This window comes from Notolepis coatsorum (assembly GCF_963971535.1).
Source record: "Notolepis coatsorum genome assembly, chromosome: 5".
Classification (NCBI taxonomy): domain Eukaryota; kingdom Metazoa; phylum Chordata; class Actinopteri; order Aulopiformes; family Paralepididae; genus Notolepis; species Notolepis coatsorum.
Genome location: NC_140169.1, coordinates 141,665,747 through 141,737,835, shown reverse-complemented (window position 1 = coordinate 141,737,835; position 72,089 = coordinate 141,665,747). Strand labels below are relative to the sequence as shown.

General features: G+C 44.1%; 2 protein-coding genes across 2 annotated transcripts in view; both read left to right on the top strand.

The window, feature by feature from the left end:
* The first annotated feature begins 18,144 nt into the window (after positions 1 to 18,144).
* On the top strand, positions 18,145 to 56,829 carry spint1b (serine peptidase inhibitor, Kunitz type 1 b). Its single transcript, XM_084314711.1, has 10 exons — positions 18,145 to 18,787; positions 20,643 to 20,803; positions 23,394 to 23,535; positions 38,417 to 38,587; positions 40,288 to 40,320; positions 45,511 to 45,639; positions 46,277 to 46,327; positions 48,347 to 48,517; positions 51,485 to 51,547; positions 54,950 to 56,829. The coding sequence occupies exons 1-10, from the start codon at positions 18,358 to 18,360 to the stop codon at positions 55,132 to 55,134; spliced, it is 1,536 nt and encodes a 511-aa protein (XP_084170837.1). The 5' UTR covers positions 18,145 to 18,357; the 3' UTR covers positions 55,135 to 56,829.
* Positions 56,830 to 60,394: 3,565 nt separating this feature from the next.
* The window catches only part of LOC311228968 (pleckstrin homology domain-containing family G member 3-like), a 121,841-nt gene continuing 110,146 nt past the window's right edge, over positions 60,395 to 72,089 (top strand). The window contains exon 1 of the mRNA XM_084314938.1: positions 60,395 to 60,582. The gene's annotated coding sequence lies outside the window, so the exon portion shown is untranslated. The remainder of the gene's footprint in view (positions 60,583 to 72,089) is intronic.

The window sequence follows — 72,089 nt, the reverse complement described above, 5'->3', positions numbered from 1 at the left end:
TGATCAAGTTCCTGTGTCGCGAGGTCATTCCGAGATTTGGAATTCCCACGATATTACAAAGCGATAATGGCCGCGAGTTCATCGACAAGGTGGTTAAAGGGCTGATGCAGAAATTAGGTATAAGACAGCGCCTTTCCTGTGTCTATAGTCCCGGGTCGCAGGGGAAGGTGGAAAGGGCCAATCTGGTCATTAAAAACAAACTGTTGAAAATCTGTATGCAAACTAAGCTTAACTGGATTGATGCTTTGCCACTTGCTCTGATGGCTATTAGAAGCAGCGTAAACCGCCAAACACAGCTAACACCGCATGAAATGCTTACAGGCCGCAGCATGCCAGCACCGCCATTTAGACACCTGGCTAGGGGCCCGGCATTAGATATTTTTGAGCAAGATCTGAAAAAATATCTTCAGCAAGTGACTAAAATACATGAAGCTGTGTTTCGACAGGAGCAGAGAAAGGAGAGAAAGGGGGAAAAGGAGGCGGAGAAGGAAGCCACCAAACCGAGACTGATCCCTGGGGACTTGGTCTTCGTAAAGGTCCACAAGAGAAAATGGTCATCACCCCGGAGAGAGGGCCCGTACGAGGTGATCCGATCGACTGGAACGGCAGTCCAAGTCAAAGGATCAGCGACCTGGTTCCACTTCAATCACTGCATAAAGGCCAGCGGCGATCTCTTGGGGGATACAATCGATCGCAGTTATGCAGAACCCGACATGGAGGGTCCGAGACGGCAACTGGAAGGTGCAGTGCCTGCTGATGCTCCCGCAGATGTTGGCAGCAGTGTGCGGACGGTCGGCCGGGCACAACGACGTCATTAAGAACCGTCACGGTCGACCCGTCCTTGAGGATGACGGGTTTGAGTGGGTAGGAGTCCCACGGGGTCCCGCTCAGGCTCAAGTACCAGCAGGCTTTCATGACCAGGCTCAGAATCAGGCGCCCCCTCTTCCCTCCATCGAGGAAGGGGGGGAGAAGATAAGACTACAACCGAACGGGGTGTTTCCCGTAGGACCGCAAGGGCATGTTTTTGATTTTGACCATTCCCCCGTTACAGGCGGGGATACTTACCATTATACTAACGAGGATCGGGTTGTGGGGGTAGATAGGAGAGTTGAGCCTGTCCCGAACCAATCACAGGGGACAGGGGTGAGGGGAAAAAGGGAGGTCAAGGACACTGAGTCGGAAGAGGTGGGGGGACAGGATATGTTCCAGAGGACAGCCGGAACGTTGAGGGACTCAGTGGGCTCACTCTGGGCCAGGTTGAGGGGTTTGCTTCCTTCCGGGGAACAGGATGGGGGCGACTATGACTATGACGAGGAAGACCCGGAGGCTGACCCGATGTATAGGGCGGCTTTAGGGAATGAGTGGTTTAAGTGGGTCCAGTACACGAGCGCGCAGAATCAGATAGAGGATTGTTATGTCTGCTCCAAGGCACGTCCGGATAGGCTGCTGGTGAAGGGCACGAAGTTCAGTTGGGCTCAGTGTGACAGGGACGCAGAGGCATGGGAGGGGCCCCATAATAGTCGCCCTTGGTGCGAGGCAGAGTGTTTGGGGTTTCTCGGCTCTAGTCGTTTTAAGGCGGCAGGAAACGTCACGGATTTCAAGGATGTCACTATGCGGGAACGTTGTAGGAAATTGGATGTACGTGTGCAGGGGGTAGCGACGGGGTTGCCAATACCCAGAGGTGTCAAACTATGGCTGACCAAGGATTTCGAGTGCTTGCAAAAGGAGGGGACCCGGGATGTAGGGGAGGTGGCAGAGGGGCGGTGCACTACTATTTGGAGCATCACGACTAACTGTACGAAAGAAGGAAAGTGTGGACACGGGGTCGTGTTAAAGGGAGTGGATACCAACCCACGGCCTGTAGCTTGCCCTTTTCATGTCCAGGATATGGCACTGGCGGACCAATACTGGCTCTGCGGCGGTAGGAGGTTGAGGAATACACTTCCTTTAGATTGGTCAGGTAGATGTGCCCGGGTTCAGGCGATCATGCCAATGGTGGTCCTACCATTATCAGTGACGGAAGGACCTTCTGAGTCTCCTATCTCTCGAACGAAGCGTAGCTACAAGGCAGACCCAAGGGTGTATCTGGACAGCATAGGACAGCCAAGGGGCATTCCAGCCGAGTTCATGGCTAAGAATGAGATTGCGGCAGGGTTTGAGTCTATTCTGCCATGGATATCGGTCAATAAGAACACCGGGTGGATCAACTATTTGTTTTACAATCAGCAGCGGTATCTCAATTACACCGAGGAGGCGTTGGATGCAATGGGGGACCAGATGCACGCGACCAGTACGGTGGCGTGGCAGAATAGACAGGCTCTGAACTGGTTAATGGCAGAGAAGGGTGGAGTCTGTTCCATGTTTGGACAGTACTGCTGCACATTCATTCCGACGAATGTGGGGCCAGGGGGAAAGTTCTCCGAGGCCATGGCTAAGCTGAAGGATTTGAGGGAGGAGTTGAGGGGGAATTCTGGCCGGAATGAAGAATGGTGGGGGAGTGGGGTGTTGGAAGGATTGGGACAGTGGGGAAGCATAGTGATGCAGACGGGGATATCCATCGGGGTGGCAGGGTTGATATTGGTTCTCCTTTTCTGTTGTGGTATGCCTCTCTTGGGTAGGCTGGTAACTTCACACGTAACGAGCCAAATGCTGATGGTGGGACAGAAAGAGATTGAGCCACAAATCGGGCCATATCCTCAGCTTTATGCTGCCTTAGAGGGAGACGAGGGGATAGAGGATTAGGGGTATGGTGAGGTAGGGACATTTTCTTTTTGTTGGTTCTTTCCTTTAAGAGTGACGGGGGATGGTCTGAGTGCAGTTTTGTTGGTTTATTCCTTTAACTAGGAATTTTAGTCTGATTTTCTAATGATCCTTCGGCATAGAGATTGCAACCATTGAAAATCATTGCATTGTTTTTTATTTTTTTATTATTTTTTGTTTATTTTACTTGTGGTCCTGGTCAAACTGGAATGGGAAGGGGCATCGGCAGAGTGTCGGTTCTGAGCCTGAGGAAGCATTGAGAAGAAGTGGTCTGGGGATCGGTTCTGGGGACTGGAGGGACAAAGGGGGGGGCTAACGCAGTGGGCAAGATGGGCACCTCCCGTCGAAGATGGGGGGGACACGTGGTGAGGTCGGTACCAGCGCCTCCCGTCCAGGCATGGGGACATGCTTCTACGAGGACTGGAGTTGTGGCGTGGTGGTTGCTGTATTGGCAAAATGTGACTTTTGGCAATGCGGTGAGGAGACTATGGCGTGGGCATGGAAGGGGGGCTGAGCGATGGACACTGGGACTCAATGTTATGGAAGAGACAATGTCATTTTTTTTTGGGAGGGATGTTCTATGTTTAGTTCTGACGGTCAACTTCTCCTTTCCCTGATGAGAGTCGCGGTTTCCGGCCGGAACTGTGGCTCATTTGGTAAGCGGTGGAGGTTGGGGGGATTTGTCTGTCAGGTTAGGATTATAAATTGGGGTATTTTTTTTTTTTTTTTTATATGTTTTATTATTACTCTTGTTTTGAGCGGTTTTGTGTTTATTGTGAGAACGGTAGTCAGCCTTTGTTGGTCCGTTAGGGGTCCAGTGAATGAAGTAAGGTTTCTTGTTTAGTTAGACATTTAAAATGTATTATATGGCTAGGTTTCTTGTTTAGATCAGCCATTTAAACTTTTATTATATAAATATGGTTTCTCGTTTAGTTAGACGTTCACATTTTCTTGGTTATATGATTTGGGTGGGACTAGGGATAGCCCCAAATGGGGGAATGTTGGGGAAAATGTGTATGAGGTGGACTAGTTTAATATAGGTCAACTAGCAGTGCTGAAAGACGGTCTGGCTGACGTTCTTAAAACAATTTAGAACAGATGGACAGTTCAGTACGGCATGTTGTGTGCTGGTAATCTCGTACATTGTGTGCTTTCATATCTTGTTATTTTCTCTCTTTCACACAGGCACAGCACACACACACAGACACACGGACACACATGTACACAGACACACACAGTCGCACAGATATACACACCGACACACACACACACACACATTCCCTGTGACACAATACACACATACAATACACATACGTCTGTACGCAGACGCACGCACACACAGACACACACACACATACACATACACACACACACACACACACACACACACACACATCTCACTCTCTACATCATATCGTGTGTGGACATCATATCTTGCTTATCTCTCTTCATGTTCTCTCTCCGATGTTAAATCTACGTATCATCTTAATGTACGTCATGTCAGATCTGACATGATATGATACGTCATCATATCTGTCATGGGGGGGCAGGACTGAGAGGGGATTTAGGGACAGGCAAAGGGATCCAGGACAGAGTGTTTTTTGTTCAAGCTGTGGTGATCCTCTTTGACCCATAGCTCTTGCTGTTAAAGAACTTCTTTTCTTAAATAAATTACCTATTTGTTACAATTGGAAATATCGTCTCCTGCTGTGTTAAACAACCTTTCCACAACACTATAAATGCAAGAAGGTATATATACAAATGGCTTACATACTGTATAAATAGGCTACAGTACACAACTAATATACAGCACCGTATTATCCATATACAGAAATAATGCAGGTGGCTGTCTGAGGAAATTATTTAGACTGTATATTAAAAAATAAAAAATAAAAAGGGAATGCAATTGCTTTGTTGAAATAAAGGCCATGTGGGTCTGGGTCCCTGACCTTTCCTAAATATGTGTATAGTCTAACATTGTTTTTATATTAAATCTACAAAACACACACGAGTTCTGAGAAGTGCTACCTTCAATGGCCATAAAGGTCATGTTAAATGGTAAATGGCTGCATTTATATAGCAGCTTTTATCCAAAGCGCTTTACAATGTGTTCCTCACATTTTACCCGTTCACTCACACATTCACACACCGATGGCGGAGGCGACCACCATGCAAGGTGCCGACCTGCTCATCGGGAGCAATTAGGGGTTAAGTGTCTTGCTCAAGGACACTTTCGACATGCTGCCCGGGAGGGAACCTCGGGATTCCCAGACGACTGCTCTACCTCCTGAGCCACTGTCGCCTGGCTGTTGACCTGGCTGTTGAATGTTGACCTCATAGGTTATGGCTAGAGGGAATCATTCCAGAGTTTATTCTCTTTTCCCACTCTTGCAGGTGTCGGTTGACTAACAATCATTATCTGGTTGCTTTTTCCTTAGACTGAAATTAAGAATAATCTAATACCTGCAGCCTCTCTAAAGCCAAGGGAGGAATATGGCTTTTTAGCTGCAGGCTGCTCTCAATGGGCTTTTATACACTGCTCTGCAAAGGCAGCAGTAACTGCACACATTATGAAACTGAGAGAAATTACTTCAAAGTTTATCTCCTGTCCCCAAAAGGTGTTGTTGGTTCTGAAGTAGATAGTATATTATTAGCCTATACTATCTACTTTTTGGACCAACAATACCTTTGATGAGACAGGAGATAAACTGTCACCCCAAACATATGTTTTAGTATAAGTAGATAAGGTATGAAATAGTACATTGAATATAATATAATAGAATATACTATAACAGAATATATACTATAGTAGCCTATAATAAAAAAAAAAATCTCTTAACAATTGGTTCATAAATCAATTCATTTTCAACAGTTGATAGCTCATTTGAATATGTTTTCCTTTTAAAGGTAAGCCGGTTGTATTTTTCTGGATTAATTAATAAACGTGATTAATCAATCAAATTCATTATGTTTTTCTTGTTACCTAATCCGACATAACAACTCCATTCATTTTGTGAATTTGTATTTATTGTGGAAATTATATGCCCAGTAATGTGTGAATGATCAGAATGTCCACTCTATGACCATTCGAGTAGTACATGGCATTATGATCTTAGTTATCTTAGTTATCTCATGGTACCAAAGCACCTCAAAGGCGCTAAAAACAAAATTACAAACATCTCAAAACAAACTGGTCAGACTACTGCTTGACCTTGTGGTAAATTCCCAAACATAGACTCATGATTAACTAATGTGTAGAAATACTTGGCTCTCAAAACAATAATTCATAGATTGTGTGTGTGTTTACATAGACTGATTGCCATTGTCACCCCAGGAGGGCATTTGCATATAGTGGCAGCTGGGGTAATACTTGCTTCCCTTTAGGGGGTGGGTAAGACAAAGGGCAGGAAATTCTAGAGAAACATGTCTCCTTTTAGGAGACATCAAAGAGCCAACTGGTCTGCCAAAGACAATGATTAGGTCACGTAAACATGTTATCTCGCTGGAGTTTCCTGTCACACACACACACACACATTCAGACACACACACATAGTCACACACACAGACACACACACACTCACACACACATAGTCACATACACAGACACACACACACTCACACACTCACACACACATAGTCACACACACACACACACACTCACACACACACATTTTCAAATACACATACACACACACACACACAGACAGACACATACACACACACATAGTCACTCACATACACACACACACACACACACACATAGACACACACACAGACACACACACACCCACACACTCACACACACATAGTCACACACACACACACACTCACACACACACACTTTCAAATACACACACACACACATTTTCACATACACATCCACACACACACACACAGAGAAGATCACTATTGAAATCTCCAAACAAGCTAACTATTTCCTGGTATATTGTACTTGTAATCTTGAATTAAGTCATTGAAGTAAGGTAAAATATAATTAGGTTTGGTCATACTTAAATTAGGTAATTAGTTAATGTGCCTGTTCTGTTTTCATTTATGTTCAAAATGATTAATTGATTGTTATGGTATTGATTTGTATTCTATTAAGCTAAATGATTAGATTTGTTAGATATTGTCTGAAAGTCAACAGACTTAGTGATAAAGAAATATATCTGTGTTTATGTGGGCAATTGTAATTCAAATATAGATAAATGGAAATGAAAATGATGCAATGTTTAAGGACAGTATATATTGTTGACTGTAAGGACAACCTCTTTTTGCAGTTAGGTGAAGGGGGTTGGGCTATTAAGCCAAACCCCTATTTTTCAAATACAAGCTTAGCAGGCTTGTGATTGGAGCAACTAATGTGATGATGTCATCAACTCCGAGACACTGGGCCTGGCTATAAGATCTGTGTGTGATGGAGGAGAGGGACTCTGAAACAACCAACCCAACAGGACAGACCTCACCCACCATCCACACCCATCTACAGCAGGTCAGCAGGAGGACAAAGGACTTTTTGGAGGGAAAACAGACTGCTTTGTTCACTAGCCAAGGGAACAAAGACCAGCAACAACTTATCAACTATCATTCTTTATACTGTAATATTAGTCTGGTTGTATTCACTTACGGCATAGTGTTCGTGATTACAACTATAGCATCTTCTTATTGTAATTTGTATACACTCTTAAACTTTGATTAAACAACTGTTAAACTACCTTTCCTCCTAATTCCTTCTGCCTGACCGCTCAGTTTGAACCGAAGTGATTCCCAGAGCTTTAAGGTATTGAATCACAACGCAGAGTACCAGCAACCCGGTTCTGAAGCAGAGCAGAACCGAGACAGCTTGGAAATCCACTTCATTTTGGTGCCGTACTTCAGTGAATCAGGGCGCTCATGTTATCACCACAACAAAAGGAATTTTTTTTTCTCTACACGCCGGTCGACGAGGAGAACAACTGATCGATCGATCGTCTTCAAGTAACTAGGAGAAGTTACTAAAGAGGTGAGTGTGATAATGTTTGGGTGCTCTATTCGAACCACGGAGGGGGTTGCTAAGAATTTAACCTCATGTAAGCATGATGTAAGGGCAAATTAGATTGAATGTTCTGGCTGGGGAGGGCGGCTCTGTAATCACCGTGCGTAGTATATTTTAAAGTAAAATTTTTGCACAATGAACGGAGCGCCGCTGCCAGTCGGAGCGAGTGAGGGAGCAGGAACATGTCTTAGATTCGTGCTCAGGGTTAAACCAAGGTAAACACCGTGCGTTGTATGTCTTAAAAGTAGAGGCTATAGCACGCCGTTGCGTAGTATTTTCTAAAGTAGAGAGTTAGCACAAGTAGGTCTGGTTTAAACCTTGGGCACGGGCGGGCGTGTTGAATTAGACTGCGTTAGGCGGTAACAAAAAATAGTACTTACGCGCCGCTGTGCGGCGTTCGAGAGACGGTAATGTGCGTGAATGCTTTTGTACTTTTTAATTGTGTTAGGAAGCGTGTATGAATGTATAGTTGGCGAATGTTTATGGTTAGGAGTGTTTGGTGGGATGTGTGAGAGTATAGTTGTGTTAATATGTAATTTAAGTCACCGGTTGGCCATGGGGAAATGTAATGGTGAACGCCGGTTTTCCGAGGCCCGTGGAACGCAGCAGCCGTTAGCTGTTGTATTTAGCCTCTGAGGCACCGGAGCAAACGGAGGGAAAAGTGGACGTAATTCAAATGTATAGGGTCGATCGATGGTGTCTTGAGATTACGGGGATGTGAAAGGCACTTAAAAGTTTTCATATTCGTGGCGGATAAAAGAGATGTGTAATGTTTAAGGTGGTTGGGATAATCTAGACGGGGACCCGGAAGTCGTTCTAAGCTCGCCGGTAATGACGACGGAGGGGTCAAACTAGTGTTTTGATATTATGTTTTTATATTTCTGTTTAGATCACTACACTGGCGTTTTGAGGGGAATAGGATTCGGTTGTGGGGAATGTGGTGCTATATTAACATTGCGAGGAGACGGCCCGCGCGGCGGAACGGGTCGTTGGGGAACGTTTTTATGGGATCATGGGAGAAGCTAAGCTAATGCTACCTAGCCACGCTAACGGCTAAAGCGGTCGCCGGTTGTGACGTCGTAAGGGTGCGCGGTCGGACGACCATCTTGGTAGGGGCTCCGAGCGGCCATCTTGAATAGGGGGCACCGAGCGTCCATCTTGGGAGGGGCGCCGGCGTCCATCTTGGGAGGGTACCGAGCGTCCATCTTGGGAGGGGCGCCGGCGTCCATCTTGGGAGGGCACCAAGCGTCCATTGTTAAGGGGAAGGTGGAGTTTATTTAGGAATACAGTAGGGGGCAGAAGAGGACAGGATAAATATGTTTGGATTCTGCTCACAGAACGTTTTCATTGTACACTCTCTCTCCCCCTCTCTTCTCTTTCTCCCCCTCTCTCTCTCTTTCTCTCTCTCTCTCTCTTCCTCGCTCTCTCTCTCTCTCTCTCTCTCTCTCTATTTCTCTCTCTCTCTCTCCCTCTCACCTTCCCTCCCTCTCTTTCTCTTTCTCTTTCACCCCCCTCTCTTTCTTTCCCTCTCACCTCTCCTCCCTCCCTCTCCCTTCGTCCCTCTCCCTCTCGCTTCCCCTCCTCTCCCTCTCTCTCTTTCTCTTTCACCCCCCCCCTCTCTTTCTTTCCTTCTCTCACCCTCCTCCCTCCCTCTCTCTCTCTTTCTCTTTCACCCCCCCCTCTCTTTCTTTCCTTCTCTCACCCTCCTCCCTCCCTCTCCCTTTCACCTCCCCCCTCTCTCCCTCTCCCTCTCACCTCTTCCCCTCCTCTCCCTCTCTCTCTTTCTCTTTCACCCCCCCTCTCTTTCTTTCCTTCTCTCACCCTCCTCCCTCCCTCTCCCTTTCACCTCTCTCCCTCTCCCTCTCACCTCCCCCCCTCTTTCCCTCTCCCTCCCTCTCTCTCTCTCTCTCTCTTACCCCCCCCCTCTCACTCACTCCCCTCATTCCCACACCGCCTCTCTTCCATGTATTTCCCCCCCCCCCCCCTCGGCCCCCCCGAAACGCTTCTCTTTCTCTCCTAGTTTGGGGCCTGTATATAGAGGTTTTTTATGGGTTTCAAACGCGGTGTAGTGCTAGGTATATTGTTTATTGCCGTTTACTGTAAGGTTTCAAAGGCGGTAGGTTGAGTTTGGGACTTATTATGCGTATGTTGTTGTTCCATATTCAGTCTTATTGTTATTTTTAGGGAATTTCTAGTGCTGGCAGTGGTATTGGCTGGCGTTGGCGCTACGCTTTGTTCGACAAGGCGCTCGTACTTCTTTCCTTACATTTGGACGGGCTCCGTGTCAGTTCATGTTGGGGGGCCGTAAGTCTTTCCTTACATTTGGACGGGGGCTCAGTATCAGTTCATGTTGGTGGGCCGTAAGTCGGAGCATAATTGCTCTACTCGGCTGCGCCTGCGATGGGGGTGTGGGTAGACAGTTCGTCGTGGCTCACGGTCTGCCTCCACGCTTTGTGCGCTGTGTGCGACTCGTCGGTGCTCGCTGCCACACTGCGCACAGTTTTCATTTTACCAGGGGTACGGGGACTGCTAAACGTCGTGGCGGGGGTGGGCTCGCTGTCTGCCACCGCGCATTAACGGGGGTGCGCTATGCGTGCGCTCGTCAAAGGCTCGCTGCCACACTACGCGCGTCGGGTTATATTGTGTGTGGGTATTTGGGTGACTGGTTACGGTGGTTGAGTGAGGTGCTGTATGTGTGTGGCAGTGGTTGTGAGTGGAATGATCTTTGATTATCCTTGAGTAGGGGGCCCGGGGTTTCGCATTCCAGGTTCGAAACTGGGGGTGATGCCGTGGGCCACAGGACGAGTTGGCCAGTGGAATGTCATTGGTCGGCAGGATTTTCAATGTGGGGATGGTGTCGCCGCCTGTGGTTATGAACGGGTTGTGTGACGCTGTTCTAAATGCACGGGGACTTCAGTGACATAAGGCACTGAAAATTGATTTCTGTTCCCGTGAGAAGCGCGTTATTTTAACACCTAAAGGGTTAGGTGTTACGGGGGATATATAGTAACTGTGTGAGAGATTATGAATGGAAAATATGTATGTTACTGATATGTATAATGTAATATGAGCGGAATACATACTAGGCTTTCACGGACAGAAATAAATATAGTTACACATACACATAGTCATTTGCAAATAACAATTAGGGTAGAAGTGAGATTATTCACCTAAATTACCATGTCCGATACAGATGTTTAGAAATGATAGGCTGTAAATAACAAATTTCTGGTTGACCAACAGAAGGAAACAGCTGATGGAAAATGAGTTCCCCGGAGTGGTATTAAGGAGGATCAGGACAACAGGATTGAGAGTCTGAGTTTCCAATGGAGACAACTGGAAAAAGATTAAGGCTGTGTCATTGATAAATCAAAAACGAAAATTGCACAAATGCTCTCAAGTGATCTTAGTATAGGAGATGCCCGACATTCCATGCTTAAAGACAAATGATGGATTGTGAATGGGAAATGTCACTGATAATTAAGTGTATTTTTGTTTCTCTCTTCACAGCTGCTCCAGGACGGATGGTCAGCGCTGACAATTCCGAACCCCAACAGGGAAATCAAAGAGACTGTTGACAGTCAGGGGGTATAGTATCACAAGACCGAGATTATCAATTCCTGTTTACACCAAATATAGAAGTGTGAGTGAAATTAACTCAAGTTTGGTAAAAATAGTTTGAATACAGAGAAACTTGCTTTCCAAACGGTGACGTTACGAGTGTTTGGAGAAAGGTGAGAATGGAAAATACACAGATAGGAGCAACCGGAGGGTTAGATGCACTGACCATAAAAAGGGTAGACAATCTGTCTATTTTAACGACTGGAGATGTCACAATAAAAGTGACGAAAAGATGGCCAAAGATATTCAGACCATTACAGAACCTTGTAGTTAAAGGAGGCCGGTGTAGAATGCGTACCCAAATCAAGATAGTGCCGATAACCTCTGCAGACATTACATTGACCGAATTGGACGTTAACTTGATTGACTGGAATTTGATCGACTCCCCTCTAGTGTCCAGTGAGACGGAGGGACTGGAAATAATGTCTTTTACTCCGCCACAGGGAGTCGTTGCAGCAAGCGACCCAGAGACAGCTGTATTACCCGAGTCAATCCACGCTGAAGTGTCCGTTGCAGATGACTGCCAGTTACAGACGTGCCTCCCTCTCGAAGAACAGCTAGCCGAGGCTAGACGGGTAGTGGACTATCTCCAAGGCCTACTCCAGTCCACACAGCCCGGAGGGGAGACAGGTTCCAATCGCCTCTCTCCCTCTCCCTCTGGAGAACCAGATGGCCAGAGACGGGCCCAGTTGGGGCCACAAGGGGGTCCCGTGCCGGAACAACACCAAACCCCAATAAGACCACCCACGAGGTGGCAACCACGAGGAAAAGGTGTAGGCAAAGGCAGGAATCCGATTGGCTACCGTGTGCGGCAGGTGCACTGTTGGACGTGTGGGACCCTCGGACACATTTCTCGGGACTGTGCAGAGCAGGACCATCTATCCCCAACAGGGCGTGTTTGTACAGAAACAGGTGGCGGGCCCCTCCCAACCACGGGCCCCTCTCAAGGAACTGTGACTGGACCAAATAGGTACGTGGCTTTCTCCTCCGAACAGGCTCCAGGGAACCATGGCGATGATGGCATACCACCAGGACATGTTCTGGGCCCGATGACCCCAGGGTCATCCGGTCACAGGCAACTGACCCGCCGGGTCCCACAACCCGGGGGAGACCGCCAGTGTTGTTGGAGCTGTGGAGTGAAAGGTCATTTTCAAGGGTCATGTCTGCAGAGGCCACCGGCAGAATAAAATATATGTTTCATTTATTGGTTTGGCAGCGTTTTCTTTGTGTTTTGTTTTCCGTTTTCTTTCTTTCTGTGTGTTTTTTCTTAGGGTACCTGGCAAGCTGGGAGTGATCTCGACACATCAGGACAGGGTAGTATATGTCTGTAAAATGGACTGGGAACAAAGTGAAGGAACATGAGCTAGTTATGGATTTTTGTTCTCCGCCCATTGAATACCCAGTTTTAGGGGCTGGGGGTGTGTCGTGGTTGGTGATAGTGTTGGGAAGCATGATTCTCTGTACATTAATGAAGCTCAATAGATTTGGTCGCTATTGGCCAAATTAGTCTTGTGTAGGGTGTGGACATGTGCAATTGATAATTGGCTTGTGATGTGGAAGATGTGTGTTTAAGGCGGACTGTGATTTGTTGCCATACACACAGGTTACTGGGGGAGTGGATGTGTCAGTGCTGACTGTCCGGGCCGGGGTGCAGCTGTCCAAAACCAGAGGAAGACGGTAACGATGTTTCAATGTGTATTTCACATCGAGAGGTGGAGGAGTATACTGTTTTGACAGCATAATATAATGAGAGCCATGTGAATTTTTCAGAATTTTGAAATTTTATGATCTAGAAGCCATGAAATATATAGATAAATGATTTGGAAAAGAAAGTTGTCAAAGCTCAGACCAGTAAAGAGAGTCTGAGGGATGGAAATTATGGATTCTCAATCAATTGTTGTGGTAGAAGTGATCCCCACTGTCCCCGAAGCGATATGTATTCACTGCAGGATACGGATGGGAGAGGACACTGGCTAGTGTCTACCCAGCGGTTCCATGGGGAACCACAACACTGCAGAGAACCAGGAGACGCCTACCTCTCGGGCCGGGAGAGTCTTGGCCAACGCAGTGACCGAGTCTTGAGGCTTCAGAGGGAAACGACAGACAACCAACGAGGAGACAGGCAGCTAGGCCTCAGCAACAACTCCGGCTGTCAACAGAAGCAAGGCCTCAACTATTGACCAGGGGGTCAACAAGCGAAGGGGGGGAGCTGCTATCGCCCCTATCGACCACCAGGTCGTCTAAGGAGGGGAGGAGAAACAAACCTCTTCCACTAATCCGAGGGTCAACGGGGGTTGGGCAGCCAGCAACGACCTCCCCACCGCTGTGACAGCAATAGAAGATACAGCAGGGGGCTCTACCCCCTAATAGTCAAGATGTTCTTGACAGAAGATGGAGTGTGATGGGAAAGGCAATTTGCTTTCTAAATTCCACCTCCAAAAATGGGAGCAGTTGCACCCAGCAGTCATGATACTGCATCAGCTCGAAATTGATCTTGGTACGAGAACAAGTTATTAAAGACTGTGCACATGATCACAAAAACTGAAATGGCTAATTTGAATTTTAGGATCTGAGTGTGGCAAACCATATATATGTTATCCTAATTGATTTAAAATGTCTTAAGTGTTATCTAGATAGTAGTGTGTAGAGATTGATATCTATGTTTGACATATTAAGGATAGGTAAACTATCCAAGTGGGGAACTGTGGTAAATTCCCAAACATAGACTCATGATTAACTAATGTGTAGAAATACTTGGCTCTCAAAACAATAATTCATAGATTGTGTGTGTGTTTACATAGACTGATTGCCATTGTCACCCCAGGAGGGCATTTGCATATAGTGGCAGCTGGGGTAATACTTGCTTCCCTTTAGGGGGTGGGTAAGACAAAGGGCAGGAAATTCTAGAGAAACATGTCTCCTTTTAGGAGACATCAAAGAGCCAACTGGTCTGCCAAAGACAATGATTAGGTCACGTAAACATGTTATCTCGCTGGAGTTTCCTGTCACACACACACACACACATTCAGACACACACACATAGTCACACACACAGACACACACACACTCACACACACATAGTCACATACACAGACACACACACACTCACACACTCACACACACATAGTCACACACACACACACACACTCACACACACACATTTTCAAATACACATACACACACACACACACAGACAGACACATACACACACACATAGTCACTCACATACACACACACACACACACACACATAGACACACACACAGACACACACACACCCACACACTCACACACACATAGTCACACACACACACACACACTCACACACACACACTTTCAAATACACACACACACACATTTTCACATACACATCCACACACACACACACAGAGAAGATCACTATTGAAATCTCCAAACAAGCTAACTATTTCCTGGTATATTGTACTTGTAATCTTGAATTAAGTCATTGAAGTAAGGTAAAATATAATTAGGTTTGGTCATACTTAAATTAGGTAATTAGTTAATGTGCCTGTTCTGTTTTCATTTATGTTCAAAATGATTAATTGATTGTTATGGTATTGATTTGTATTCTATTAAGCTAAATGATTAGATTTGTTAGATATTGTCTGAAAGTCAACAGACTTAGTGATAAAGAAATATATCTGTGTTTATGTGGGCAATTGTAATTCAAATATAGATAAATGGAAATGAAAATGATGCAATGTTTAAGGACAGTATATATTGTTGACTGTAAGGACAGCCTCTTTTTGCAGTTAGGTGAAGGGGGTTGGGCTATTAAGCCAAACCCCTATTTTTCAAATACAAGCTTAGCAGGCTTGTGATTGGAGCAACTAATGTGATGATGTCATCAACTCCGAGACACTGGGCCTGGCTATAAGATCTGTGTGTGATGGAGGAGAGGGACTCTGAAACAACCAACCCAACAGGACAGACCTCTCCACCATCCACACCCATCTACAGCAGGTCAGCAGGAGGACAAAGGACTTTTTGGAGGGAAAACAGACTGCTTTGTTCACTAGCCAAGGGAACAAAGACCAGCAACAACTTATCAACTATCATTCTTTATACTGTAATATTAGTCTGGTTGTATTCACTTACGGCATAGTGTTCGTGATTACAACTAAAAGAACTTATTTTCTTAAATAAATTACCTATTTGTTACAATTGGAAATATCGTCTCCTGCTGTGTTAAACAACCTTTCCACAACACTATAAATGCAAGAAGGTATATATACAAATGGCTTACATACTGTATAAATAGGCTACAGTACACAACTAATATACAGCACCGTATTATCCATATACAGAAATAATGCAGGTGGCTGTCTGAGGAAATTATTTAGACTGTATATTAAAAAATAAAAAATAAAAAAGGAATGCAATTGCTTTGTTGAAATAAAGGCCATGTGGGTCTGGGTCCCTGACCTTTCCTAAATATGTGTATAGTCTAACATTGTTTTTATATTAAATCTACAAAACACACACGAGTTCTGAGAAGTGCTACCTTCAATGGCCATAAAGGTCATGTTAAATGGTAAATGGCTGCATTTATATAGCAGCTTTTATCCAAAGCGCTTTACAATGTGTTCCTCACATTTTACCCGTTCACTCACACATTCACACACCGATGGCGGAGGCGACCACCATGCAAGGTGCCGACCTGCTCATCGGGAGCAATTAGGGGTTAAGTGTCTTGCTCAAGGACACTTTCGACATGCTGCCCGGGAGGGAACCTCGGGATTCCCAGACGACTGCTCTACCTCCTGAGCCACTGTCGCCTGGCTGTTGACCTGGCTGTTGAATGTTGACCTCATAGGTTATGGCTAGAGGGAATCATTCCAGAGTTTATTCTCTTTTCCCACTCTTGCAGGTGTCGGTTGACTAACAATCATTATCTGGTTGCTTTTTCCTTAGACTGAAATTAAGAATAATCTAATACCTGCAGCCTCTCTAAAGCCAAGGGAGGAATATGGCTTTTTAGCTGCAGGCTGCTCTCAATGGGCTTTTATACACTGCTCTGCAAAGGCAGCAGTAACTGCACACATTATGAAACTGAGAGAAATTACTTCAAAGTTTATCTCCTGTCCCCAAAAGGTGTTGTTGGTTCTGAAGTAGATAGTATATTATTAGCCTATACTATCTACTTTTTGGACCAACAATACCTTTGATGAGACAGGAGATAAACTGTCACCCCAAACATATGTTTTAGTATAAGTAGATAAGGTATGAAATAGTACATTGAATATAATATAATAGAATATACTATAACAGAATATATACTATAGTAGCCTATAATAAAAAAAAAAATCTCTTAACAATTGGTTCATAAATCAATTCATTTTCAACAGTTGATAGCTCATTTGAATATGTTTTCCTTTTAAAGGTAAGCCGGTTGTATTTTTCTGGATTAATTAATAAACGTGATTAATCAATCAAATTCATTATGTTTTTCTTGTTACCTAATCCGACATAACAACTCCATTCATTTTGTGAATTTGTATTTATTGTGGAAATTATATGCCCAGTAATGTGTGAATGATCAGAATGTCCACTCTATGACCATTCGAGTAGTACATGGCATTATGATCTTAGTTATCTTAGTTATCTCATGGTACCAAAGCACCTCAAAGGCGCTAAAAACAAAATTACAAACATCTCAGACTGGTCAGACTACTGCTTGACCTTACTCCTAGAACCCACCTCACCCCTGCCCACTTTGACAACCTAGGATGGCTTAGAGTAGACGACAGAGTACAGCAACTTGCAATGGGCCTGGTCTACAAGATACACTACACGACCAAGGTACCCATGTACATGACAAAATACTTCCCAAAGGTCAGTGAATACCACGATCACAACACCAGAGGGAGCTCCACAAATCACGTTAAACCCAGATTCGGCTCAAACAAGGGACTAAACACGTTTCGCAATTATGCCACATCAATGTGGAACGCCCTACCCAAAGCTGTAAAGGAATGTGAATCACTACCCACTTTCAAAAACACTCTCAAAAAACACCTAAGGGAGACTGCAACTCGAAACTGGCCCCTGTAAATGTCCGAACACAACCCCCTCCAATGTACAGTAAAAGACCAAGTATGGTCTTGTCAATAATCCAATGTACAGTGTTTGTTTGTACAGGTGTACAGTGTCCCCCCCCACTCCTACCCCCCCCCCCACCCACCCATCCACCTCCAATGTACAGTCCCCCCCCACCCCCACCTACCCAATCCAATGTACAGTTTCTACGTCTAATGTATATACTCTTTTCTTTCTGGACTCTTTTTGTATCACAAACAGTACTGTAATTGCAAATCTGGTATGTCATAATGTATAGATGTAGCAGTACTGTCTATCGGTATGTCATGTATGTCACATATGTTACGATGAATTGAAAATGGGGGACCCTGATGTAAACAAGACGAAAGTCTTTCTCTGGTCTGCATCCCCTTAACAATTGTATGTATTGAGCTGTACTGTACTGTACCCATTCTGCAATCTGTTAATAAAGTTTTCAATCAATCAATCAATTTCAATCAGTTATGGTTGTCTTGGATGTTGACGTCATTAGATCGAAACCCCACACTTCGCCCACACACCTCTACGTCAGAGGCGCGTCTGCCACAATCACCACTTCCTGCATTTCACAGGTATGACACACCTGAGGGCTGAGTGGTTGTGTGGCTTATCTCACAAACGGTAACACACCCCAACAGCAGAAGGAGTTCCATGGATCAGGAAGTCATTCGGAACGCCGACAAATCCTCCTAAAGAGCACGTTGTTGTTTTATCTACGTTGTTGTTGTATCTGTTCCAAACGGCATTTAATTATAAAGTTTCTCTTGGACCAACCACCAACCGCGTCGGACAAGATATAGTTCCCCAAAGGCGCATTTTTCGTTGAACTTTATTATTATAGCCATGTCTCCCGTGGTGGGAGCGGCGTTGTCGGTGCTTTTGCTGCAACTGACGTGGAGCGCCAACCAGGCGCAAGGCGGCGGAGAGGAGCAGTGCATGGAGAGGTTCACCATGGGCCGGGAGAACTTCGTGCTCGACACGGAGGATGCGGTGAGAGAGGGGGCCGTGTTGATCTCGTCCCCGAGCGTCGGCCGCGCGGAGCAGTGCGTGAGCGCCTGCTGCGGGGACCCCCAGTGTAACCTGGCGCTGCTGGAGATGGGCCCCGAGGAGGGGGGCGGCGGCCACAGTGGTGATGGGATGATGAAGACCTGTGTCCTCTTCAACTGTCTGTACAAGAAGAAGTACGTCTGTAGATTTGTCAATAAAGTGGGGTTCATCAATTATATCTTGAACTCCGTCTATGACAACAACGTGGGAGGTCCCGAAAGTCCCGGTGAGTCAGTGTCTTGTTGAAAGTTAAACGAAATGCGACTGTCATTATTTAGATTCGATTAGATTCAAATGTGTATTGTCATCAATCATCATACAGCAGCACAAGTACAGTACAACGAAAAGACGTTTGGAATCCAACCAGAGTGCAAATGTAACAGTAAAGTGCAATAGTGTGATATATACAATGTGTACAGGTGATTTAAACTGGGTGTAAAATATATAAATTAGTACTAATAGTGCTAATCAGATGTATGTACTGTACAGAGTTGTAGTACAGTGATACATGTATAAATACACTATGGTAGTAAGTAAGTCATACTGGTGGCCACTGCCAGCAGCATAAGGTTATGGGATATAGTTTTCTACTTAATATGTAAAAAGGATTATATGCAGGTATGTACAGACAGATTGTGGATATATATATACACGGTAAGAATAAATAAATATATATATATACGGTATGATACAGTACATGCTATCATACAGAGTTATATGGGTTATAACTTATATGCAGGTCACAGTGTATAGTAGGTATATAGAAGAATTATATGCAGGTATATTCAGACAGAAGCTGTAAATGTTAATATATAAATGTATATATATATATATACACAGCACAGCACTATGCTATCATACATAGTATAAGGTAGTTATTATGGTCACTATGATTACAATTCAGGGTAGTGGTGGTAAAGTGGTTCTCAAGCTCCCCAACATGGTTAAAGGCCAGGGGCACTTCACCGAAAACAACGCTGATTTTGTTTTGCACATAATCTCACACATTATCCTGAGGCTCTAATCTCTTTTGCACACATTCATTTAGGTTGACGGTTATTGAGAGTTAATGAGTTTGAATATCCCCTCACATGATGTCATCAGAGAGGACACGGATTCCCTGTGTTGTGTTTGCATTGCAGCTTAAGGAAATGATGTAGATGGAAAAAATAGATAGGATTCCAATAGGGATTGCTATTTCTTCATCTTGGCTACATCGTTTCATTGAGCAGTAATTAACACAACACAAGGATTCAGTGTCCTCCGATGACATCATGTGAGGAGATATTCATCAGTGTCCTCTCTGATGACATCATGATGAGAGGAGATATTCAGTGTCCTCTGATGACATCATGTGAGGAGATATTCAGTGTCCTCTCTGATGACATCATGATGAGATGAGATATTCCGTGTCCTCTGATGACATCATGATGAGAGGAGATATTCAGTGTCCTCCGATGACATCATGATGAGAGGAGATATTCAGTGTCCTCTGATGACATCATGTGAGGAGATATTCAGTGTCCTCCGATGACATCATGATGAGAGGAGATATTCAGTGTCCTCTCTGATGACATCATGATGAGATGAGATATTCCGTGTCCTCTCTGATGACATCATGATGAGAGGAGATATTCCGTGTCCTCCGATGACATCATGATGAGAGGAGATATTCAGTGTCCTCCGATGACATCATGATGAGAGGAGATATTCAGTGTCCTCCGATGACATCATGATGAGAGGAGATATTCAGTGTCCTCCGATTACATCATGATGAGAGGAGATATTCAGTGTCCTCTCTGATGACATCATGATGAGAGGAGATATTCAAGCTCATTCAAACTCTCAATAACTGTCAAACTAAATGAATATGTGCAAAACAGTTTAGAGCCTTGATATATGTCTTGAGGTTATGTGCAAAATAAATAGTTTTTCAGTGAAGTGCCCCTTTAACCCCTTCACTGCTGCACTACCAAAAACGGTTAACCGTCGGTTGTGTGATAGTAAAGGGTTAACCGTCTGTCGCGTGGCAGTGAAAGGGTTTAAACATGGGCAGAATAATGACGATGCCTTCTCGTCAGGTGAGAAGGACCCCCCCATTGCCTACGCGGGCAGGGACGTGGTGGTGCAGCCCAACGAGAAGGTGACCCTCAACGGCTACGAGAGCAGGGCTGCGGGGGACGACCAGATCCAGAGCTACGAGTGGAGCCAAGTGAAGGGCGACTCATCAATAGTTATGGAGGTATGTTGTTGTTGTTGTTGTTGTTGTTCATGACAGTATTGTGGGAAATAACCATGTTTTTCTGTCTAATTAAATACCTCGGACAGACGAAAGATCATATATTATTACCGTTTTAAGTTTTCAGAGCAATGTTTTCAAACTTTATTATCTAAAGATGGTAAGTTGGAGTGTTGTGTTCATAGTTAAAGACATTAGAGGTTGATTACTTTATTATCTAAAGATGGTAAGTTGGAGTGTTGTGTTCATAGTTAAAGACATTAGAGGTTGATTACTTTATTATCTAAAGATGGTAAGTTGGAGTGTTGTGTTCATTCATAGTTAAAGACAGTAGAGGTTGAGTACTTTATTATCTAAAGATGGTAAGTTGGAGTGTTGTGTTCATTCATAGTTAAAGACTGTAGAGGTTGAGTACTTTATTATCTAAAGATGGTAAGTTATAGTGTTGTGTTCATTCATAGTTAAAGACGATAGAGGATTATTATCTAAAGACGGGTCCGGACCCAGGCACCCTCCTATCAGGACCCGGACCTCTAACATATGACCTATAACCGATAAATCATTGAGAAGAATTATAACATTTTAATGGAGTGTTTCTATTTTAACCGGCGCAGCTTCTCTAGCCATTACGGTACTTTTGATCACAACAATTGCATGCTTTGTTTATCATCTTGTGTGACGCTACCCAGTCAATCAAATCTGTGCATTCCGTTAATCACTGCGTCTTGAGTCAGGGGGTGGGACACACAGACACGGGTGAGACGAGTCGGGGAAATGAGTGAGTCAGAGAAAAGTAATTTCCCATGGCGTGCTCTAAAAATAGGAAAATACATGTCAAAAACAGAGCTTTTAATCAAGAATGGACAGACTATTAAATTTTCCTAAAATTAAGCACTTTATAAGATGTACATTTTTCCAAATGTATATTTTAACATGTATTAATTTATTATTAGCGTGCTTATTATTTATAATCCCTCCAGTTCAATGTGAAAACTGACTATAAATATTGTTGAAATATCTTTGAATTGTACTTTTATTTTGCAGTCAGTTGGTGACTATATACAGACAGACACAACTACTAGGCTACTTATAGGGCACTGAATCATCTGAGTATTCCATACCTTTATTTGAGGAAAGTTTCTCCAACTAGACCACTTTGAATTTGAATTGAATACCCCTGATATTATCTTATTCACACTCCTGATATATCTAATTCACACAAGATACAAGATACTTTAATGCCACACAACGATGGTTGGTGGTAATTGTTTGCGGTACAGTTTGTTAAAAGCACTGGGACATCAACATGAAACAACATCAGACATCAAACGCCCCCCTCCCACCTCCCAATCCCCACAATAAATACATATATACATAAATACAGGACAGTCACATGTAACAGTGTCAGTCAGTCCTGATATATCTCGTTCACACCCCTGATATTATCTCATTCACACTCCTGATATATTTCATTCACACTCATGATATATCTCATTCACACTCCCAATTGATTTGGATTGACTTTACAACTGCAAATACATGGACTGTCCAAAAACATTCAAAATCCAGTTCTTCATCTGAACAACTCTTGATCAATCTATTTAACCATGTGGCACAAAGAGACTCATTAAGAGTCATCAGAGAGTATCACATGTGCTTTCTGCATCCCCTGCAAGGGATAGAAGTATGGTTGAACAAGGTTCTGCTCTTAATAATGAATCGTACTTTAGTTAATTTCTCATACATTTCTGAAATTGAACTGTAAAAAATAAATTATCCAGGTCCATTTACCACCTGCTGTGTAAATTCAAGACGATTTACTATTCTATTATGTCGTCCAGTGTTGCTGAAACTATGGTTTTGGGACCCAAAATGGTTCACAGGACTGTCTGTGGTGGGTCCCTCTCAAACATAACAAGAGTGCTGCTAGTATATGGAGTTTAATAAGCCCAGGTCCCAGGGAGAGACTAAAAGAGTGCTAGTATATGGAGTTTAATGAGAACAGGTCCCAGGGAGAGACTAAAAGAGTGCTAGTATATGGAGTTTAATAAGCCCAGGTCTCAGGGAGAGACTAAAAGAGTGCTAGTATATGGAGTTTAATGAGCACATGTCCCAGGGAGAGACTAAAAGAGTGCTAGTATATGGAGTTTAATGAGCACAGGTCCCAGGGAGAGACTAAAAGAGTGCTAGTATATGGAGTTTAATGAGCACAGGTCCCAGAGAGAGACTAAAAGAGTGCTAGTATATGGAGTTTAATAAGCCCAGGTCTCAGGGAGAGACTAAAAGAGTGCTAGTATATGGAGTTTAATGAGCACAGGTCCCAGGGAGAGACTAAAAGAGTGCTATTATATGGAGTTTAATGAGCACAGGTCCCAGGGAGAGACTAAAAGAGTGCTAGTATATGGAGTTTAATGAGCACAGGTCCCAGGGAGAGACTAAAAGAGTGCTAGTATATGGAGTTTAATGAGCACAGGTCTCAGGGAGAGTAAATTGATTCAGCTTGAGTTCCAGGCTGGAACTGCTGATCTAAGTCCATTCCCCAACATGTCTGTTGATCTGATGTCATGTTTTTTTTTCTCATAATCCCCCCAAGAAAACCAACCTGGCCGATCAAATCATGGTGTCCAACCTGCAGCCGGGCTTCTACGTCTTCCAGCTGAAGGTTACAGACTCCAACGGCCAGTCGGACACGGCCAACGTCGCAGTGCTGGTTCTCAGCCCCGAGCAGTCTGACCGTGAGTACTCCTCGTGCGAACTGAAGTCTGTGGGGCTTCGTGCATGAATCATTCCTGTGAAGAAATGTTCTTGTAAATCTGTTGTTGTCAATGTTTTTTTTTACTGAAATAGGCAGTGTATATTAACACTATAGGGACCAGCCACGAGTTAACTCGTGTTTCGATTCCACCCGTTGAGGACCAGAGCCACGAGTTAACTCGTGGCGAGTTGTTATTGTTTTATTCCATATTAATAATGCTATTAACGTCGCCGATCGACTTGCAGGACCTACCCACATATTTGATTTTCGAAACATGCAATACTGGCCAGATCCGCTTAGGGGCGCCATCGCTCCACTGCAGTATCATTGAGGGCGATTGAAAAAAAAAATCTGTTACTGTCTGTGGGCGTTTCATATGAGCCTCGATCCCAGCTGAACATACTCCATCTTTGATCCCGTTACCGAACGCAGATTTCAGCCTGGAATAATGGGATTCATGATTAGTCAATGGACATATCGATCTACCAGATTCCGATGACTAATGACGAAATGCTGCCGGCGATCACATGGCCTGACGGTAGGATACTATTCCCCCAAATTACAGCTGGATTGGACATTGTTTTAAAACGCAACGTGATCGATCAGTGAAAATGGCTATTTGAACGCACACTGTATTGCTAATCAATCATATTAATCTGCGTCCCCCACCGCCCCCATTTCATCCATAGATGCTCTGTAATAGTCCGGATGCTACACAGTTTGTTTTATTTAATTCGTATATATACAGCAGAAATGGCGTTTGATATAACGTGACTAGCCTTTAGCCTATTATCTAGCTCCCCAGAAAAAAGACTAGGCGAAAACTGCGATAAACCTTATATTCACGGCGCTATAAAATGACAACCAACCGATGGATTTTTATTTTCTTTAAGCCATTATGAAGGCACGGTTTATGCACTCAAGTAACAATGAGAATGGACAGATAGCAATACTATAAAGTATATATATAGCTGTTAGAAAGTACATCGGTTTGTTGACAACGCTCGGTCCTCTGGACTATAAATCGCCACAGGACTTTGGTCGTCAATGTGTTAAGAGGGAAATGCAAGTTCGTGTTGTTGTGGTATTTGCATAACACACACACACACACACACATCTGAACCCAGTCATGTTACTAGTATGACTTTCGTCCTGACTCCTACCAGTAACTGCGTGTGGTTCTCCTTCCCACACTGAGCCTGATGATGACCGCAGTGCACTTTGTAACAACAAGCTCCATCTGGGCAGGCGATGTCATTGCCTTGTATTGGCCATTATTTAAAGGGATAGTTCAGATTTTCTAACATTAAAGTTGTGTGAAATATTTGCCTGCTGTAGTGGATGCAAAGCTTATTGGCTAATACTTACCGAGTCCCGTAGTCAGAGTTCTGGGGTTCTGAGCAAATCGGAAAGAAAACAGAAAGGTTTTAAATCCTCACCACAACATGCAACAGTGCTCAGGAGGAGGTAGATCGGTCGTCTGGTAATCGGAAGGTTCCCGGTTCGATTCCCGGGGGCCAGCGTGTCCTTGAGCAAGACACTTAACCCCTAACGGCTCCCGATGAGAAGGTCGGCACCTTGTACCGTTGCCTTGCGTCGGTGTGTGAAATGTGAATGTGTGAGTGAATGGGTAAAACGTGAGGAACAAATATTGTAAAGCGCTTTGGATAAAAGTGCTATATAAATGCAATTACTTTTTTTTTTTACCATTTACATGCAGGCAAAAGGGTTTCCTATTTCTAACACAAATCCATCGTGCTCCAGTATTTCCCATTCTGCTATCACCTTGGCACTATTTTGTTTCTTGTAAAAAGCCAGTGTATTACTACGCGCTGGAGGTTCACGGAGGTAACGCAGCCTATCGGCTGTTTCAAAATGCTTGAGGAGCATGGTTGTGTGTTGGAAACGGGTAACCCTTTGCCTGCATGTCGTTTCCTGCACGTCGTCTAAAGCTACCCGGTTCGCTCAGAACCCGGCCAGAACTCTGTCCACAGGACTGGGTAAAATAAGCTAATACTTTGCATCAACTACACTATTGGCAAGTAGGGGTACACAACTCACGACTTGATTCAATTTAGATTATTTCGATTCTCCATTCAATACATAGATTTGATTGTAGATGCTGTCTTGAGTTACTTTTCCCCATTTGACTGCGGTAGACACTTTAAAATAGTTCTCAAAAGAAAAACATCACACCTAATCAAATGTAAACCTTTGCTCAATGTAAACCTCGAGTACGATTTATTTTCCAGTTTAGTCTCAATGTGAAACATAAATGCAACAGAAACGTGTTCCTGGCAGTTCTGCAATATTAACGAAGCAAATTTGCAATGGGAATTTGTGAAAAAAAGAAAAGAGAAATAACCTTTAGTTAATAATAATAGTATTTTTTTTTTATTACTATTATGTACCTTACTACTTTGCTACTGTACAACTACTACCTATCGTGTTAATATGTCTATACTACTATGCACTCAGAGTGTAACACTCAAGTTCGACACTATTTGACAAACAATGCCACTGACCCTTAGCTGCCAGAGATGTACCCCTCCTTTTGACTTGTTCCACCCCCCCCCCCCCCCCACCCCCCCACACACACATCTGAACCGAGTCATGTTACTAGTATGACTTTCGTCCTACCAGTAACTGTGTGTGGTTCTCCTTCCCACACTGAGCCTGATGATGACCGCAGTGCACTTTGTAACAACAAGCTCCATCTGGGCAGGAGATGTCATTGCCTTGTATTGGCCATTATTTAAAGGGAGTTCAGATTTTCAAACATTAAAGTTCTGTGAAATATTTGCCTGTAGTGGATGCAAAGCTTATTGCCTTACTTGCCCCCCGCCCACCCACCCAATCCCTACTGGCAAGTATTTCATACAACTTTAATGTCCCAAAATCCGCACTGTCCCTTTAAACAGGGAGTTGCGCTGTGACCTTGAAGCACATGAGCTCAGGGAACTTTATGGGAGCTCTTTCTCAGCAATAGCAGGTGCCGTTGGGGCCACTCCCCTAAACAGGTCTAGCATGATTCACACCTTAATCACATCATGGGGTTTCACACAAGAGACACAAAACACACCCAACCCCTCCACACACACACACACGCACACACACACGTCACACACACTGCTTGGCTTTACACAATGACCACCTCTAAATAGGCGTGTAATGGAAAAGTTAAAAGAGCTCATTGAATGGAATGAACTCAGGCCATGTTTACAAATGGTGGGACGTAATATGAGGTAAGGGTTGACTGTAAAAGGGCACGACTGACGGCAGACAATACATGTTTAGACAACAGCCCGTATATACAGTATATAATGCCAGGGATGTCTTATGTCACCTCAGGGTGTCGTTATCGCTCAATCTGTCGGAAGAATGAGCCTCAGTGCTGTCGCTGAGTGGCTTATCAGGGGTTAACGGTAACAGGCAGGTAAGATAATTATATTCGATTGGATTAGATTAGAGTTATTGTCATCGTACAAAGGAAGTTGGCATCTAATCAGAGTGCAACGGAGCAGTAAAGTGCATAGCCGTATACACTAACATGTGAATATGTGGAGTATATTATGACGAAGCTACAGAGTAAATATGCTAAGCTAATGTATGTACAGTATTATATACAGTGGTACAAGTATGAATACACTGGCAGAGAGAGAGAGAGAGAGAGAGAGAACTTTCATGTCATTTCTGGAAATAAGTAGATCTTCCATCATTACCATATCAAGATCAGCATCAGCCTTCTTGCCCCGGAAGCGTAGCATATTAGCAACTACTTGTGTGGGTGTTGCTTCTCAAAACTTTCTCCAGTGAAACGAGGTTGGTTGGGGATACAACTTCTAGTGTCATCATCATAATCCTCATTTCATGAGATCTTAAAATTAATAAAGTAAGTAGTTGTTCCATCATCGGGTAGAGCAGTTCATAATCTGGAGGTTCACGGTTCGATTCCCCCTCCTGCCGGGCAGTGTGTCAAAGTGTCCTTGAGCAAGACACTTAACCCCTAACTGCTCCCGATGAGCAGGTCGTCACCTTTGCACGGTTGCCTCTGCTGTCGGTGTGTGAATGTGTGAGTGAATGGGTAAAATAATTGTAAAGCGATTTGGATAAATGCACCATTTACCATTTGTCTTGTAACAATGTTGTGGCAACCCCACAAACTGTGATTTTGAATTGTAGATGGGTTACTTATGGAAATTAACTGTAGGAAGTTAGATAGGGAAGCTAGCATGGGTGGCACCTGTTAAAACCATAATCATGAACCCATAACCTTCTGACTGCAGCAAGATGGCAACAATGCCAATGTCCTCCTCCAGAATAGGCCTGTGAATGCATACCACGGCGATGACCGGTGTAGGCCTCTGAAACAGACTCGTATTTTCTCTGCCGTGTGAGGAGGATGGGTAGAATATGTGCAAAGGGTGACATTAGTCATAACACCCCAGAGGTCAGAGATTAATTACACTGACAGAACTGCCTGTAAACTAAAGGGGATAATAATAATAATAATAATAATAATAATAATAATAATAATAATAATTGTAACTGAGGGGTACAATTCCCTGACTGTATTACTAGATATGATACTTACTACCACTACCTTTGTACTTAATATTCGGCCACCCAGTACACGGCATAAATATATTATCATGAACACTCTCACATAGATGAAACGGATCCAACACAAATGTACGAATTAGAAACAAGTCTTTATTGCCTACACAGCGATGGTGTGTAGACTAAACACTTAATCACTTAATTACATTTATGAATTGAAATAGTATGCACTTTTATGGCAAGGAGTATTTGTCGGTATATCAATAGATAATGTCCAATCTCTGAAGGCGCAGGTGGTAAATATACGACCTGGAATAGTTAAGGAATAACAGCAATGATACTTTAATGACTATAGGCTGGATACACTAGAGGGGGTTAATCCGGTCGCTTGTAAGCCGACAGGAGTAGGAGGGGGGGGGGGTAGAATCCAGCTGCCTCGTCCGGCCAAGGGTATCCCAGGAGAACCCACTGTAGTGCCGTTCAATGCGCCGGCGATCCTTGGACCACAGATGAAAGCAGGTGGACTCTTTGTGGGCCGGCTCTCTCCGGTCCACGGGGGAGAGATGTGGAGAGACCTCGTCTTGCAGAGCGTCTCCTCACCTTGTGTCCTCTCCAGGGGGGGGGGTTCCAACACACGGTAGTGTCGGGGGTCTTTATCCATAGAATAATCAAAGTATCCAAAGCATAATCCGTGCCTGGGAAGGCGGGCTGTCGTCGGTAGAATAATCCGGTATACAGGTCCACTCGCTCGTCGGCTCTGGGGCTCCTCGGGTGCAGCTTCACATAGGGTCAACCACCCTGGGTAAGCAGCCAGTTCTCTGCCCGAAACGATGGGGTACTGACTACGGTAGTATTCTCACCGCACGAAGCACTATATATTAACAGACTATTATTAGCTTAATAGACTACGTCCAACTCGACGATATAGTGCCAAATATGACTATTCAAATATTAATATACACGATGTCTCAATACCGATGGTAGGCGAACTTGGCCTTACTCCCACACGTGGCATCGCGGGGAGGCTTTACGTCTGTGACTCTATTGGAGGGTAAGAAACTGGACTGAAAAGAAAGTCCTACTTTAGTAGCGCAGTATATATACGCACTATGAACAAATAGTCCCATTAGTGGTGCGGTAGCCAAATTCCTACGCGGAACTAGGACTTGTTCGTACATGTCGAGCGGTACGTTTGAACTGGGTCTGAGGGGTATGGCAGCCTGGCACCAAGGTCTCGACCAATAGTAGAATGGAGACTATTATGGGATGTTCAGTAGGCTAGAATGGATATTCAATGCATATTGTACAAGGAATATACAAGGGATATCAGGGAATATTAGAGAATATACAAATACAATTAAATATATATATATAAATAAATATATATATTCGGTTTAATCTGGCCCTTCACAACAGCCACCCCCTGAATAGGTCCCAGACCTAATCCGTTAAACAGAGACAGATTAATCGCGTTGTCTATTTACACATAAGGGTTTGCTGTAGGGGTCAGTCAACTTCACAAAGTCATAGGGTTGTAGGGTCATGGTCATCATCGATTGTGTCTGGGAGTCGAGGCAGTTCTATGAGCCTTGCCACGGGACGGGTGTAAGTGCGACCCTGGACGAGCACTTCAGCTGCTCGGACCTTGCCGTCGGCACCGGTGATCACTTTGCTTACGCGGCCGGCCGGCCACATAGCTCTGGGCAGTGATTGATCAATAATCATGACGACTGTTCCTTCTGTCAAATTGTCTCTCTCCTTTACCCACTTCTGGCGGGTCTGTAGAGACGGTAGGTAGTGCAGTAGGAAACTGTTCCAAAACTTGTCGGCTAATACTTGGCTGTACCTCCACATTCGTCGGCCGTTCGCTTCTTCAGGCCGGTACATTGTCTGGGGTAATGTGGGATCTAGCCGCCCCATCAGGAGTGTGTTGGGGGTAACTGGGTCGATATCCGCCACATCACTGGAGACATATCCGAGGGGCTTCGAGTTAAGTACTCCCTCAATCTCCGTGAGGACTGTCATTAGGACTTCTTCCGCCACAGTCTGGGCCCCAAGTACTGCGTACAGGGCTGTCTTTATGGAGCGCACTTCTCGTTCCCAAGTGCCACCGAAGTGGGGTGCGTTTGGGGGGTTGAATTGGAAATCAACCTGTGCTGGAGCGAGGTGGGTCTTAAGTTCTGGGCCCATAGCTTGGAAGCTCTCTCTCAGCTCTCTTTCGCCGCCTTTAAAGTTTGTCCCATGATCGGACAATAGGGTAGACGGTCTTCCTTTCCGTGATATGAATCTACGGAAGGCCATAAGGAATGAGTCTGTGCTCATGGTCGGGAGAAGCTCGATGTGTATCGCTCTGGTGGTCATGCATTTGAATACAATACCCCACCGCTTCTCGGTTCCTCTTCCTTTCTTTATGTGCAGCGGGCCAAAGCAGTCCATACCCGTTGAGTGGAATGGCTTGTCACCGATTCGGAGGCGACATGGAGGAAGGTCAGCCATCCTTGGTATGCTGGGCTGCGCGCGCCACTTGCGGCAGTCTAGACATGTTCGTTGGAAGCGTCGTACCGCCTCTCTTCCTTGTAGGATCCAGTAACGACGTCTGATTTCCGCGAAGACTCTTTCTGCTCCTGCGTGATGTACATCCTCATCGTATTTCTTTATAATCAGCTCTGTGACCTTGTGTCGGCTGTTCAATACGATCGGGTATTTAATGTCATCCGGTAGATTGGGGGCTCTGCGTAGGCGACCACCCACTCTGATGAGGGTGTGAGCGTCGCTCTCGGGGGCCAGGTGAATGAATCTGCTGTTGGATGGGACGGGCTTTCCTCCCTGTAGACAGGCCAATTCATCGGGGAACGAGTCTCTCTGGGCTCGCTGCAGTAGAAGCAATTCTGCTTCCTCGTAGTTAGCCGCTGACATATCAGCGGGGGACTTGCACTCCGGGTGGTACCGCAGGAATGTTCTTTGTTGTGCACTCTCTATGGACGTGCAATCGTTTATGTTAGGGTCGGTGGAGGCTATGGTGCTCAATCCACAGAACACAGACTTCTTAATTTCCACCTCCTCTGGACTTGCTGCCCTCGGGATAGGCATGGGCCACTGTCCTTCCGGGAGTCTTAGGAATGCGGGGCCGTCACTGTAGACATTGCGACGGGTGAGGTCATCCAGGGGCATCCCCCGGGTGATGACGTCAGCTGGGTTCTGTTTTGTATCAACGTAGCGCCACTCTGTTTCTCCGGTTAACTCTTCGGTTAAGTCTTGAATCTCGGTGACTCTGACTCCCACGAAGACTTTGTACTTGCATGAGTCCGATTTGATCCAGGCGAGTACCGTCGTGGAATCTGACCACAGGATTGTTCTAGACACCGGTATGGTGAGCTCACGTTGGATGAGCGTGGCTAGGTGCGCTCCGGCTAGGGCTGCGCAGAGCTCTAGACGTGGGATAGATTGTTGCTTGCGTGGGGCTACTCTCGAGCGGGCGAGGACAAATGCTGTGTAGATCTCTCCCCCTTGGTCTTGGGCCCGCAAGTAGGCTACTGATCCGTATGCGACTTCTGAGGCGTCACTGAAGACGTGTAAGTCCATTTTACATGTCTCTGGCCTCACCGTGGGTGGGAAGTAGCTTCGGCGCATATTAACGCCTGGGAGTGAGTGGAGCTCCATCTCCCACTCTCTCCAGGTGGATGCAAGGTGTGCGGGAATGGGGTCGTCCCAGCCCTGGTCCTTGTCCCACAATGCTCGTACAATCATTTTTGCCCTGGTGGTGTACGGTAGAATACATCCTAGCGGGTCATATTGTCGGGCGAGTGTTGTGTACACACTCCGTCTGGTGGTCGGCGCCGCCGCCGGCCTTCCCTGCTCCGTAGTCAGGGGCTTGTGTCTGTAGTGAAGCGAATCTGTTTTGAATCGCCACACCAATCCCAGGGTCATCTCCTGGGCTTCTCCCGGGATTGTAGCCATCCAGGTCTCGCTGCTGGCTGCCTTGTCCTCGGAGGAGAGGCTGCGCAGTACTTGCGGATCGCTGCTGGCCCACTGCCTGAGATCAAAGCCGCCTTTGATCAATGAGGCGCAGAGTTTAATCAGGAGAGCCTCGGCTTCTTCCTGGGTTGAAAGTAGGGATGCTCGATATTGGCTTTTTTACCGATACCGATATTCCGATATTGTCCAACTCTTAATTTCGATACCGATACCGATACCGATATCAACCGATACCGATATATGCAGGGTTTCCCCCAAAAAAAACTGAATAATTTCAGGTAACTAATAATTTCACTGGATGCATTCAAAAGGCTTTCTAAATGTAAGCATTATCTGTGCAAAATATGATAATTAAAAAAGTAAAAATTAACATTACATATCTCTTGTTGTTGAATTAAACCAACATGCATACTTTTGACAATAAATAAAATAAGAATTGGTTCTTACTTGCTTGCCTGGGTAAATAAAGGTTAAATAAATGTAAAAAAAAAAAAAAAAAAAATTTTTTTTTTTTTTTTTTTTACCGATGCCGATATTTTCCGATATCACATTTTACTGCCGATATCGGCCGATAATATCGGTCGGCCGATAATATCGGACATCCCTAGTTGAAAGGCTTTGTAGACAGTTGTCTACGTAGAAGCTGTTCTTTACGCTGTGTCGGACCTCTTCGTCCGCTGCTGGGTCCTCTGCTACATGTTTCTGTAGTGCAAATGTCGCACAGCAGGGGCTGCACGTCGTTCCGAAGGGGAGGACTTCCCATTGGTAGATGGCTGGGTGCTCATCTCCTGGCTTCTCTCTCCATAGGAACCGTAACAGGGGCTTGTCCGCCTCTACTAATCTCACCTGCAGGAACATTCCTTTAATGTCCCCGCTGATGGCCACCTTTTCCTGGCGGAAGCGGAGTAGAACGCCGAGTAGGGAGGGGCCGAGTGTGGGACCGGGCAGTAACTCTTTATTCAGATTTTGGGATCCGATCTGGTAGCTGCAGTTAAATACTATGCGGTCTTTACCGTTGTGATGGACCTTGTGGTGGGGCACGTACCACGATTCAGTGGTCTGGTCAGCTTCTTTAATGTCCATCTTTGTGACGTGTCCCGCTGTGATGAGCTTCTCAATCTCAGCGCGGTATACACTCTCTTGGGCGGGGTTCTTGGCTAAGCGCCGCTCCGTGTTCAGCAGGTACCGTTCTATGGCGTCTGTCTTGGCGTGGAAAGTAGGCATTCCTTCTCGCCGCAGGAGTGGCGTGGCGTATCTCAACACGCCGTTGACCGGGACTCTCTTGGTCCCTGTCTCGAGGAGGTGAATGGCGTAAATGTCATCTTTAGAGCGAATGTCTTTCTTTCCATTCTTAAAGGGCATTTGTTCCAAGCTCCATAGCCGCTCTACGTGTTGCAGGAGTGCGGTTTCTCCCTCTGTGACTCGGGAGTGGAGACATCTAGTGGCTGTACTTCGGTTGAGAGATTTGGCGAGCGGGCCTTGGAGAGTCCATCCCAAACGGGTCTCGACTGCTGCAGGACAGCCTCGGGGTCCGGTATGAACCCGGTCTATCGGGACAATGAGGTCTGCATGGTCGGAGCCTATCAACAGGGTCGGCATAGCATTGTCTATGAGCGGGATCGGTAACTTGCGCAGATGTGCATATTTCTCCATCAGCTTGGCGACGGGGTATGTGTACCGCGACAGTCCTATTTCTTGGCTGGTGAAAGCGTCTGCAATCTGGTACCGTCGCTCAGGCTGGCCGCTTGCTGCGATAGAGAATGAGACATTCTCGCCCTTTATCGTCTTCAAATCTCGTCTTATTGTCCGAATTGTCATTTGGGTTTCGCTTCCCCGCAGCCCTAGCTGGGCCGCAGCGGAGGCGAGCAGCAGGGTCTTCTCTGACCCGTCATCGAGGACGGCGTAAGTGTCCAGGACTTTATTCTGGTAGCTTAGTGTCACACGCACTACTTTTAGGAGTACTCGGGCTCCACTGCTGCTGGCGGGATCGATGTACATGACGCTCGCTTTGCGGCTGGATGGTGCAGGTGAAGGGCGCCGTCTGTTACTGTCGTGAAGTATGTCCAGATGGGCTCCATCGCACTTGGTGCACCTTTTCTTTAAGCGGCATTCGGCTGCCATGTGTGAGCGCGCACAGCGAAAACAGCGCTTGTTGGACTTTATCCATTGACCTGCTTCCTCCGCGTTCAGCTTGGGGAAGGAGTCACATTGCGCTAGCCAGTGTTCTTTCTCACAGTAGGGGCACACTATCTTCCACTTCTCCGTTCTGGAGGGGGTACTGTGGCTCCTGCTGCTCGGTACTGACTCCGATTGGTGCATCACAGTCACCGATCTTCTTCCATCATTTAGTCGTCTGGTTCCTTCTCTGGAGCCAGGGGTGCTCCGTCCGAATGTATCTAGCCGTAGGCTGCTGACTTCTCTCGCCAGGAAGTCTGCTAGATCGAGGAGGTTCGGTTCGGGGCCATTCGGGTCTCTGTGGTCCCTCTGCCGCCTAAAGCGCTCCTGACGAGCGGGCGGCAGCTTCTCCAGGATCCTTTCCACATTTGAGTTGGCGTAAAGTTCATACTTCCCCTTCTCTCTTTGCGCTCCCAACATCCCTACCAGGGACTGCACTCTGATGGACAGGTCGTCCAGTGCTCGATTGTCTATTGCTGGGGGTAAGCGGTCGATGTGTCGGATCTCCTGGATCACGTAATCCCATATGCGCCCATACCTCTGGTCCAATGCTACCAGCGCTGCTGTGTATGGGGTGGTGGAAGTCGCGTAGGCGAGCGCTATATTATGTGCGCGGGGCACCTTTAAGTGCTGCAGTAGGATGGCGTATTTGTGGCGTTCATCCAATACATCCACCAACATGGTCTCCAGACACATGCGGAGTTCTGTATACTGGGCCCGGTTCTCTTGGGTGAAGTCGGGTACCATAGGCGTGCCAATGTATGACGCTGACTGTGGATACATCGGCGAGCGTTGGGGGAGAGGCCTCCTAGGCGAGTCTCCTCCCGCTTCTTGGTATGGGCTGGTACCGGCAGTGTACCATGGCCCGCTTGTCCAGGTGCTGTTCCTCGGTGCGGGTCGTGCGTCGTGCTCACCCGTGTATAGAGTCGGGGGTCTGTAGCGCAGCTCCGCGGGAGTATAGCCTGGGCTGTACCGGACCTCCTGGTCCGGTAGAGTACTGTGCTGTCTTCGGGCGTGGTTCTCCTCCTCTTCCTCTTCGTCTTCAGTTAGGTCATCCAGTGCTTGTAGTCTCTGGTTTAGCCTCTCCACAGGATATGCTGCTCCTTCCCGGTTGCTAGGTCTCGCTTGGACCGGTGGGGGGAGGTGGTCTGTGGGGGGTATAGACCTCGTCTGTTGGTCAAGTTCAGGGTTGTTTACTCGGCTAGGGGATGCCGCCCTGGAGGTGTGTCTAGACGAGTTCCTGGAGCCTCTGGCGGAGGGAGAGGGTGTTGTCCGTCTGATCAGCTGTTCTATTAGTTGCGCTTGCTGTCTGTCGCGCTCTGCGTCCCGTTGAGCACCGGCTCGTTCTCGGGCCACATTCTCTTCCATCTGAATGCGTCTTATTTCCAGGCGTATGTGCTCTTCTTCGCTCCGTTGCTGTATCTGCAATCGATCGCGTTCACCCTGGAGTCTATCGCGTTCAGTAGAGGCTTTCAGGCTGACGAGGAATGCCTGCTGTAGGGTCCTCTCTGCCTCGCTGGGAGAAGGCGGTTGTATAGGGGAGCCTTCCCTCGGGGTACTCCTTGCGGAGCCTTGGAGCTCTATCTCCACGGTGCTCTCCCCGTCTTCTTCCGTGCCGAGTTCTCTCTCGGTAGCGTTGTATTCCTCCCGGGACTCATCGGGGACTACTTCTTCAGTACTGGCGGGGTGTGAAGTCATGTCTGGTTCCCACTGGTCCCCACCGTGAACTTGGTCAGTTACATTAGAGCCCGTAGGGGCCTCTATGGTCGGGGTAGTCTGGGCGTTGGGGTTAGACATACTTTTACTTTCTAGTTTTACCGCGTTTACTGTTAGTAGAAGACTAGGTTGTTGACTGACAGCGTAAGCCTCTAAGTACTGAGGGAGCCGTCGTTCGCGCTGCGGGCGTTGGTTAGGAGGATCGTTTCGTGGAGTGTTCATAATAGGCCATTTCAATATTAATAACACTATATTAATATTACACTAATTACCATCCGGCTCGAAGGACCAATTGTAACTGAGGGGTACAATTCCCTGACTGTATTACTAGATATGATACTTACTACCACTACCTTTGTACTTAATATTCGGCCACCCAGTACACGGCATAAATATATTATCATGAACACTCTCACGTAGATGAAACGGATCCAACACAAATGTACGAATTAGAAACAAGTCTTTATTGCCTACACAGCGATGGTGTGTAGACTAAACACTTAATCACTTAATTACATTTATGAATTGAAATAGTATGCACTTTTATGGCAAGGAGTATTCGTCGGTATATCAATAGATAATGTCCAATCTCTGAAGGCGCAGGTGGTAAATATACGACCTGGAATAGTTAAGGAATAACAGCAATGATACTTTAATGACTATAGGCTGGATACACTAGAGGGGGTTAATCCGGTCGCTTGTAAGCCGACAGGAGTAGGAGGGGGGGGGGGGGGTAGAATCCAGCTGCCTCGTCCGGCCAAGGGTATCCCAGGAGAACCCACTGTAGTGCCGTTCAATGCGCCGGCGATCCTTGGACCACAGATGAAAGCAGGTGGACTCTTTGTGGGCCGGCTCTCTCCGGTCCACGGGGGAGAGATGTGGAGAGACCTCGTCTTGCAGAGCGTCTCCTCACCTTGTGTCCTCTCCAGGGGGGGGGGTTCCAACACACGGTAGTGTCGGGGGTCTTTATCCATAGAATAATCAAAGTATCCAAAGCATAATCCGTGCCTGGGAAGGCGGGCTGTCGTCGGTAGAATAATCCGGTATACAGGTCCACTCGCTCGTCGGCTCTGGGGCTCCTCGGGTGCAGCTTCACATAGGGTCAACCACCCTGGGTAAGCAGCCAGTTCTCTGCCCGAAACGATGGGGTACTGACTACGGTAGTATTCTCACCGCACGAAGCACTATATATTAACAGACTATTATTAGCTTAATAGACTACGTCCAACTCGACGATATAGTGCCAAATATGACTATTCAAATATTAATATACACGATGTCTCAATACCGATGGTAGGCGAACTTGGCCTTACTCCCACACGTGGCATCGCGGGGAGGCTTTACGTCTGTGACTCTATTGGAGGGTAAGAAACTGGACTGAAAAGAAAGTCCTACTTTAGTAGCGCAGTATATATACGCACTATGAACAAATAGTCCCATTAGTGGTGCGGTAGCCAAATTCCTACGCGGAACTAGGACTTGTTCGTACATGTCGAGCGGTACGTTTGAACTGGGTCTGAGGGGTATGGCAGCCTGGCACCAAGGTCTCGACCAATAGTAGAATGGAGACTATTATGGGATGTTCAGTAGGCTAGAATGGATATTCAATGCATATTGTACAAGGAATATACAAGGGATATCAGGGAATATTAGAGAATATACAAATACAATTAAATATATATATATAAATAAATATATATATTCGGTTTAATCTGGCCCTTCACAACAATAATAATAATAATAATAATAATAATAATAATAATAATAATAATAATAATAATAATAATAATAATAATAATAATAATAATAATAATAATAATAATAATAATGGCTTGGATTTATATAGCGCTCTTCATGACACCCAGAGCGCTTCACCGAGTCCATTATTCGTTCATACACAGTCATACCGGTGGTGGTAAGCTACAATCGCAGCCAGAGCTGCCCTGAGGCAGACTCACGGAAGCGTGGCGAATAATCATCGCCTACGGCCCCTCCGACCAACATTCATTCACATGCATACACATTCATACCAGGCAAGTAGGTTAAGTGTCTTGCCCAAGGACATAACGGCAATGGGATGGACATGGGCTTGAGCGGGATTCGAACCACCAACCCTTCGATCATTGGACGACCCGCTCTACCCCTGAGCCAAAGCCGCCCCACATTATTATGTATATTATATTTTTAACTCACTCTCTCTCTCTCTCTCTGTCTCTTTTTCTCTCCTCTCTGTCTCTCTCTCGCTCTCTCTCGCTCTCTCTTCTCTCTCTCTCGCTCTCTCTCTTTTTCTCTCTCTCTTTCTCTCTTTTTCTCTCTCTTCTCTTTCTTTTTCTCTCTTTCTCTCTTTCTCTTTTTTTCTCTCTCTCTCTCTCTCTCTCTCTCTCTCTCTCTCTCTCTCTCTCTCTCTCTCTCTCTCTCTCTCTCTCTCTCTCTAGTTCACTGTTTGGTGCCTATGAAGGTGGGTCCGTGTCGGGGCGCGTTCCTCCGCTGGCACTACAATGCGGCGTCTGAGAGGTGTGAGAACTTCACCTTCGGAGGCTGTACGAGCAACCACAACAACTACCTGACGGAGAAGGAGTGCTCCAACGCCTGTGAAGGAGTGAGAGGTACCGTGGTCTTCCTCACTCTGTATAGACCTGGGGAGTCACGTGGCTGTTCTAAGACCCGCCTGGTTCCTATAGACCTGGGGAGTCACGTGGCTGTTCTAAGACCCGCCTGGTTCCTATAGACCTGGGGAGTCACGTGGCGGTTCTAAGACCCGCCTGGTTCCTATAGACCTGGGGAGTCATGTGGCGGTTCTAAGACCCGCCTGGTTCCTATAGACCAGGGGAGTCACGTGGCGGTTCTAAGATCTGACTCAAGTCAAAGTATCTGGCTAAAAACACACTTGAGTAAAAGTAAAAAAGTCCTACATTTAAATGTACTTAAGTACTAAAAAGTAAAAGAAAATCTTTTTTTTGCAAAGGGATAGACCAGGGGTCTCAAACTCATTCCATCGTGGGCCAAGTTTTCATTTTAACTATACATTGCACCAGGTGAGTTAGTTGAAGAGGTGAGCCAATTAGTGAAATCATCAGCTGGTGTTTAGGCAAGGCTGGAATGAAACCAAGCATACACTCTGCCCACAATGGAATGTGTTCTGTGATAGACCATGCTGAAATGAAAGAACAGAGGACACTTTTTTTTGCATTAAAATTATTTAATGCACTTCTCCATTGAAGGTAAACTAACATGGACGGCATTCACATCACAGCATGAATAATATCACAATATTAAAGGGATTAATAACGTTAACGTTAGTTTGGCCAGATAAACAATTCAAATATACTAATTAAAATGGTTGGACCTGCGAGATTTGTACTTTGTACTTTGTAGGTCTGCATTGTAAGGAGTAAAAAGTGTGTTTTTTTTCTCTGAAATGTAATGGAGTAAAAGTACAAGTATACAAACCTAATAATACTCGAGTAAAGTACAAATCCCCCAAAACAGTACTTAAGTATTGTAACAAAGTACAATTACTCAAGTACTTTACACCCCTGGACCTGGGGAGTCACGTGACGGTTCTAAGACCCGCCTGGTTCCTAAAGACCAGGGGAGTCACGTGACGGTTCTAAGACCCATCTGGTTCCTAAAGACCAGGGGAGTCACGTGACAGTTCTAAGACCCGTCTGGTTCCTATAGACCTGGGGAGTCACGTGGGTGGTTCTAAGACCCGTCTGGTTCCTAAAGACATGGGGAGTCACGTGGCGGTTCTAAGACCCGTCTGGTTCCTGTAGACCTGGGGAGTCACGTGGGTTGTTCTAAGACCCGTCTGGTTCCTATAGACCTGGGGAGTCACGTGACGGTTCTAAGACCCGTCTGGTTCCTAAAGACCAGGGGAGTCACGTGGCGGTTCTAAGACCCGCCTGGTTCCTAAAGACCAGGGGAGTCACGTGGGTGGTTCCGGACTCATTTTTGCCTATGCTCTTCTTTTTTTTTTTACCATAGGAGTTTCTCAAGGTAGCGGGTTTATATAGTTTCACTTATTCAATTGGTCTGTTCAATTGTTTTGGTAAATAGTCTAAACATTCTGAGGTATGCTGTTTTTCTATGTAATGGTGACAAAACTGACTACAGTCCCACTCATTCAAAGAGAGGTCAGTTGGATTTGAGTGTATGAATAATCCATTAACATTCAATCTCACGATTTCAAAACATATATATTTGCTTCCAGATTGCTTGACTCTCAGTCTCTTGTCATTCCTCCTCATGGCAATACTGGATATTATGACCATTAATACGTGATGTTTCTTTTTCTTCTCCACAGCTGTTTCGGGAAGAATTGGTCTACCAGCCACAGGTATGTCTGAATTTTTCAGACACAATTTCAAATGGGAGTGTCTTTTTTTCCCCAATTGCAATTGAGTGAGCGTATGCGTCAGCATGTGGCCTCCTAGAGGGAAAGAGCTGCACCAGGCTACTGTTTTCAGAGCGTTTCTAGTTGAAAACCTCTGAACTTTTCTGAAAAGCGCCGGTGTCGTCACTGTCGCTCCTTTTCTGCCAACCAATTATATCCGACGAATCGTGTCACACGCCCTGATCCTCCTTGCTCTACGGCCGTCGGACTGCACGGTGACGGCAGGAACATATCCAAACAAAGTATGAGGGCAAGCGTCCTCCGGTTGGTGGGTCATCGTGACAAAACACCAATACAGTAAAATAACAAATAGCGTACTTTTCGGACTATAAGCCGCGGCTTTTTCCCCCATTTTTCGACCCTGCGGCTTATATACCGGTGCGGCTTATATGTGACTCGACGTGACCAAACCCGAAAATGTAAAAATCTAAATATTGCTTTTTTGACTGCATTGAAATGTTATTTATCTGTTCCCTTATTTGCTAAACTTAATACAACTTGTAAATGAGTTAATTCTTGATATTTGTCCGACAGTATTGTGTCCCAATGCTAATTACATATGGTAATTAAACATTAAAACACCTGCGGCTTATAGTCCAGTGCGGCTTATATATGTACACATTATTCAATTTAGCTGCTGCGGCTTATAGTCAGGTGCGGCTTATAGTGCGAAAAGTACGGTAGCTGATAAAAGACAAAGGGGTGAATCACGATGCCAGACTGTAAAATAATAAGTAGATAACGTTAATCAACGTTAACAATGCTAGTCTCTGTTCGAGCCCAGCTCTCGGCGTTGCTACCAGCTTGGCTGGTCGTTCGTACTAATACAATTGGCAGTATTAGGGGGTGGGAAGCTGGTGGGTGGGGATCGGACATTATTTTATTTTATTTATCCTTTATTTATCCAGGAATGTCCCATTGAGATACAAGATCTCTTCTTCCAGGGAGTCCTGACCAACACAGCACACAACAAGTTTCAACATAAAACAGGGCATTAAACAAAAAACATACAATTCAAATATAAATACAGAGGGTCATTTGTGCAGTGGCAAGGAGCATAATCACATCAACAATAGCATCAGGTAAAACAGTTACATGTTTCATAAAGGGCTAATCGTAGCATACCTTTAAAAGCATTCACAGTAGGAAGTGCCTGTAGACAAAGTTTCACTTGCAGCGTATTCCATAAAAAGGGAGCATAGTGGGAGAATGCAGCTTTACCAAGCTCTGACTGCATCAAAGGAACATTTAACAGCATCCCATTTGCTGCTCGTCTGGTATTAAAAAAGCAAGTATAAAAGGACAGAAGTCTGGAGATATATAAGGGCAGCTTACCTAGCAAGGACTTAAGGATAAAAATCAACATGTGTGATTGTCTTCTTTGGTACAGAGAGGACCATCCTAATGACTGATACAAAGTGCAGTGGTGGGTGCGAGAGCCTGCACCTGTTACAAAACGTATGGCAGTATGGTACGCAGAATCCAGCTTTTTAAGCAGGGAGGAAGGAGCATGCATATAGATTACATCGCCATAGTCTAATACAGGCAGAAAGGAACTCTGCACAATTCTCTTCCTGGCTTCAGACGGGAAACATTTCTTTAACCGGAAGAAAAAGCCCAGTTTAGGTCTAAGTTTTCTCAGTAGGTTCCCAATATGAACATCAAAGGCATTGTGGACAGCGACTCATACAGGTCGGTTGGTGCGCCTGCGCAGTAGAATCAGGAAGCGACGAGGGCGGCGTGTCCCCCCACGCAGACCCTCGCGGCTGAGAGATCGCACTGTGCAGGTGAAAAAAAGATGCGACGGCTGCCTCCTCGAGTACCGGAGGGGACACGTGATGCAAGGCTTCGTCCACATTGCAGCCGGCTTGTGGGAGGCATGGCCTAACGACGTTCGAGACAGGGGAGGGTAGAATTGGACAATATGAAATTGGGGACGGGAGAAAAATAGAAAAATGGGGAGAAAAAGTTGATAAAAAATAAACAATGCTAGTCTGTCTACACAGCCTGAAACACACTCCTACACAGAGCTGCCTGTACGTCACAGTCTGAAACACACTCCTACACATAAACACACTACAATATTAAGCTTGTCTGAACATTCACGGGTTATGCAATGATATGGTTATCAGAAAAGTAAAGAGATTGTACTGGGGGTGACGGGGGCGACAGTGGATCGGGAGTTAGAGCAGTCGTCTGGTGATCCGGAGGTTCCCAGTTCGAAGTGTCCTTGAGCAAGACACTTAATGATGAGCAGGTTGGCACCTTGCATGTGTGAATGTGTGAGTGAGTGGGTAAAATGTGAGGAACAAATTGTAAAGCGTTTGGCTAAAGGCACTAAATAAATGCATCATTTACTGTCTTCTTCATGAAGAAACCAGACCTTCGTGTCTGCATTCGTCGTTTCCATGGACACAGTGAATAAACAAGGCTGCACAGACGCAGTTTCTTCCAACTAATTTGCAGTTCTTATTTATAAAGTAGACAAAGAAAAGATAAAGGGACAATTAATATAATATTATTTATTAAAGACGTTAACCCATTGGGCGCTGTGCATTGTACCCATCATTGGGTCCAGTCTGCCACTGCTGTAACCCTATGGAGATGTTTACCATCTTTGCAGGGCTATAACTTTTTAAATATTATAGCTATATCTGCATTACTATGGCCCATTCAACATCGGGTATCTATCGTTCCGGATGTGGGAACGTTATATTTTTTCATTCATACATTGTTGTGTTAATACCGTCGAGAATATAAGTGTGTTTTTAAGTTTTTCTGCTGTAATTCCAAAAACGCGAGTTATAGGCCCTGAAGCATATGATGGATTATCGATTGGCGTTTCTTTCCTTTACACACTATATTAAAAAATTCAAATGTATATGATCGGTATACATTATGCTTCATCATGCGTGAAGGAAAGGGGGGGGGGGGGGGGTCGTTTATAATTCCTTGATCGTCAGTAACGGCTTTATTTAGTATGGGTTGATACGTTGATCAGATGGTTTGCAGTGAAATTAAAAAACAATCGGGCTGAAAATAACGTTGTATTCCTCTTACCGTTCGCAGATGAGACTGGAGGAAAAATATTCCAATTATTTGACGTCGATCTGCTAGATCCATTTCCCGTTTGTATGACGAAATAAACGCCAAAATCATATAGATTATTGCGTTTTGAAAGCGATCCCAATGCACTCGAGTGTTTGTCTGGACCCACGTAACAAGATGGTACTGCCGGAGGGATTTCCTCGATGCACGAGCGCCACTTCCGGTTTGGTGTGGAGTGTAACTCGCCCGATCATCCACCAGGCGGCGGTATTGAGGCGTTGCAATATCAGACAGGGTGCTGCTGCAGTGCCGCAGGGAGGCTGGATGAATTATGAATGCCATGGCGAAAAAATTAAATATTGATCCCAACAACGAATTATCACGTTGTTGGCGTTCAACGCATGGCGGGCAATAACAAATTATGACGTTGTTGGCGACCAATGTGTTAAGGGGAAATGAGTAGCAGCGGTTAGTTTACTTCCTGTTTGGACAGAGACGTCTGACAGCGGGACGTCGTTCAACTCTCTGCATTGAAAGCCTCTCAGGGTTCTAGAATTCTGAGAAAATGTTCCGCAAAATGTACACATGCAGGTGTTAATGTACATGAGTGATTTGGAGTTAATGTCCATTAGTGATTTAAACACATGAAGGGGTTAATGTACATTATTAGTGATTTAAACGTACACATGAAGGGGTTAACGTCACGGTGACCAAATGCGTCCACATTTTTATAGGATTCTATCACATTTTCATAACAATAGCGAATATAACTTACCCTGTGCCGTTTTCATTGAGGTTTCTTACAAATTAACAATGTTTTATTTGTCCTTTATATGCGGATAACATTCAAATCTTAAATTGTACCATTATGTTCCAGTTTAGACAACAAACATAATGCTAATGATGCACTTTTGTTAATATAATTGGGTGACCATTCTCGATCACTGTACTCTGGTCCCATTAATAGTTTAATGCTGTTCAGATCGCGTTTTCCTAACCCGGTGCTGACCAGTGACCTGTGCTAAAGGTCTTGGGAATTGTATTCATGTTGTAGTCATAACATTTTCACCTTTTAATTTTAAACCAATGCTGCCATCTACTGACAACAGAAAGTGTTGTGTATCGTCAACTTGAGAGGCTACCCGCACTTCCGTAAACACCGTCGCCCAAAACACATTCTAGAGATTCCCACTTTTTACTGGTACATAGGTTCATATCTAATAGTCTTTAGATGACTAAATATAGATGAATACTCATGAAATTTGATATATATATTCTAAAATAAGTATAATTTCACTTCATCTACCTGTCGACATGAAATTCCCAAACGCTGACGGTAAAAAAAGCCTGGATGTCGCGCAAAATGGGGCGTGACCGAATTTTGTCCCAGACAATAAGAGTGACTGAGATTGGTCTACGTTCCGTTAATGTACATTAGTGATTTAAACACATGAAGGGGTTCATGTACATTAGTGATTTAAACACATGAAGGGGTTAATGTACATTAGTGATTTAAACGTACATGTGAAGGGGTTAATGTACATTAGTGATTTAAACACATGAAGGGGTTAATGTACATTGGTAATTTAAACGTACACATGAAGGGGTTAATGTACATTAGTGATTTAAATGTACACATGAAGGGGTTAATGTACATTAGTGTTGAACGTACACATGAAGGGGTTAATGTACATTAATGATTTAAATGTACACATGAAGGGGTTAATGTACATTAATGATTTAAACGTACACATGAAGGGGTTAATGTACATTAGTGATTTAAATGTACACATGAAGGGGTTAATGTACATTAGTGTTGAACGTACACATGAAGGGGTTAATGTACATTAATGATTTAAACGTACACATGAAGGGGTTAATGTACATTAATGATTTAAACGTACACATGAAGGGGTTAATGTACATTAATGATTTAAACGCACACATGAAGGGATTAATGTACATTCGTGATTTAATTGTACCTGCTATAGCTACCCGTAGGTGGTTATGTTGTGGAAGTTACAAATGGCTGTTTATTAAATAATCTTTATGCTTGCGTGTGTCTCTTTTGTCGCGTGTGAACAGAAGTGTGTGGCGTTCCCTGTAAGCGCGGTCAGTTTGTCTGTGGGAACGGCTGCTGCCTCAACAAGGGCCTGGAATGTGACTCCATCGAACAATGCAGTGACGGCACGGACGAGTCGGCATGCAACCAACGTGAGACACTCACTCATTCACTCATTCACTCACTCACTCACTCACTCACTCACTCACTCACTCACTCACTCACTCACTCACTCACTCACTCACTCACTCACTCACTCACTCACTCACTCTCTCTCTCTCGCGTTCAGCTAAATTACTAAATGTAAACGCTATGATGCGCAAATTTCCCCAGGGGTATCAATAAAGGAATATCTCATCTTAATTACTCATATTTATGTATTCCTATATGTACTTGTAAGTCATCAGTGGGATGTGGATTTGTGCGTGACGTACTATTGATGTACTATTGATATACTATTGACATACTATTGACATACTATTAATAATAATGACTTACATTTATATAGCGCTTTTCTAGACACTCAAAGCGCTTTACAATGTAGGGTGGAAATTACCTCCTTCACCACCACTGGTAGCACCCAACCTTGGGCTACGCAGGCTCAATGGCTGCCATACACACTGGCACCAGGCACACATCACACTACACAATGGCCGAACGGCTCAGGAGACAGGGATTGATATCAGCCAATTAAGGGGAAGGGATGATTAGGTGGCCCTAATACTGGCCAGGATAGTATTGATATACCATTGACATACTATTGACATACTATTGTACTCATATCAACAGTCAACCAGACCTTCACCCGCCTCCTCGACATCGACGTCAATCAAAAAAGGGGTGAGCTCCTTTTCTTTCTTTTTGTTTTAATGCCTTTTTTTTTTTATATACACGTACCGGTAACCACAACATTGTTTTAGACCAAAGCTTTTCTGCCATTATAATAACTCAGAATAACTCCTGTTTTTAAGTAGCAGTTTAAGTTCAACTAGGCCAGCGCTCTATAATGAATGCAAGGCTTAGCAAAACAATCGCCAGGTGCTCTTCTTGGGTCTTTGGGACAACAGGATCCCAGGCACTCGACAAATATATATATGGAAGAAAAATATCTTAAAAGGCCTCTATTGTGTCGTGGCTACAGAGTTAAAAAAAAAAACCAACATGTTTTGACTAAGCTGGTCGGCAATGCCCTGATAAATGAAGGGGAGTCATAGGGGCAATAGCAAAAGGTTTACATTTTATAGACATAAACACAAAGATATTTTCCTTCCATATATATTTTGAGTGCCTGGTATCCTGTCTCTTTTTATTAACTCCTGTTTTTGTTTTGTCTCCGTGTGATATTTGTGATGTTTGTTTTTGGGTTGAGAAAAGTCTGAGAAACAGGTGTAACTGGGATGCAACGTAGGTTTTAGACGCTCTCACCTAATGTTAAATGAATTGGAGCCTCCTTATGCCAGGATCAGAGTACATAGATATGTTTGGTCTTTCACGCTGGTGGTCACCATGTCAGATTAGGTTATTATTATAGCGTCGTAAAAAAAGCCTCGCTGTGTCTTGGCCACAGGGGGTCACACTATGGGTTTGTTCTCGACAAATAGCCAGGAATTGTCGCACTAGAAGAAAACGGGAAATATATTCTAACAGGCTAGTCTGTTCATAACAGCGTATCATAGCGCTTTGCATTAGGGATGCTCGATATTGGCTTTTTTACCTATACCGATATTGTCCAACTCTTAATTTCCGATACCGATATCAACCGATACCGATATATGCAGGGTTTCCCCCCCCCAAAAAACTGAATAATTTCAGGTAATTAACATTACATATCTCTTGTTGTGGAATTAACACAACATTATGCATACTTTTGACAATAAATAAAATCTGAATTTGTTCTTACTTGCTTGCCTGGGTAAATAAAGGTTATGGAAATGTAAAAAAATAAAATAAAACGTTTTTTTGAAAACCGATACCGATATTTTCCGATATCACATTTTAATGCCAATATCGGCCGATAATATTGGTAGGCCGATAATATCGGACATCCCTACTTTGCAATGATGCCCCTCTAGCTCATGGAATGCCCTCCAACAGTCCTTAAAGCTTGAGATTCTCCCCTCTCTCTGTTGCAGAGTTTAAAACCTTATTTCTCTATGTACACTCGACGTGACTGTAAATGAGGGAAACCTCAGTTGCCTTTCGAGTTTACCGTACTTTTCGCACTATAAGCCGCACCTGACTATAAGCCGCAGCAGCTAAATTGAATGATGTGTACATATATAAGCCGCACTGGACTATAAGCCGCATGTGTTTTAATGTTTAATTACCATATGTAGGGAGTGGAGCCTGCGGCTTAATTTGACTCAACACGGGAAACCTCACCCGGCCCGGACACGGAAAGGATTGACAGATTGATTGCTCTTTCTCGATTCTGTGGGTGGTGGTGCATGGCCGTTCTTATATTGAGCTTTAAGTTCCCACCTCTACAGAGAATGACTCCCACCTCTACAGAGAATGACTCCCATTGGGACACAATACTGTCGGACAAATAACAAGAATTAACTCATTTACAAGTTGTATTAAGTAAATAAGGGAACAGATAAATAACATTTCAATGCAGTAAAAAAAGCAATATTTCGATTTTCGGGTTTTGTCCACATATAAGCCGCACCGTTATATAAGCCGCAGGGTCGAAAAATGGGGGAAAAAGCCGCGGCTTATAGTCCGAAAAGTACGGTAAATAAAGGTTTGAAATTAAATTAAAACACATGGCTTATACTCTATTTGTCTCTCTCTCTCTCCATCTCCCCCTCCCCCTCTCCCTCTCTCCCTCCCTCCCTCCCTCCCTCTCTCTCTCAGCCCGCTGTACAGAGCCTCCCAGGACGGGTCCGTGTCGTGCCAGTCACACCCGCTGGTACTACGACCCGCTCAACACACAGTGTCACCGCTTCACCTACGGCGGCTGCGACAACAACAACAACAACTTTGAGAACGAGGAGGAGTGCAGCCAGGCGTGCGAGGGCGTGACAGGTAACGACGACGCGGCACAGAGATCACAGTTTGTTTCATGGATGTTGAGTTAAAGCTGCACTGTGTAGTTTTCATTCATTCATTCATTCATTCAAACCTTTATTTATTCTCGAAAAGACAATTGAGGTCACCCTCATTTTCAATGTCGTCGAGACTTTACAGACATTTCAATGCACACGTTTCTACAATATATCAATAATAAATATGAATAACTATCTATATAGTACTTTTCACACATGGACCGCAGTCCAGAGTGCCCCACAGTAATTAGTATAAAATGAACATGGGCATAAAATCAGCACACAATTGACAGAATAAAAAACAATGCATAAATTGCAGACATAAGAATAGGTATAAAAGACAATAAAAGTAGTGCAATGTAAATGTGCAGACTTAGGAATAGGCATAAAATAAGTACAATAGTACAATGTTGCTCGAAGGCATGTGAACCCCCCCGGAACAGCCAGTCCCCCAAACACCCTACACATCAATCCCTACCACATCCCCATCCAAGACACACACCCCGATAAAGCACGTCGTTTACAAAGCCAGGGCCCACAATTTAGTTAACAAACATATTCTAGGCTTACGTTTGATTCACAGACTGAAATATATTTTGTTTTAATTTATGACAGTTGATGTATTTTGCAAGCTCTGCAAATAAATCCCCCTCTGAAACCGGATAGTGCACCTTTTAAAGACTCTATGAAATGAAAACATGCTTTTTCCTGGGTAACATTTCTTAATTAAAGGGATTCTTAAGCAAGAAGAAAGAAGAAACCATTTCTTGCCTAAAATGTTGTCAGAAACATATTTTTGTGAACCATTTAGGTGGAAAAAGAGTTTACTTACGAGCGAGCCGTCATGTATTCCCGCCTCCCATGACTCGAGTGCGCACACGCGGAGGTGTCTGGCTCACAAGATTCAGATCAAACTGTCAAACTAAACGTTGCAGATGAAATATGAATCAAGATCCACCAATTGTGTGTCTTATTTCCCACATAACATGTCATCGGAAACATATTTCAGTTTGTAAAAGTGCATAACATATTGTCAGAAACGCATTTTAGGTTGAAACACCTAGCAGCGTGTCTATCCAATCGGGTGCATTCCACGTGGGGAAATGGAAAGAGGGAGGGACCAACAATCACGCGCGGTCGTCACGGCTACCAAAACAAAGAACAGAGAAGATGGAATAACAATACAACATACAAAATAACAACACAGAGGGAGCGTGACATCATTCATTGCTCAGGAGAATACTCTACTATATCTTCACACAGCAAATAGTTATTTGTTGCTATATTAATGTTGGAACTGAGATCCTTTAATCAAATCTAATGTAGATGGAAGACTGTGTAACATGTCTGGCTGTGTGACGTTAACTTGTTAGCATTAAAGAATTACACCAGGATAGCTTAGCTTCGCAGAGCTTTGTTACTGTTGGGATTTCGCACACCCATTTATTATCTGTTTATGACCATACGATGCCTGGTCATACGGCTTTATATTATTTCAATATACATGTAGATCGACATATAGATTTACAGACACGAGCCACATCGTAACAAGTTAACGTTGTGCCGGACGGCAGGTAGACAGGAAGTGAAGTGAGTCACTGGCCTCAAGTTAAATCAAATTAAACCTGTTGCTACATCAAGTACGAACAACTAAATAATAACACAAAAATATAGTAGGCAAGGTGCGGCTGGGTAGCGCAGTGGACTAAGCACTCGCCTACCACCGCAGAGACTCTGGGATCAAATCCAGCTGTCAGCGGTACCTCCGGCTTGGTCAGTCGTCCCTACTAACACAATTGGCAGTGTTTGCGGGTGGGAAGCCGGTGGGGGATGTGTCCTGGTTGTTGCAAACAGCGACTCCTATTGGTCGGTCAGGGAGGGTATCTGGAGGAAATGGCGTGAACCTCTGCACGCGTTACGCTCCCCCAGTGAAACTCCTCGCTGTCGGGTGAAAAGAAGTGGCTGGCGACTCCACATGTATCGGAGGAGGCATGTGGTAGTTCTACACCCTCCCCAGACCGACACCCCCCACATTTATTTAAATAATATACAGTATATATTAGGGATGCTCGATATTGGCTTTTTTACCTATACCGATATCGTCCAACTCTTAATTTCCGATACCGATATCAACCGATACCGATATATGCAGGGTTTCCCCCCCAAAAAACGGAATAATTTCAGGTAATTAACATTACATATCTCTTGTTGTGGAATTAACACAACATTATGCATACTTTTGACAATAAATAAAATAAGAATTTGTTCTTACTTGCTTGCCTGGGTAAATAAAGGTTATAGAAATGTAAATAATTTTTTTCTCTTTTTTTGAAAACCGATACAGATATTTTCCGATATCACATTTTAATGCCGATATCGGCCGATAATATTGGTAGGCCGATAATATCGGACATCCCTAGTATATATAATATATATATATATATATATATATATATATATATATATATATATATATATAGTAGGCACATTTGTTACAACTGTCCAAAGTAACCGTGGAGTCGTGTCTTTGTAGTTTTCTAACAGGTTTTAAGAACAGAATGGATGGCAGACCCGAGGAGCAGTGGGTTAACACTGTCTTCTCTCTGAGTCGATCAAACTACATATTCAAGGCGTGAACGTGACACTGTGCTAACGATGAATGTTGTTCTGAGTTAAAGGTGCCATCATTTGTACGATGTTCAAACATCAAGCGATGAGAACTATATAGACTCAACCACATGCAAATGACATGGAATAAGCACACAATTCAACGGTTGAGTCTAAATGACCCTTGCTTTGACTGTCCGGCATAATAATAACAATGACATAATAATAACGGGTCAGGAATAAATAATTAACAATAGAGCGTCTTACAAATGGCATCTGTAACTTTCTCGATGATACAGTGTACCTTTATTATCCTCTCTCTCTCTCTCTCTCTCTGCAGGAAACCATGTGTTTGCCAGGGGAATGTTTGAGAGGATTGAGGAGGAGGAGAGCCACACGTCTAGTAAGAACCTGTTCCTTTTGTCACTTTGTTGCCATGTTGTGGGTTTTGGACTAGAGGTGTTGATTCATCTCATGTTTATTGTTTCCTTCTCTCTGCATTTTATGTTGAGTCAGGCCACCTTCTTCTTCTTATTATTTATTTTATTTAGCCTTTATTTAACCAGGTTTGTCCATGTTGAGATTTTTTGTGAATTGTATGAGTATGTGCTGTTGGACTGTGGTGGTTCCATGTGCGAATAAATAAATGATGATGATGATGAGGTTCTCTTTTACAAGGGAGACCTGGCCAAGAATAGCAGCAACACAGAGTTTCAGAATAAACACATAGACATTGCAGATAAAGGTAACATTACAAAATGACGGATGAACCATTTGCATATGGAGAACCTTCTTCTTCTTCTACTCCTTCTTCTCCTTCTACTCCTTTTTCTTCTCCTTCTTCTCCTCCTTCTTCTCCTTCTTCTCATACTCCTTCTTCCTCTTCTTCTCCTTCCTCTTCTCCTTCTTCTCCTTCTTCTTCTACTTAACTTTTAACTATAATATATTACACTTCTCAACAAAGTCGGCTCCAGTAGCTCCGGCAGCAGAGAGGATGGCTGCAGCCAAGACCGTGAGCGGCATCGCTGAGCTCATCATGGTGTCCGCTGGACGAAGCCAGAGACGGTCTTATTATGGGGTTTATGCCGAGAAGCAGTAACACAATAAGACCGTCTCTGGCTTTGTCCAGCGGACACCATGATGAGCTCAGCGATGCCGTTCACGGTCTTGGCTGCAGCCATCCTCTCTGCTGCCGGAGCTACTGGAGCCGACGCCGGTCTGCGAGGCAGCGCTGGTGGCGGGAGAGAGCACGGAGGGTCGTTGATGAGCTCAGCGATGCCCGAGTCGCGCGATTTTTTATTGGTTTGTCATGACAAACCAATTACATAATCCAACATATGTGTAAAGAAACAACATATTCCAGTTAACGGTATATTTTTTTAATGATTCGTTACGGTGTAATCAATACTTCCATTTGTATAAATTGGGTTAAGCGGAGCGTAGTATTCCTGCCTGGCTGAGGAGCCCGTCGCGGCTCATGCGCTCGCTCGGCCAATCAGAGCAATGCGGAAGGACAAGTGGGCTGCCGAAAGTATTCACGCGACCTGCTCATCTGGGGCAGCTAGGGGTTAAGTGACTTGCTCAAGGACACTTTGACGCGCTGCCGGGAGGAGCCGGAATCGAAGCGCGAAGCTACCTCATGAGCCTTTGTTGCCCCCAAAATAGTGACTATCAGTTTATCGCGTTAATTAGATTAATTAATGACACAGCAAATGATCGCGTTATGAAAATTAACGCAAAATGTATTTAATATTTTTTATTTTAATTTAATTTGATCTCATTCATTCCATAATAAAAAAAAATTTAAATGGTCCATTTGCATGTTCTTGGTATCTGATTCTAGGGACATCTATGGATCTCAGGGAATGTATTCCCAGTGTCAGAAATACTGTGTCTGTTACTAGGCTTAATGAACCAAATAAGATTTTTTTTTTTTTTTTTTTTTTTTTATCTTTGACTGTGAATAAGACCATGCTAAAATTGACCAGACCTGAAAAATCTAAGCAAATTAATAAAGGGACGATGATTAAACAGAAGGTTTTGTAGATACAGTACTGAATTCTGCAATCCGGACACATGCAATTTGAAATATGATTATAGAATATCAGGCCTAAAATGGTTATGCGATTAAAATGTGATTAATTAGATTAATTAATTACAAATCCTGTAATTAATTGGATAAATTTTTTTAATCGCCTGACAGCACTAATTGACCAGTATTAGAAATGCAACAATGTCCAACTTTTTCTTAACACTTTGATTGCCGGAAAACGCGTTTTCACGTCATTCAGAGCCATGCTAAAGGTGCCGAGGACGCCGCAACTCGTCTTTGATATCAATATTTCAAAAATCTGTGATCGAAATCATATTTTCTTTCCGGAGCCCTGAGATGTGCTGGTGGGCTCCCACCAACTGTCTAATGGTTCGAGAGCGCCATCTGGTGGCCGATCGGCAGATCGGCCAAGAGGGAGGGGCGCCCCAAACGGGAAGTGCTCATCCATATGAGCTCCGGGCACTCGCGTCCGGTAGCCGGACTCCATCTCAACACACTGGATGATCAATCGCTCGCCCTAACTCAATAAACAACGTTATTTGGACGTATATAGTATTATACAAGCTGGAAATGGTTCATCAGGATAAACATCCCATAATCAAAAACGGTCTACACCACGCTGATCGTCCAACGGCGCGAGGAAGATCCGGTAAGATTCAGCGTTATTTTTGAACGTGTTCCATATAAACTGTTATGATGAACATATGACCCACACTAGATGAATGATATAACGCTGCCCACGGAATTATAAACGATCCCCCGCCCATCCGGTCATCATCAGATCATACGTAGATCATTCTAGAAGTACGTCCAATTGAAATTTTTTATATCGCCCCGATTGCCATCAAACTGTATTTCATCATCAATATAATGCATTTGGGGCTATAGATCACGTTCTGGAGAAAGCTGCAGAAAGAGATGAAAACATACTTATACATTAGACCATACTTTACTATGAATATGTGAATGAAAAAGTTTAACGTTGCTACACAATGAACAATACATATAGGACTTTGAATGGGCCCTAATAATGGCAATGTAGCAATAGAATTTAAAAAGTTATAGCCATGCAAAGAAGGGGTACTTCTCCATAGACAAATAGAGCTGGCAATCTATGGTATATCATGAATTTAACCCATGGCAATCAAAGTGTTAAAAGCAAATCTGTAAAATGTGTTTTGAGGAGAGATTTAAAAGCAGTAGATACAGGTGGCTGAGTGGCGCAGTGGGCAAGGCGCTCGCCACTAACGCAGGAGATGCTGGTATTGAGCTCAGCTCTCTGCGTTGCTACCGGCTTGGCCGGCCGTCATACTAACATAATTGGCAGTGTTAGAGGGTGGGAAAGCCGGTGGGTGGGGATTGGACGTTGTGGACAGCGACTCCTACAGGTCGGTTGGGTGACGCCGGTGCGGCGGAAACAGGAAGTATCGGGGCAGTGTGAGCCTCTCACGCGTTACTCCTCGCCACAGAGTTTGAGCTGCTGCGGTGAAAAGATGCGACAGGCTGCCTCCTCGTGTACCGGAGTTGACACGTGATGCAAGGCTTCTATCCTCACTACAGCTGACCAGTGGGAGGCATAGTCTAGCAACGTTCAAGACAGGGGAGGGAAGAATTGGAAATACGAAATTGGGATGGGAGAAAAATAGAAAAATGGGGAGAAAAAGTTAAAAAAAATAGATACTGTTCTAAACTGTTATGTAGCTTGCGGAATAACCACTGAATAACCCCCCCCCCCCCTCTCTCTCTCCCCAGACTCCATCGCCATAGTGGTAGTGATGTCCGTGGCCATCTTGGCTACGCTGGCGATCTTGGGCTACTGTTACCTCAAGTCCAGGAAGGAGAGGTCGCATCAGCGAGTGGACACCAATGTCCCCCACGTCCCCTTCCCCGAGGACAGAGACACCTTGGTCTATAACAGCACCACCAAGCCTGTATGAAACAACAGTGAAGCTACTAGGACCCCCCCCCCCCCCCCCCCCCCATCTTAGCCCCTATTCTCGGCCTCACCATTCATGTAAATGATAGTAGGGGTGTAAAGGTGAGCGTATCCGTACCGTACCGAACCGTTTCAGTGTGTACCGTACCGTAACGAACGGCTGTGTAGCATACCGAACGAATACAACGGTATGTTAACCACTAACGACCGCCCACCAGGGGCTGTTTTTTTCACAATCTAATATAATATTTTTTTTCTTTCATTTTTTTACAAGTCGATTATTAATTTCAATATAGAATATTCGTTGACAGCCCTACAAGTACAATTAGTTACTGCACACTACAATGACTACATCACCCCAAACTTCCCCCCACTGTACCGAAAACCCGTACCGAACCTTGACTTCAAAACCGAGGTACGTACCGTACCGTGGTTTTTGTGTACCGTTACACCCCTAATTCATAGTCCACTAAGAGTCTAAGCAAATAGAAGTTGTTTTTGTTTGTTTGTTGTTTTTTATGCAGAGTGAGTGATTTTTCTGCACATTTTGCACGTTTCTGGCATCATAGTAAATTCGATTTTTAAATAAACGCTCCTGCCAGTAATGTACGCAACTTCACTGAATTCTGGATTTAGATATTGAATTAATCGACAAAGTCCCATGTCTTTGGCTAACTGGGAAATGCTTTAGTCGAGGATGGTCCTAGAAGCTACTCGGGCCACTGCAGCAAACGGTGTAATATTCACGTTCACATTTTATTTACCATTTACATTGGAATACTTGAGATGGGAGTATTTGTTTGATGGATCTTGCAAGATGGTTTGTGGAATCCAATGGTAACACACACACACAGAACCAACCGACTCCTTTAGTTGAAGATTATAAAACCCGGGTTAACACACCGATCCAAAAATTCTAGTTATGCGAGTTTGAGCAATTAAAGCAACATTTCAATTTAATAGCACTGTGTCTCCCTGTTAAATGGCAGGTTGATGCTAATGTTAGTACATTAGTAGCTACTGTAGAAATGCTTTCTGTCTAGACATATTGGAGAGCTAGAAGGTTTGACATGGTCACTGGAAGTTAGTTGTGTACTTGTGTTATTTTACTTCCAAGTGTTTGTCCTAGTGTGTACTTGTGTTCTTTTACGTTGAGTGTTTGTCCTAGTGTGTACTTGTGTTATTTTACTTCAAGTGTTTGTCCTAGTGTGTACTTGTGTTATTTTACTTCGAGTGTTTGTCCTAGTGTGTACTTGTGTTATTTTACTTCAAGTGTTTGTCCTAGTGTGTACTTGTGTTCTTTTACATCAAGTGTTTATTTGATCAGGTGCATATTCTCAGTGGAAAACATTCTGTAAAAAAATTTTAAATAAGAGACGGAGGCAGATTTTGCATGGTGAGTGTCCATGTGTCCATGTTTTAGTTTTTTCTAGGCAAATCTTTAAAAAGGGAAAGCCTATGTAAATTAATGTGCCATACTCTGTTTCAAAGTATCTGTACAAGGCCTGCATAGCCTTGTAAATGCCATTATGATTTTAATGTTGGTGTGAGTGTAAATATGAATGTGTAACCAATTTTATGATTGACAATGTCCTTTTATTATATATTGGTGTTATTTTATTCAAAACTATTTGTAATATTGAGTATTTCGTAATGTTCTGTAATTCCCAATAAAGCCAATATGGATTTTTATTTATTTAATTGTATTATTGCATTTCTTGTTCAGCACAAGCGCACACATCACACCACACGCTAATAATATGATCCTTTGAATGTGATTCCAGTTCATAGTCATGTTTTTCTCAGGTAATTTAGGCCTCCTCCTGACAGGTATGAACTTGCTTGGCCCACATGCTGCCAGCATAATCGGAGCCACCGAACGTTAGTATCGCTTGATGGAAGTAGCATTTATGTCCTAGCTGTGCTTTATCCTCTTAACACATGGAAAGATTTTGAGTTTTAAGATATATTACTTTTCGATTGCATATACTTTGCTACTGACCTCACGTCCTTACAGGCTTTTGTTACATTTAAAAAGGAATTTTTGCTAACAGTTTTCACTTCTGTCTCTTACAAGAGTTGTCTAGTTAGTAACCTCGTTCCCAGTTTTATCTCTGTGAGATAATATCTAGAGGGGTAGGCAACCCTAGGCACGTGTGCCTGCATAGACACGCGGGGGCATTTTTATTGGCACGGGGCAGCATTAAAAAATATATAATAAAAAAAAATTATACTTTTTTTTTCTTTTTGCTTTGAAATATTATAGTGAAATATTTTGCACTGTTGTCGCATTTATCTTGTTGAAATCCTCCCACAGGTTCTTTTTTGTAAGTAGAGTATATCAAGGAGGCTTTTCTCTGTAGCTCAGATGTTTTGTTTGAAGGCTTGCCAAACAAAGAGACAATCAAATCAAGGATAAAAGATATCCCCATGTCAGCTTGAAGTGTCGAGCGACGCATCAGCGAAATGTCAGAAAATATCAGAGAACAGCATTAAAAGATGCTCCGGTGTGCAGCTTAAAGTGACCAACTACAGCCCCCAGATAACGGAGCTCAGTAAAGCAAAACTGTTTGTCTGCATTGCACCCCCGCCCCAACTCAGATTTAGGGTTGAAACAACCATCATAATAATATTGTTAATAATAACAATAATGATGTAATAATGTAACAATTATCATTAAAAAGACCTGATTATGAGAAAAAAAAAATACGATGCATGGAATATTGTTGAGGCACACTAGTTACAACTATATTTCAAACAGGCACTCCATGTCAAAAATACTAGATAATATCTAGTTAGTAATGTATGCCAGTTCTCACTGAGTGAGAGGCATGCAGCAGTACAGTCCATTCGCCAGGAGAGGGCGCCAGAGTTACTTTTATCTAGGGCTCTGCTGAAACATTTACTTAATCCGCCTCTTCTGTTTTTATCATCGCTAGACTCTAGGGTAGAATGAATCTCAAAAGGCATCTGATGAGAGAAGAAATAACTCAGACGTATTAAGATGGATTGTAAAACAAAACAGAAAGGAGGCAGTAAAGCGTAATGGGGATTTACGACTAGTGGCCCTTTTGACCTTGTATCTGAGCTCAGTGATTGTTAACCCTTTCACTACCACACTACAAAGCATAAACCCTTTCACTGCCATACTACAGAAGGTTAACCCTTTACCACAATAGAGAAGGTTAACCCTTTCACTGCCACACTACAGAAGGTTAACCCTTTCTTTCACTACCATACTACAGAACGGTTAAGAGTATAACCAGACAGAGATTGAATGAATGAATGAAAACTTTATTTAACAGATTGCAGAATGGGTACAATACAGTACGGCTCGATACACAATTGTTAAGGGGATGCAGACCAGAGAAAGGCGTTTGTCTTGTTTACATCAGGGTCCCCCATTTTCAATTCATATTGAAAATTAGATTCAGATTCAGATAGAAAATTACACAGGAGTCAGTTTGCTTTCGCAGGGGGCCTGGTGGTGGGCACCTGGTCTTTTAAAATATTCCAGGGAGAGTTGCCAATATTAGGAAATATAGATTCGATTTTATCTTGTCTTTTGTCTTCCGTGAGGTTAGATAAACTGACCTGTGTGTTTCAACTGTGTGTCTGTGTGTGACTGTGTGTTTGTGTCTGTGTGTGCCTGTGTGTGTGTGTGTGTGTGTGTGTGTGTGTGTGTGTGTGTGTGTGTGTGTGTGTGTGTGTGTGTGTGTGTGTGTGTGTGTGTGTGTGTGTGTGTGTGTGTGTGTGTGTGTCAAGCAGGGCACTGGTTTGGCGAAATCATCTTGTTTAGTCAACTTCCCTGGATAAATAATGGCTTTGACGCAATCCATGGTGGTAGTCGAGACAGGTTCTGCTGCTACTGACAACAACAACAACCAGGAGAGATGGTAGAGAGAGATAGTCGGTCCCTGCTCTGTCTTGAAAAACAGGACACAGGCGTGCTCTCACATATCCCCCCGGGTTGGTCGGTTGTAAGGCCTGGGTTCTGTGCGGGCACGTCCAACACGCCTGTGTCTTGTCTTCTGATGAGATACGGTTGAGCCTGCAGTTGCCTATACAATTGTCATACTTTAAGCTGCGGTGTAGGCTAGTGTTCACACCACCGCACCCACACCTGGAATATTTATAGGACTGCGAGAAGAAATAAAGAGGCTATGTGTGTGTGTGTGTGTGTGTGTGTGTGTGTGTGTGTGTGTGTGTGTGTGTGTGTGTGTGTGTGTGTGTGTGTGTGTGTGTGTGTGTGTGTGTGTGTGTGTGTGTGTGTGTGTGTGTGTGTGTGTGTGTGTGTGTGTGTGTGTGTGTGTGTGTGTGTGTGTGTGTGTGTGTGTGTGTGTGTGTAAGTGGAAGAGAGAGAGAGAGACCATTTGTGCTTACGTTTTAAGGCTGGCTTTGGCAATGTAAACATATATGTTTCCCATGTCAATAAAGCCCCTTTGAATTGAAATAGAAAATTGAGAGACAGAGAAAGGAATATAGAGAGGGAGAGAGATGAATAGAGAAAGAGAGAGAAATAGAGAGACACACAGATAGATGAATAGACAGAGGGATAGAGGAATAGAGATAAATAGAGAGGAAGAGAGAGGGAGAGAGAGAGAGAGAGAGAGAGAGAGAGAGAGAGAGAGAGAGAGAGAGAGAGAGAGAGAGAGGGGAAGAGAGACGAGAAAGAGATAAAAAGAGAGAATGGAGAGAGAAACAGTGAGAGAGAGAAAGAGAGAGAAGATAAAGAGAGACAGAGAGAGACACACAGAGAGAGAGAGATAACGAGGTGGATAGATAAGTGAATAGGGGGAATTATTTCCTAAATGTTCACCATTAGAATAGAGTTTAAAACAATAATACACATTCAACTTCTAGCAGCTGGACAGAAGGCTGCTGCATTGTGCGCAGTGAGTCCAGGATGCCCCACGCAGAGGCCGGTTTTGAAAAATGCCGCATCTGGGCCAGACAGTCAGACTGTACTACAGTAGAGTAGGGGATCAGATTTCACTTGGGCACTGTCTTGGTTTTTAGTAAAGAAGAGGTCAGCAGTTGATGTCAATGTCAACTGCATATGAAGGCACACCGGACCGCGACAATTTCATTATTTCTTGAATGAAATCGTTTAAGTATTTCGATTAGGGCAGAGGGCTACTTTTCTTTCTTTCTTTCTTCTTATAGTTCTTTGAGAGATGCAGCAACAACGGGGCGGTCACTGTGTCGGTGACACTCCCTCCTCCTGCAGTCAGTTCAGACTCCGACGAACAAGGCAACTACAGAGAGAGGAGTACAGTACAGTGATGATGACGAGACTGTAAAATAAAAACAAAACACTTTTCAACTTTTATTATAATAAACACCCGGCCGGGAATCAAGTCAAACAGCAACACTGCGAATGAAGTGCGCCGCGCGTCGAGAAGTATCTCTGTGAAGTTGAAACTGTTTAACCAACTTGGAGAGAGAGGTAAGTCGCACTACAATCTTCATGTCATATATCATAATCAAACCCGTCACAGCTGATGATGATGATGTTCACTTCATCTGAAGAAGACAGTGCATATTAATAAATCCATATTAGCTAAAAAATAAATAAAAAGAAGAGTTGAAAAAGGATAACAGAAGTTGTTTTTCCTTTTCGTTTACACGCGTCTCTTAGCTGCAGGTCCACTGGCCACCAGCTGATTACAGACAGTATACAATTGAATCGAGCAACTTTGTTCCTGTTTTTGCTGATTAGTTTATAATGGCCTTGTTGTCACCGTTAATGTCATGGTCGATTTGTATATCAGTTGATAGTCTTTCCAATCCCAAACTTAGAAATAGTCAAATAGACCAGTGAGTGGGGGAACCTGATGTAAACAAGACGAAAGTCTTTCTCTGGTCTGCATCCCCTTAACAATTGAGTGTTTTGAGCCGTACTGTATTGTACCCATTCTGCAATCTGTTAAATAAAGTTTTCAATCAATCAATCAATCAATCAATCAGATCGTCTAACCAACGCATCAGCCCCCCCACTGGGCGGCTGGGCCCCCAGTCCCAGGCATCCCAGAGTCAGCCTGGCAATTTGTTAATTGTAGGGTTGTTGTCTCTGGGCTGATTGCGGAGCTATTTACCCACATATTTGATGTGAGCCTCTCCCTCCTCTCACACAACGCCTGTGCACCAAGACTGCATCGGTTAGCTGAGCGAGTGTGATCTAATTGATTGATTGAAAATGTTATTAACAGATTGCAGAATGGGTACAGTACAGCTCAATACACACAATTGTTAAGGGGATGCAGACCAGAGAAAGACTTTCGTCTTGTTTACATCAGGGTCCCCCTATGTGTGGAAGAACAGGAATACTGGTTGAAAACCACAGCAGTGTGGTCTGATATCGTCTAATGATAAATGGCTGGCTTGGACCAAAATACAATTATTTTCTTAATGGCAATATAAAACGTCCCAGCAGAAAGTCTTAGTCTGTGATTTCCAGGTGGTGTGACACTTATTTAAAACTCATCTTCACCGCCGTGGCTCTGTGGGACAGAGCCCGATATACTCCACACATGTCCTCACAGGGGTGAGATTTAGCTGATTGATTGAACATTTTATTAACAGATTGCAGAATGGGTACAATACAGTACAGCTCAATACGCACAATTGTTAAGGGGATGCAGACCAGAGAAAGACTTTCGTCTTGTTTACATCAGGGTCCCCCATTTTCAATTCATCATAAGATCATCATAGCTCATGATGCTAGTTTCCCTTGGAATCTGGAAAAGTCCACAGGTGTGCAAACATTTGAATCTAGGTATTTGAAATGAAGGGCATGGGACATAAATAATGCTATCGGAATCCTTGTCGCCAGTCTCTTGGACAGCAGTCAGTGACAACCTTACAGCGGTGTTGTGGGTTGCAGACATGGTAAAGGATGCGTCAAACAAAGTGTGATGTGGAATGGTCTCACTTTTAGTGAAAGGCATTTTATACTAAAGACTATCATTAGAGCAAAAAGGTAACCAATATGAAATGTTGCTAATGGCCTCTTCGGATTAGCCTCTTGACTTAAAGGAGCTGTAAGTGGTATTTTTATGTGTTAAGTGTTAAATAGCTCCACATTCTGACAGCCATCATCACTGATATAGAGCGTCTGATCAGTAACATGGGTCTCCCAGTCCCTCCTGCTCTACAGTCAACTCAAAATAAATGTTCCGGTATCCTGGATAAAGTGGTAAACTTTATCACTCAGCTAAATGACTAAATGTAAAAATGTAAATGTAAATGAGAGAGAGTTTCAAGTTGTTTGATTTTGTCACGTATAATGTACATTACAGTGAAATGCAATATGTATGAGCCCCCTGAGAATGTGCTGCATACAGTAAAAAGAGAACTCTAGATAAAAAAATATATATATATATTTAAGTGTACTTATTTCTAGAAATCTTGCCAATCCAAATTAGCTTTGGTAGATTCTTTTACTTGTTTCAATGACACATTTGCTTAAAACTAGTTTGTATTTCTTATTTTTCTCAGACCATTTTGCAGTGTGGAGTTCTCTCTTGTGATTTGTATAAAGTATGGAAATGTATTTTCTGTTTACTGTAGAGCGGAGGGACTAGGAGACCCACGTTACTGACCAGACACTCTGTATCAGTGATGGCTGTCGGAATGTAGAGCTATTATTTAAAAATGTAGACCACTTCTTTTAACAAACAAAAAAATACCACTTACAGCACCTTTTTAAATGCACAGGGAGTCAAAATCACTAGAGAGACGGATGAATATGCAAGTGGATGAAACACACTGCTATACATGGATGAATATGCAAGCAGATTAAACACACTGCTCAGCTATACATGGATGGGTGCATCGATCTCATGCAGACTGCAATAGCTGTTTCGTCCCTTTGATCGGCCAGGCTCACATGATCTGCTTTAGACAAAGCTAATGCCTCCCTGGGAGACCATGACTTAACTTGGCTTCATCATGCGTGGGCCATTCCTGAACACACTGGAAAGATTGGGAACAATGGAATCTTGCATGTAAATCGGTTGAGCAGTGCCAAGTGAAGGGCCAGGCTGGCTGGCAGGCCGGCCGGCCTAGTTCCTCTCTGGGATCGCCAACAGCACGGCCTGCGACTCCTTGCGCAGTACACCGGGGATGCCAAACGGCTCTAGCCACTTCCTGATCTCGGACACGTACGTATCGATGCTGGAAGAGCTAATCGGATTGCGTTCCTCCTGCATGTTCTATAAAAGTGTCAATAACTTCAATTGTGTTTGGATGGTTTTATAGCTCTCTCTTGTTGACTTTGAGAGTCTTTTTGTTTGCCGAGAACCCAACGCCATGTCAATCTTCCGTCCCCACTGGGGCATTATGTTCATTACTTCCGTCTTCATGTAATGTTTGGATATGATTACCCTTTTTGAAGGTGTTTTTCAAATGTAATATGATATCCGCAGTAATTCCCTTTTTTAATCCTGCCCAATGGACCATGGAGACCACACAACCTGTTCACAAAGTCTGCGATGGCGAGCCAATCTTGACAATCTGTCGGGTTCCTTGGTGGGCCAGTGTGGTTCTGCGCGCCTGAGCTTTGAGACAAACTCGGAGTAAGACGGGGGCCAGAAGACACACAGTTCATAGGAACAGCGGGAAGCGAACTTGATTTGTCAAGAGGATTCTTTAAAACGGTCCACCGGGGCACATTGGCAAAGCCCAACTCCACATGCCAAGAATTCTCAGTTTTACTACTGTCTGTTTCTGCCTATCGGGGCTTCAAAGCAACCTTCACTGTACAGATGTTGTCGGAGAGAGAGAGACTCAAATGGGAATTCTGAATGTTCTCGGTCGTCATGGTAGGATTCAACACAACATTGGGCATTCGTTTACATTTTTAAAATTAAACTGGACTTTGAAGAAGTCTTTATTCATTGCACACATTGACAATGTCGTCATGCAGCGACACGCATTATGCGATGGGCGGCACACACAGGAACACAATTTAAATGTTTTGGGTCGCCGATAAAATGTAGTCTCTGCGCTTGACCCATCCCGTCGTCCTTCCCCCCCAAGGGCAGTCAGGAGCAGACATGGGCTGCGGCGTGGGGCCGCACCTGGGGACTAGGGGTGTAACGATTCGACCTCACAACGATTCGATTCGATTACGATTCTTCAGGCAACGATTCAATGCATCATGAAATCTCTTCATTTGACCACGATTCGATTCGATACGTTTTCGATACATTTTCGAAACATTTTCTATCAGTTAATACCCCAAAAAAAATTGTATACACAAATGTGGCTGGGGGAACTGATTCACTCAGCACGAATGGACTATAGGTCAATAAAAACAATACACACAAAAAAATAAACATAGTTTTTTCAAACATATTCGATGCATCGAATCGAACACAATTTAGAATCGATGCATTTCGATTAATCGATGCATCGTTACACCCCTACTGGGGACCAATCCAAGTGCTCCTGTCCGTCTTCGTCAGGGACACGACAGCGTTGGCGATCTGTTCTGCATGTTTTTACATTGGGTTTATCTTTTTTTCTGGAGGGGAAACCGGATCCCCAAGTGGGAATCGAACCCTGGACCTTCTAGTTGTGAGGCGACAGTGTTAACCACTACACCAGCACATTAGGGCTACCTACCCCCTCTACTAATCGGTCACTAAAGCGGTCGTTGGCTAAGAATAGTTTTAAGTCGATTTGTTGTCTTTTCGTTTTGCTTTCCTTAACGCTGGATGAGGTCATTCGTTGCGTCTGGATGATTATGACGAGCTGAGCCGTGAGCACATCCCTGACATCATGACACACACACTCACTGTTTAAGATACGTCTGCATGACGGACACTCATTTGCAGAGGGCCAATGATGTGGAATATGTACATTTACACATTTGCCAGTTAGACCAACTATTCAGTTGGTTGACAACATTCCATTTAGTTGAGAAAAGCCAGCTAACGGTTAGAAAGGGAGTAGCAGAGAAAGAGCAAACGATCCACTTCCTGTGTGTGAAATGCTCCGGACAGGAAGCAGCAGACACCTGGCTGTTAATAGTGAATGAAGACTTTACTATTTTGAAGAGGGAGGAGACGGCAGCAGCTACTCTAGGGAGTTTCTTGCTGGAAGAAAGTAAGACATCAGCTCATGAAAACCACCATGATTTATCATTCCTAGAGTCATTACTAGTGTACTTCCCCTCAGCAACCAGAGTGACCGACACCATGACTGATGTTCAACCGTCTAGTCTAGTCTACTGCACCACCGGCTCTCAGCCTCTTTCATGTCCAGGACCCCTGAGTTTTTGCACATCATTTCTCTACCTTAATTATCTTTTTTAAGATTTTATTTTACACTTTATTTTATTATTATTATTATTATTATTATTTTTTTTGATATTTGAATTCCAGTTTGAGTCTATATTTTTAGATTTTGTGTGAAGGGAGGACTAGCAAAGTAAGAGTTGACACGACTCTTTCTCAAAGACCCCAAATTGTTGTTAGATATGATCATGTTGAGGAATTCTCTGGCTGAGATGCCAGTGGAGAAAGTGCAAACTATGATCAGAACAGAACAGTCACTCTTATGTTCTCGCTGACCCCTGACCTCTTGTGAATGACATAGTGAAACTAAACTATTCCCATTTTTCTGGGGCCCCCCTGGAACCTCCTCCAGGACCCCTCGTTGAAAACCACTGGTCTACTGTATAAGATAAGATGATATATTCCTTTATTGATCCCTTTGGGGACATCAGCCTTGGGAGGGGGGAGGGGAGGTACAGGCATGGGCAGGGTAATAGTAGAAAAACATAAATATAGGCACTCAAATTTGATATGAATGTAAATAAATACATAATGAGAAAGAAAAATAAGTGTAAACAATATAATTAACTCTGAATATGAGAAAAGTAAACACTGTAATCAAAGGTGCAGGTGAGGGTCCGTGTGCCCGGTGAGGGTCCGTGTGCCCGGTGAGGGTCCGTGTGCCCGGTGAGGGTCCGTGTGCCCGGTGAGGGTCCGTGTGCCCTATCAGTTATAATGTATGAGGGTCCGTGTGCCCTGAGGGTCCGTGTGCCCTGTCAGTTATAATGTATGAGGGTCCGTGTGCCCTGAGGGTCCGTGTGCCCTGTCAGTTATAATGTATGAGGGTCCGTGTGCCCTGAGGGTCCGTGTGCCCTGTCAGTTATAATGTATGAGGGTCCGTGTGCCCTATCAGTTATAATGTATGAGGGTCCGTGTGCCCTATCAGTTATAATGTATGAGGGTCCGTGTGCCCTATCAGTTATAATGTATGAGGGTCCGTGTGCCCTGTCAGTTATAATGTATGAGGGTCCGTGTGCCCTGTCAGTTATAATGTATGAGGGTCCGTGTGCCCGGTGAGGGTCCGTGTGCCCGGTGAGGGTCCGTGTGCCCGGTGAGGGTCCGTGTGCCCGGTGAGGGTCCGTGTGCCCTGTCAGTTATAATGTATGAGGGTCCGTGTGCCCTGTCAGTTATAATGTATGAGGGTCCGTGTGCCCTGTCAGTTATAATGTATGAGGGTCCGTGTGCCCTGTCAGTTATAATGTATGAGGGTCCGTGTGCCCCATCAGTTATAATGTATGAGGGTCCGTGTGCCCTGTCAGTTATAATGTATGAGGGTCCGTGTGCCCTATCAGTTATAATGTATGAGGGTCCGTGTGCCCTGTCAGTTATAATGTATGAGGGTCCGTGTGCCCCATCAGTTATAATGTATGAGGGTCCGTGTGCCCTGTCAGTTATAATGTATGAGGGTCCGTGTGCCCTGTCAGTTATAATGTATGAGGGTCCGTGTGCCCTGTCAGTTATAATGTATGAGGGTCCGTGTGCCCTGTCAGTTATAATGTATGAGGGTCCGTGTGCCCTGTCAGTTATAATGTATGAGGGTCCGTGTGCCCTATCAGTTATAATGTATGAGGGTCCGTGTGCCCTGTCAGTTATAATGTATGAGGGTCCGTGTGCCCTATCAGTTATAATGTATGAAGCCACTGTATCCTTTTTAAGAATTATGAGGAGAGGTGATTGGTCTGACAATTGTGACACGTGTTGTAAAATATGCTGCAAGTATCTTAATTTAGCCCAGTACTCTTATGTGTCATATCCTGTCTAATCACAAAACAAACGGACCTGTCTTGGCTGAGAGCAGCGGGGGGTTAGTTAGTACAAGGTGTGGAATTTTATTAGCCACGTCATCCTACGTGTTCTCATTGCTTGTTGATTTGAAATCACTGCGAAACTTTGAACACCCCCCCCCTGAGTACATTTCGCACATTTCTGTGGAAGTAGTACAATTGCATTTTGCAACAGGAATCCCAGGAATCCCACTCGCATGACCCGACAACACGGGGTCGTTATTATATTTCCATCGTTGTGAGTGTAAGTAACGAATGTGGATTTTGCAATCTTCTTGTGACAGCGTCCAGCAGTGAACTCAGCCCGCCTCGCTGCCGAACCTAAGAACAACAAATGGCTTCGTTCCAAGACCAGGATTTATGGCAGTGGTCCTCAATGGCGTCCCCCGGAACAATTGGTTAGGGATGCTTTTTATTAAAAAAGATTTAACAAAAAAAAAGGATCAGAGATAGATCTGGCTTAACCCTTTCACTACCACACTACAGAAGGCTAACCTTTCACTACCACACTACACACACGGTTAACCATCTGTAGTGTGGTAGTGAAAGGGTTAACCTTCTGTAGTGTGGTAGTGAAAGGGTTAACACTTCTGTAGTGTGGTAGTGAAAGGGTTAACCTTCTGTAGTGTGGTAGTGAAAGGGTTAACCTTCTGTAGTGTCGCAGTGAAAGGGTTAACCGTCTGTAGTGTCGCAGTGAAAGGGTTAACCGTCTGTAGTGTCGCAGTGAAAGGGTTAACCGTCTCTAGTGTGGTAGTGAAACCGTCTGTAGTGAAAGGGTTAATTAACCCGTCTGTAGTGTGGTAGTGAAATGGTTAACATTCTGTAGTGTGGTAGTGAAAAGGGTTAACCTTATGTAGTGTGGTAGTGAAATGGTTAACCCTTTGTCGCATGGCAGTGAAAGGGTTAACCATCTGTAGTGTCACAGTGAAAGGGTTAAACTTCCGTAGTATGGTAGTGAAAGGGTTAACCGTCTGTAGTGTCGCAGTGAAAGGGTTAACCGTCTCTAGTGTGGTAGTGAAACCGTCTGTAGTGAAAGGGTTAACCCTTCTGTAGTGTGGTACTGAAAGGGTTAACCTTCTGTAGTGTGTTAGTGAAAGGGTTAACCTTCTGTAGTTTGTTAGTGAAAGGGTTAACCTTCTGTAGTATGGTAGTGACAGTGTTAACCCTTTGTCGCGTGGCAGTGAAAGTGTTAACCGTCTGTAGTGTCACAGTGAAAGGGTTAACCGTCTCTAGTGTGGTAGTGAAACCGTCTGTAGTAAAAGGGTTAACCCTTATGTAGTGTGGTAGTGAAAGGGTTAACATGCTGTAGTGTGGTAGTGAAAAGGGTTAACCTTCTGTAGTGTGGTAGTGAAATGGTTAACCCTTTGTCACGTGGCAGTGAAAGGGTTAACCATCTAGTGTCACAGTGAAAGGGTTAACCATTTTGTAATGTGTGGCAGTGAAAGGGTAAAGATAGGCGATACGGATCAATTATTAGAATATGCCGGGATCGGCTCCGATCAGCCCGGTCCGATCGGAATAGTTTAGTGTCGTTATTTAATTCACAAGAGGGTTAAGCCAATGAGAACAGGGACGTGCACAGGACTTTAGAGGGGCAGGTGCTCAAAGGCTGAAAAGGGCACTATACCTGTGTGTATATATTGCGCGATTTTTAAGGGCCCTTTTCGGGCGGGGGGCCCCCTTTTTATGCTTTTTGGGGGGTTTTGGTGATCAAATATTGAATATTGAAATATAATAATCAGTGCAGGAGCTCACTTATCCTTGAAAGACACTTTTATCACTGACTTAAAAGGCCCATACATCTCCATAAATGTTCAGGGGGGAGGGAATCAGTGCTTACCCTACAGACCCCAAGAAGTGCATTCTGTATTGTTTAATATAAATGCATTTTTTATTCCAATCCCAATTTGTATTTGAGATTCCCAAATCCCATCAGACTTGACTTCTTTGTGTCCCTCAATGAGTGTAATACCAGCATTCAACAGCGGTTTCTATCATCATCATCATCACCACCCACGCTATGCATAAAATATATAGGTCCGCGGAGAGGCACTCTGAGGAGGCCGTGCAAACTGCAATGGAATATGGGGCATCTCTCTCTCTTTACTTAATATTTTGATTCTATCCTGACATTTTTCAGTTGGAAGGGCAGTCTATATGCGTAACAGTAAAAAAAAAAAATAAAAAATATTTTTATTTTTTTTCAAAAAGGGCACTTTTTTGATGAGGCTCAAAAAGGCAGGTGCTCAGGCACCCCTTGGCCTCTATGTGTGCACGTGCCTGAATGAGAACGTGTATGAGAGTGACTATTCACATCAAAGTCATATCTAACAACAAAAAGCCTAGTTATTAGATAACAGTCCCTAAGACAAAATCTCATTAAAGCGGGGGTCCGCGGCCTATCGTGTACAAATATAGGGGCCTTTGACGTGAAAAAGATTGGGAACCAGTGCTTTTTAAGGTGCATGGTGTTTATCTTCCCGTTTCATGGATGATATCATCAGATGTGGTGTTGATGATGTCAGAGAGCGATCTGGTGCAGAGAGTCACGTGTGAGATGTCAGGAATCAAAGCAAAGTGATTTGATTTTCTGCGTTCCTGGCACATAATCCTGTTAGATCTCTGTTAGATTCATAGTCATTTCTGTCCCACGCTAATGGTCTTAGAGTTTATTACTGTTCAGTAAAAGCAATGGATCTGATCTACTCTTGATCTACTGGATCTGATCTACTCTTGATCTACTGGATCTGATCTACTCTTGATCTACTGGATCTGATCTACTCTTCTTGATATAGCCTAATGGATCTGATCTACTCTTCTTGATATAGCCTACTGGATCTGATCTACTCTTCTTGATATAGCCTACTGGATCTGATCTACTCTTCTTGATATAGCCTACTGGATCTGATCTACTCTTCTTGATATAGCCTACTGGATCTGATCTACTCTTGATCCATGGGTAGTTAAGATAATCATAATAATCATCATAACTACCTACCTCATACTATAGTCTACCCATATACTCTGTATGATAGCATATGTACAATATACTTATATATTAATATTTACAGCATATATATAGAACTGTTCGCTGTATACGTCAGACCCAGTGCACGCACGCATCACAGGAGCAGAAAGGAACGTAATCCTGGTCAGAACAACGGGGCAGACTACAATATATTTGCATTTGTTAGCCAATGCTAGCGATCTAAAGTTTAAACAATCAATCCATGCCAAAGCTAGATATGTAAAAGGTGAAACTCACACCCATGCTGATTTGACAAAATGACATCCAGCCGTTTTAAGTTTGAAACAACTTTTAGTCAGGGGAGTGTCATGGTTTCTCCATAGAGCCCCGTTGTATTCTTTTAGCGCAGCAGCTCGCGCAGGTCCGAGGCAACTTAGTATCGTGACTGAGTTGGTATTGCTGATTGGCTCGAACACGGTATGTTTGTATACAGTGACCAGGTCTATATATATATATATCTGTCTAGCCCCTTTCGTGACTGTGATGCACGGCAACAAAGTTTGGCCGAGTGAATCCACAGTCCCTTGCTCCCCCATAGGGAAAACCACATTTTAACTCTGAAGAACTGGTCCGACGCGAAACGTTCGTTATACAAGTATCGCAGAGAAATTTCAAAGGTACTCGCAGTCTTGGACAGAGAAACGCAATAGTTTGAAAGCTCGGCGTTGCTAATAAACATTTAAAATAATTTCTATAAACGTGTAAACATCACAGAGACGGCAGTGCGGCTCTGCAGATATACCCTACTCCTCATTGCGGCGTTCGGGGGAGAGCAGCCATACGTCCTTCGCTGTTTACACGTTTATAAAAATTATTTAAAATGTTTATTAGCAACGCTGAGCTTTCAAACCATTGCGTTTCTCTGTCAAAGACCCTCGTGCAACTGTGAGTACCTGCGATACTTGTATAACGAACGTAAATCTCACAAAAAAACACACACAAAGTCTTGTCTTGAAGGGAAGAACAACTCTAAAGTGATGTACAGGTTTAGTAGTTCTGTAGGCTAGTGGTCGACCCATATGGGTTTTCCAACTATGCCGATACAGATATTTAGAGAGCAGGGCGGCTGATATAATGATGATTTTTTTTTTTTTTTTTATTAATGATTGGAGGAGGGCTTTAGACTTCAAATATTCAATATTTCACAATATACCCCAAAGTGCATGGAATAGTCTGCAAAATGAACTTAAACTCCAGGATCTAGTCACTCTTAATGAATTCAAAGGCATGGCAAAAGCTATAGAGACTCTATTCATGTTTGTAATTGTTTTAATTGAAATAGGATCACATGGCTTCCCTGCACTTTTTGAGCAGATCTGCTTTTGGTGTGTTTGTGTGTACACTTTATGAAACTGCTGCCAGTCTTGGCCAGGTCACTCTTGGAAATGAGAAGAGATTTTTTCGCGACTCACCAAAATCATCTTTGGACCCACTTGCGGGGTCCCGACCCCCGGGTTGATCACCACTGTATTAGTCACATCAGATAACCAGATCCAGATCTGCGTTACTTCATGATTCCCTCGTCTATTGGGAGCCATTATGGGACAAACGTTGATGTTTCCTCCCTTTACAGGAAGGCTCTGAGACTGAGGGGGTGGTGGGCTTCACAGCGTACGCTCCTATATTTAGCGTGCGTTTTACCCTCGAGGGGTAGACCTCCTACCCAGATGACACGTCCCGTGCCGCTTGTCAGATAAGCTGCTTCCCAAATCTGACGCGGGGAGATCCCAGTTTGGGTGGGAAAGGAACCCAACCTGACATTAAGAGCTAAATGGCCACTGTGTGAATTTTGGTCAATGGA

Bases quoted from the DNA above. Each gene is read 5' to 3' on its own strand.
- spint1b (XM_084314711.1), top strand. From the start codon at position 18,358: ATGTCTCCCGTGGTGGGAGCGGCGTTGTCGGTGCTTTTGCTGCAACTG. The intron at 40,321-45,510 runs GTATGTCTGAAT...GCGTGTGAACAG, and splicing joins AATTGGTCTACCAGCCACAG to AAGTGTGTGGCGTTCCCTGT. The intron at 45,640-46,276 runs GTGAGACACTCA...TCATATCAACAG, and splicing joins CGAGTCGGCATGCAACCAAC to TCAACCAGACCTTCACCCGC.